Genomic DNA, 72,089 nt, shown 5'->3' on the forward strand with positions numbered 1-72,089 from the left:
GAAGACATCACTCTTAGATTCCTACATCTTTCAAAGCCATACTTTGAATTCAAAACTGTACTAGAAGATCACTTTTATTCATAACACTCAGAAAGATATTAGAATCATTCAAGATTCACGACGATTTCACACCTCAAATAATGAACAATCGAGAAAATGAACCAACCACACGTTATCTATGAAAAGAAAGATTTAGACATAATAGTTATGCATCTGGAAAACTCTTGAAACCTAAGTAAAAGTTTAACATGTATCTGTGCCAGATCCTTTGGCATTGTTATTACTGAAAATAACTTTGCAATCTCTTCCCAAAATAGCCAATTTTGTCACACCTCCAACAAATCAACTTTGACTTTTTATTCGGATTAACCTTATTGTAACCTTGATATATACGTTGCCCTTTTCGTCATCATTACCGGAGAACCTTCTACATTCCACCATATTAACGGTAAACGTACCAACAACTTTATTACCCTTTGACTTAAGCCTCTCAGAAAATTCACTATAGTTATTCATTAAAACTCTATCATGTACTCATCTACATCTTGTAACAATAATTGCCATACCAACTATCGGGAATCTTCAATCATTATTCTCGAATTTTGCAGCGTTTCTACATCAACAGTAATATATATATATACATATAACATCTATCTTCTGGACTTACGTACTTCAATTCTGAAATTCTGAATAAGCACCTCAATTTACGAATCAGTTCTTGGAATTTTGAAATACTGATGAAGCAGCAAAAACTATAAACAACCTTAACAGTCGAAAGTTTGATGATAAAGAATTGTGACTGAAGAAGCTCAGAAAATGAGAAAATTTAGTACTGAAAAACGAATAGAGTAAACCATGAAGGAGGCTGTAGACAAATCACAAAGACTAAACCTGCCTTCAAAGAATCCAGATGATTCAGTATCTGCTGAAGTCATTAACGAATACCTTGCTCCTGACTCTAAACCTTACGAAGAAATCTTTTTCATCATCCTTCGAAATTAGAAATTCTAAGATATCATCGTATTTCATTATAAATATCCTCGATATTTCTGAAGATATTTTCATCACTATTCTTATCTGAAATCATTTATCTCTTTGCGCTATCAGTGTTACATCATAAAGGAAACTGTTTTAGTTTCTAAATTCTGAAAAATTCGAATTTAAAATATGAATGTTTTTTAAATAGTGTTGGAAATTGAAGCATGAGTTAGTATAATATAATGACACTTGATCAACGTGATTATATTACAGTAAGTCATGCTGAGTTTCTAATGGAACGTGATGATTCACAGACCATAACGTCGTCATGTGACATGTTACACGACTCTTACATTCTACCTAATCTCCAAATATATCGAGAACATATCTTCCTGATAATTCAATCTTTTCTCTTGAATTCTGGTAATATAACCAATCAAGATCGTGTTATTACAATTTCTCTCTTAGAAAATTAGTCATGTTCATTCGAAACCTCATACCTACGAATTCTGGACCATTACTTGTTGTACTAAAAGTCGAGAAGAGAAAACAAAGGCATGAAGCTTCGAAATAAAAATAGGAGTATAAATCACAGCAAATAGGAGAGAGCATTAACGGTGTCAATGATTATAGAAAGATAGAAGCAGGGACTCCGAAATATAAGGGAAAGTATAAAGCTCGACAACAACACCTACATTACAAACTGTGTATATCAATACGTATTGCAACATAGAGACACGGGAGAATTAAAAACACTATAACCCCAAGGTAATAGTAGAAGAAAATGAATTCCTCCGGTGGCAGATGAAAAAGAAAAATGAAGGATACGATAGCCAGGAAAATATCAAGAATCAGAACTGGATTAAACATTTTCACAATCGGTTGGAAGTATGAAATGAGGAAGAAGATGTAGGAGTGGTGAAAATAATGAAACGAAAGAGGTTAATTTATAGCAAAATAACAGACATAGCAATCAAGGCAGATTACGCATTCAATCAAAGAAAATCATAATTTCCTTAATCATCGAAGAATCAAATCTTATATAGATTACAACGATGTTTTTTAATTTCCTTGAATTCCGAAAATCAACCGTGACTACATCGAAAGTTAAGACGAATCTTTATTTCTCATTTCACTCTTTTACGATAGCTTCATTCATACACTTCAAGTAACCGAATCGTTTTATCTATATTACTCAATAATGATAAAACTCTAGTTATCAACTCATATTCATCATGAAAACTTCTTTATTGTTGATCATAACAATCCCACTCAAATTTTGGGACGAAATTTCTTTAACGGGTAGGTACTGTGACGACCCGGAAATTTCTGACCAAATTTAAACTTAATCTTTATATGATTTTGACACGATAAGCAAAGTCTGTAAAATTGAATCTCAAAAATTTCGAACTACTTTTATATATTCAATTACCCTTTGACTATTCCCAACGATTCACGAATAATTGTATTTAACTAGATGTGCATATATAATTATATATATATATATATATATATATATATATATATATATATATATATATATATATATATATATATATATATATATATATATATATATATATATATATATATATATATATATATATATATATATATATATATATTAATTGGAAACATTAACAAAGTATTAAGTGTATGATACCATACATACAACTTATTGATTTCAATATATATTTGATATATTTATCGACAGAATTAAAAGATAAAATCAAACGATTGAATTAACAGATATTTTTGTAATTGTTATAAGTCTCTGTTGTGAGGACCACACTGGTTTTAGAAATCTTCCCATTTTAAAAATATAAGGAATAATGGTAAAGTGATCTACAAGTGAGAACAAAGTTTCGATTAACGAGATTTAGACAAATGTTAGTGGAGATTCCTGTTTGATTTTCAATACATGCTTTACAATAATTTTCCCGTGACTTTTGATACGGTAATTATTAGCTTTCATATTATTTAATGTGAAAATGAATTTATGGAATGTAGATAACTTAGAAAATAGATATCGACGTTTGACATTAAAATTATTTCATACATGTAACTATCCATTGGACTTTACCTTTCGATTCATGAACAAACTGTAATTTAAAAACATGAAACCCGTTATACCTTATATGTGATTTTACTTCTTTAAATGAAAATGTTTTATGATATAACAAATTCTATTAGTATAACCTTTAATAAAATGATTTGTTTTGAAAAACTAAATGTTATATCATTAAATAAAGATTTCAAATATATATAAATATACATATATATATATATATATATATATATATATATATATATATATATATATATATATATATATATATATATATATATATATATATATATATATATATCATGTTTAAATAATAAGACGTACATATTTCCAAATGATTAATATATATATATATATATATATATATATATATATATATTTATATATATATATATATATATATATATATATATACTTTACAACGAAATAAAATATAGAAGATATTAACTTAAATATAAAATGTTCTGATTATATATATATACTTTCTTGTAAAAATGAAAAATAATATTATCATATATATTAATAAATAACGAGAAGGTGAATTAAAGAAGCAAATAACCAAAACACTCGAACGTTTAAATTACACTTTGAGTGATATAGTTTATTGATGATTTAAGTCTATATTTTGATAAAGGTACGAGTCACGAAACGTAGAATGCAAATTATTAAAAGTATGAAGTAACGTTCAAAAAACCGGAACCGGGACATAAGTCGAGCGTAAACGTACAAGTCATCGGAACAAAAATTACAAGTTGACTTTGCACGAGAATATAATATAATATTTATATAATTATAAAGATTTAATATATATATATATATAATTATATTAATAAATCGAGTGTCGGCAGAATAAGTTAAATGATCATGAGCTGGAGAAGAGAGCCATGCGATCACATGGCTAATGGCCTTCAAACCCATGCGATCGCATGGGATGGCTGGCCAGAAATTCTCTAAAAAAGCTGATCGAATTCGGTTTGCAGCACACACACATATCAATATGATACTCCTTATATATTTTAATTATTATTGTTATTAATATTAAGATTATTAATCTTATTATTATTATATTATTATAAGTATTTTACATAAAATACTACGACGAGGTCATGAGCGAGTTATTTTCAAAATGGATTTTTCGAGTGGGATAGAGCTAAGGAAATTATGGGTTATAGCTAAGGAGGCTATGGGTATTGTTCGTGAGTCAAACCTAGTGTTTATCATCTTCGTCGCGTCTACGTACTTTCCTGCAATATTGAATCACAATATTGATACGTGAGCATTCTTATCTTGTCTTTTACATATTAATAGTGTATCCATGTCTAGTGCTCGAGTATATATGATTATGCATGTTTGTATGTTTAATTTCGATGTTAAATAGTTTATGATAAATCACGAATTTGATACATATGCTACTGAGATAAGGTATATGATATGCATGTCATTAGAAAGTTGGCGAACAATTAATAACTTTTCATTTAGAAATTGTGTGGTTTCGATGAACGGATTAAAAGATATGGTCAACTGAATTATCATTAATTTTAGTATTATTATTAAAATGATTATTATTATTATTATCGTTAATATTAAAAAGTATCGTTATTATTAAAATTATCATGTTTGTTAGAAAATATCATTATAAATCTTAAAACTTATATTTTCATTAAAATTATCATTTTTATTAATATTATTAGTTTTATTAATAACAACAATATTATTATCATTGTTATTATCATTAACATTATTATAATATTTTTATCATTATTAGTAATATTATTATTATTATTATTATGACATTAGCATTACTACAAAAGATTATTATTTATTGTCAAAATTATTATTATCATTAGTAAATATAAATGTTATTATTATTATTATTATTATTATTATTATTATTATTATTATTATTATTTTTTTTTTTTTTTTTTTTATTATTATCATTATTAAAATAATTTAATATTATTATTACAAAATAATACAACTTTTGGTTCATTATTATTATCAATATTATATTATTTAATCAAATAACTATTTGATACAAATATATATTTATTACATGTAATACAATTATATTAATAATACATATCACTATATTTTTATCATTAAAATGACATTATGTAAACGTTATACAAATTATAATACTTAATATAAAAAAATATATTTTTATCATATATTAACATAAATTTTTATCATTAATACATTATAATAAATGATGAAATAATTTAAAAAATATTTACTATATAAATATTAATTACTTAAAATATGTAGAATAAATATAAGTTATTTACTTATTAAAATAATATATAATTCATTAAAATAACATTTAGATTACAAATAAATATATATACACTAGTTACATTGATTTATCTAAAAATTTCCGAATATGACAATTTAATTAGTTATGTGATAATTTGAGTTTTGTAAATTATCGATTCATTCAACTATCAAGACTTATACTCTGGTAATATGATTATATAATAAACATGTATAGATTTTGAAAGTCATTTTTGGATTAGATGACTTTTGTCGACTTTTGCATGATAATCTCGAGCATTAGGATTGTGATACACTATGACCCGACCTAGCTTGTTAGACATTTATTTGACCAACATATACTAATATAGGTTCGTGAATTCGAGGCCAACCTTGCACTTGTTCAGTACCGTCGTATGCGTAATTACTACGAAATACAGTATTGTGAGTTTCATTTGCTCCCTTTTTAAATGCTTTTGCAATATATATTTTTGGGACTGAGAATACATGCGCTGCTTTTATAAATGTTTGACGAAATAGACACAAGTACTCAAAACTACATTCTATGGTTGGATTATTAAACCGAATATTGCCCCTTTTAGCTTGGTAGCCTAAGAATTAGGGAAATGGCCCCTAATTGACGCGAATCTTAAAGGTAGATCTACGGGCACTAACTAGCCCCAGTCAGAGAGATGAACTGTTTTAAAACTTCGATTTATATATATGCTGATAGCGATTGCCGGTATATATGACATACTGATTGCGATGTGCCGGTATGCGGGGGATATTCTATATGCATTATGTTAATGTCGGTTACCAGGTGTTCAATCCATATGAATGATATTTTATACAAATTGCTATATGCCTGTATGATGTTTATAAATAAATGAAATCTTGTAGTCTATAAAAATTATGGAAATGATCGATTATGATAAACTAATTAACTCACCAACCTTTTGGTTGACACTTGTAAGCATGTTTATTCTCAGGTATTAAGGAAATCATCCGCTGTGCATTTGCTCATTTTAAAGATATTACTTGGAGTCATTCATGGCATATTTCAAAAGACGTTGCATTCAAGTCGTTGAGTTCAACAAGATTATTATTAAGACATTTATAGTTTGGACATATTATGAAATGGTATGCATACCTGTCAACTTTCGTTGAAATGAAAGTTTGTCTTGTAAAAACGAATGCAATGTTTGTAAAATGTATCATATAGAGGTCAAATACCTCGCAATGAAACCAATTATTATGAAACGTTTATAATCGATATGAACGGGCCATTTCAGTTGCATGTATCATTGTTGAATGATCAATAACAATATATTAATTATCCTCTTTGATTTATATCAGTTAACAATGGTAATAGCATGTGCGTAATATTCACTGCCCTCTTCATCTAAATAATATCCTTGTTACCCCATATTGTTAAAACTCTCATATTTATATGAAAATTTACTCGTGATAATAAAGTCTCGGTCGATTTTAATGAGTTTAGATTTTCTGTGAAGGATTATTTCACTTGTCGCCTTCTACTTCGATGTGACATCACTGGAAGTGGAGAGCACTAGAGATCTTTACCCATTCACAAACCCTACTCTGTAACCCATTTACCAAGCTCTTTTCATAACTTCAACTACCTGCCATCAACGTCTTGGACATCCAAGCAATGATGTTTTTCGTCGTCTTCTTTCTTCTAATTCTATAGTGTGTAATAAAACAAGTCTTCCATGCTTTATCATACGTGTCAGCTTGGTAAACATGTGAGACTTCCTTTTTCTGTTTCTAGTACTAGTGTCAATTATTTATTTGATATTATTCATTCAGACTTACGGACATCTCTTGTTACTAGTCTTAGTGGTTTAAAATATTATGTTATTTTTATTGATCATTACTGGCAATTTGTACGGGTTTTTTCGTTAAGCAATAAATCTGATGCACTTTTAAATTCATACAAATTCACTCTTTTACACAAACCCAATTTAAACGAGAAATAAAATCTTTTCAGTGCGATAACAATGGTGAATTCGATAACACCGCCTTCCACCAACTCTTTCAATCTAACGGAATTGAATTCCGCTTCCCATGCCTCCACACTTCTTAGCTAAACGAGAAATCTGCACATGAAATACCACACTCTCGTCTATACAACCAAAAACCTAACTACACCAACATTCACGTCTTCGGATGCCTCTTCTACCCTCACCTTCATACCACTAATAAACTTGCTCCTTGCTCTACTCCTTGCATATTTCTTGGGTATCTCTCTAATCATCGAGGCTACCACTGTCTTGATCTGTCCACTAGCAAAGTTATCTTATCTCGTCACGTCACTTTCGATGAGACCTCTTCCCTTTCTCATTCTATGACACCCACTCAACCACCATCTTATGACTTCCTGAACCCTCCCCCAAATCTCTTCTCCTGATCTCTACATATCTCTTCCTCTAATCCTGTTCTTACTCATTCTCCTCTGTCCCCGGAGACACAGCCTCATCCTCCTCCTGAGGCTACCACCACTACATCTACAACCCCTAACCCGGAGACACAAACTCCTCCTACTGATGCAACCACATCTACTACTACCCAATCCACTCATCCCATGGTTACTCGTACTCGCCTTGGTACCACAAAACCCGTTCAATGTCTCAATCTCCACACCTATGTCATTTCACCCATTCCCCATTCTTATCCTGAGTCACTTGACGTGTAACGACCCAACCCGTTATCCATCCAAAAACGTGCTAAAAAAAAAATTCTGGGACAGTACTTCTGGACGACGTCCAGTTATCTGGACGGCGTCCAGTTGTGAAATACTGGACGGCGTCCAAGCCTTTTGGACGGCATCCAAATGCACTACCAGCTTCTGATCAGTTTTACAAAGTTACGCGAGCGAAAAACCCGCTTCCCGACAATTTTAAACCAAAACACTTTCACAATATGTTATAATGATTAAAACTAAGAGTTTTCCACAATAAGACCGAGTTTTACAACATCGGGCCCACAACGACCCAAAGTGACCATTTTGACCCAATTTAGTTTATACAAAACATAGACCGAGCATGGGATTGGGGATACGCTACCCAATCCTAATCAAATCCAAAAGCAAGTCTTCTAAAGCAAACTACGCAAGTTCTCTAGTTCCCACGCTTACCCGAGCCACCGCATCCATGCAAATCTATAAAAAGGTAAACAACGAGAGGGTAAGCTAACGCTTAGTGAGTGAGAATAAACTACATACATATATATGCATAAAATGGACACGCCACACAAATAATCAAATACCGCATACCGGAGCATCCAAGCATAAAGGCAAGCTAAGCTAAGCATACCGTACGATCACTAAGCAACAAGCTAAATAACATCAACCATAAGTAAGTTCACCAACGACGATGTGAACAACTTCAAATAGCTACACCCAGAGGGTTAGCTACATCAAAACAATGCGACAACATATATACATATAACGATATATAAATGCCCAAGGTTAACCCCTTAACCCAATACCGACAACCAAATATCACAATGAAGATTTGGCCGAACTACACGAGCCTTAGTAAATCCGCATCCACACGAGACTACAATCTTTACTAACACAACAACATCGAGGTTGGCCGAACTACACGAGCCTTAGTGAATCCGAACTACATGAGATCACTACCTCAATAAGATGACCGAACTATACGCGTCATCGTGAATCCGAACTACACGAGACTCACTTCCAATAAGATAACCGAACTACATGCGTCATCATGAATCCGTATCCACACGTGATCCACTTCTCCAACTCAAAACCCACGGTCACGGGATTATAAAATCCACCTCATCGGGGTTATCCACATCACAACAATATCAACCCTTCGCCATTGGGGTTATATACTCCACATCACAAACACGTGTGATAACGTACACACAAAACATGTACCTCGCCAAAGGTGATCAACCAAGACGCACAACCATGCCAATTGGACCTAAACGCAAGTCCATCAAATCCACCTATATGTGAAGTGAGCTCTATAATTGAGAACCACTTCACCCGACCCACACACATCCTATACATACACATGTACATAGGATATTAACACTCACCTTATCGCCTTGAAGAATGCCACCAAATAATCTGCAACTCGTCAATGGAAAGCACCTATTCCATTATCACAAAACACACAACACAATTAGGGTTGACTTACAAACCAACCCATTTGACACTTAGTGCAAATTCGACCCAAATGCACTTCCAAGCACAAAACGTGCCCAAACTAACCAATAATCACTAACACAAGTGAAAATGGTCCTAACACGCCAATTAAAATCGAACACAAGTGTTAAATACGTGTCTTACCCATTTTGACACCAAAACCCTAATTCGACCCATTTCAAAGTTAGGTAACCAAACACACCCAAAAGTGTTCTAACACTTCCATAATCGCTAAACCTAGTGATTAAAACTCAAGATCAAAGCCTAATCAAGGCCAAATCGCCAACCAACCCAAAACCCGCCAAGTGACAAGAATAACTAGTCACCATGAACCCATTTCATCACCTAAAAGGGTTTTACAAAAAACTAGCTCAAAAACCTAACTTGAATATCAAATCTAACAAATGAAATTCGGAGTTTGAGCTTACCAATACCACCACAACGTAGCTAGGAGCGAGATGAACAACTTTAAAACCCGAGCTTTGGTGAGAAACCAACTCCTTCTTCTCCAAATGGAGCCTCCTCTCTCTAGAACTCTCCTCTCTCTAGATATGGATGAGAGTGTTTGTGTTGGTGAAGATAAGGTTGAATGAGCTCAACCTTTGCCCATTTGTGGCTTAAAACCGGCCACCAAGTGAAAAGACCAATATACCCCTTATTAAAAACTAAAATATCACAGCTGGCCCGACAGACCAACTAGACGGCGTCCCAAATATTGGACGGCGTCCAGCTCTTCTTTGCTGGACGGCGTCCCGAATCCTGGACGGCGTCCCGATCAACTGAAATGGAAACAGGGTCTTACAACTCTCCCCCACTTAGAATCGATCACGTCCTCGTGATCTTCGTCACCTACCCGAACGGACCTCACTCAACGGTCCTCAAACACAAGTCCCAATCCGACTTTCCTAGGAAACTCTTCCCAATGAATCACCTTTAACAACTAAAATCGTCACACTTGATTTATTAAATCACAATTCGAGCACTAAGACCTTCCTCATTCCCTCACATCGGGAAAACTCATCCAATCTTGAACCGAGATATCAACCCTCTAGCGTACCATTACCAAGTACAATGCCAAAGTAACCACATACCAACATAAGGTCAACCATCTAGACCGACGAAGATCGAACAAAAGCGAATCCTTACGGATAACACTTACCTCTTAATATCCCTTGTAGTGCGCAACACGACCAATACGCAACTCCCATAACATCATAACAAATGGCTAAAACCGATACCGCCCAAAACGACTATGGCAACGCTAATCCAAAGGTGTACAAAATCGACTATTGTCACACCCGTAACAACATGTGAGCGAAACACGGCTATCGCATCACTAATCCCACAACATGGTCCTCACGACCCCCACTATTGGCGTATAAAACAACCAATAGATCAAACAACATGGTCATTACGACCCCACCATCAGCGTATAAAACAACCGATAGATCACACAACATGGTCCTTACGACCCCACCATCGGTGTATAAAACAACCGATAGATCACACAACATGAAGGCTGGCCGAAAACTACACGCGCCTTAGTGAATCCGCAACCACACGCGACTCACCACCTCTACCGTACAACAATCGGGATTGGCCGAACTGCACGCGCCTTAGTGAATCCGAACTACACGAGAGTCACTATCCCAATAGAATGACCGTAACCACACGCGTCACTTGTGAATCCGAACTACACGAGACTCACTTCTCAATAAAATGACCGAAACCATACGAGTCATTTGTGAATCCGAACTACACGCGACTCACTTCCACAATAAGATGACCGAAACTACACGCGTCATCGTGAATCCGCAAACACAAGCGATCCACTTCCAAATCTCAACACCGGATGAAGTCAGCGGACCCCGTCAACGGTCATGCTTCACCGATATGACACCACTCCCATGATGAAGTCAGCGGACCCCGAAGGTCATGCTTCACCAATATAACACTACTCCCATGATGAAGTCAGCGGACCCCGAAGGTCATGCTTCACCAATATAACACTACTCCCATGATGAAGTCAGCGGACCCCGAAGGTCATGATTCACCAATATAACACTACTCCCATGATGAAGTCTGCGGACCCCGAAGGTCATGCTTCACCAATCAACGCCCTTTTGGCCTCGAACAACGAGTAGTGTAACATCGCGCTCTGCTACGCCATAGTGAATCCTAACGGATACCACTAACCATTCACACAATCGAGCAAGAACCACCTATATCAAACATAGGTACAAAACAATAATTCTCTAGAAGAGAATCCGACACACACATCCCTTAATCGAGAAATTTAACCTTACTCGCCAAACACGTCCATTATCTCTCAACGAGATTTACCACATTACCACCTCGGTGATACTTCATTTCCAAGATCATAAGTACAATTTAACCGAAATTGTACTCTACCACAAATCGACCAAAACTAGGTCCCAATCACAAATTTCGGATCAACTAAAAGCGTCATCCGAAATCTCACACTAAAACCTCCTCGTGCGGGAGTGTAACTCCTCCACTTGGAACTACGTTCCAAAACCGCATCTTGTACAACCGTACAATGCTACCAAAGGTAGACTTTACCAATAATTGGGTTCACACGACCCATCACCATATCTTGCTCCAACCTTGAGCATACGAAGGATTTCAACCAATCCTTAAAACACTTCGAACGAAAAGTGTACTGCAAATTACACAAACTTTAATCTCGCAATCATCCAATTACTTTAGTTTGTCAAATTTCACCCGATCACTTATGTACCTAAGGGTTTCACTTCGGTACCCTAAGTACAATGTAATCGCAACACAAATCAGAGTCGAACACCACGCTAGTAGGTATAAAAGAGGCACCTAATGTCGCGTCACGTAGACTCCTTTACCAATATACATCGAGATCTAAAACACTCGATCTTAAGGGTTTCAATCCTCCCGACGAACCTCATGGTTCATCACTTCAACACGAGAGCGAACACGCTCTAACATCCGAACACCAAAGCCCATACACAAGGCTTGGTAGAAACATTTCCCAACACTAAGGAAAGCTTGGTTGCACCAAGTCTTACGCCCTTCGCCCGTTAATCAAAACATCACCATAGGGTACTTCCATTAGGAATGTCACCCATAACTATAATATGCACAACACAATGCATTTAACAAACTCAAATTCAACGATACTTAATAAATAATCAAAGGACATATTTATTAAAACGAAACGTACCTTAATGTCTCCTTGCCGCACCCGTCCCCGCTAACCTGGGAGATTCCGACTTACGATGTCCTTCTTCTTGGCAAATGAAGCACACCATGCCATCACCCTTTGGCACTGAACATTCCCAAGACTTGTGACCCCTCACGCCATAATTGTAACACCTAGACGCACTAGATTCTGATATACTCATCCGCGTACCACCCGTGCTCATGCTCGGACCCTTAGTCCTCTTACTTGGAGCACCATAAGAAACAACCCTTCTCTCACTTGAAGGTTCACTCATCTTCGATCGTGAATACGACTCGAAACCTCTAGCCACGGCGAATAAATCTGCAAACGATTTCGCGTAACCCCGGCTAATCTTATTCTTCAAGTCATCATTCAAGGTTCGATAGAAATCTTGCATTAAAAAATTATCATTCCCCAATACTCCGGGCAAAAATGAGCCTTTGCCATAAAGGTCGTCTTGAGAGTATTTAAATCCATAGAACCTTGTTGCAAATTCCGCAACTCATTACGCATTTTCGACAAATCGGCTGAAGTTCTGAACTCCTCGAAGAATTCTTTCTTAAACTCGTCCCACGATAACGCCATAAACGTTTCACCACCGACAAGATCAATCTTACCATCCAACCAATCCTTCGCCCTACCCTGCAACAAACTAGTAGCGAGTCTTGTCTTTTTCTCGGGAGGGCATTCAATAGTACGAAAACACCCTTCGACATCCGAGACCCAAGTTGTGCTTACCAAAGGATCCAGTTTCCCGTCATACATCGGGGGTTTAGTCCTCATGAAGCTCTTAAGACAACGTTCCATTTCACCACTACACTGAAGTTCGGAATACTTCCTATCCATCTCTCCTCAAAACGCACTCATTTGCTCCGCAACGGCGGCCGCAACTCTAGCGTTAAACTCCAAATCGTTCGTCTCGATCCCGGTTCCCGTCGCCATTCTAAGGAATGCAAAGCGATTAGATCACGAACGTATAAAGCACACACACAATACCGCCCCATATTGCTAAACACTCGTCGTACATCACTTGTTAGACACGATTTGCACCCGTAAAAAGGTTTGCAAGTCCTTATTACGCACACACGCCGTATCAACTCGTTAGTACAACCACCGTCTCGCTCAATGATATAAACAACACTAACAAAATTCTACGCGATATAAGCACACGCAAGAATTATTATCACAATACAATAGTATATTAATAATATCCGCATTACTAATATAAACGTTAGTCCACCTACAAACAAGGCACTAACTATAACCCGTTCCGACCCGTACTCCTACAAGTCCCACAAAAAATTAAGCACACACAAAAGTCTAAGTCTAGGCACCTATCTCAAGTCGCCTAAATCCCTTAGACCATGCTCTAATACCACTTGTAACGACCCAACCCGTTATCCATCCAAAAATGTGCTAAAAAAATTTTATGGGACAGTACTTATGGACGGCGTCCAGTTATCTGGACGGCGTCCAGTTGTGAAAGACTGGATGGCGTCCAAGCCTTTTGGACGGCGTCCAAATGCACTACCAGCTTCTGATCAGTTTTACAAAGTTACACGGGCGAAAAACCCGCTTCCCGACACTTTTAAACCAAAACACTTTCACAATATGTTATAATGATTAAACTAAGAGTTTTCCACAATAAGACCGATTTTTACAACACCGGGCCCACAACGACCCAAAGTGACCATTTCGACCCAATTTAGTATATACAAAACATAGACCGAGCATGGGATTGGGGATACGCTACCCAATCCTAATCAAATCCAAAAGCAAGTCTTCTAAAGCAAACAACGAGAGGGTAAGCTAACGCTTAGTGAGTGAGAATAAACTACATATATACATATATATATATATATATATATATATATATATGCATAAAATGGACACGCCACACAAATAATCAAATACCGCATACCAGAGCATCCAAGCATAAAGGCAAGCTAAGCTAAGTATACCGTACGATCACTAAGCAACAAGCTAAATAACATCAACCATAAGTAAGTTCACCAACGACGATGTGAACAACGTCAAATAGCTACACCCGGAGGGTTAGCTACATCAAAATAATGCGACAACATATATACATATAACGATATATAAATGCCCAAGGTTAACCCCTTAACCCAATACCGACAACCAAATACCACAATGAAGATTTGGCCGAACTACACGAGCCTTAGTAAATCCACATCCACACGAGACTACTATCTTCACTAACACAACAACATCGAGGTTGGCCGAACTACACGAGCCTTAGTGAATCCGAACTACACGAGATCACTACCTCAATAAGATGACCGAACTACACGCGACATCATGAATCCGAACTACACGAGACTCACTTCCAATAAGATGACCGAACTACACGCGTCATCGTGAATCCGCATTCACACGTGATCCACTTCTCCAACTCAAAACCCACGGTCACGGGATTATAAAATCCACCACATCGGGGTTATCCACATCACAACAATATCAACCCTTCGCCATTGGGGTTATATACTCCATATCACAAACACGTGTGATAACGTACGCACAAAACGTGTACCTCGCCATAGGTGGTCAACCAAGACGCACAACCGTGCCAATTGGATCTAAACGCAAGTCCATCAAATCCACCTATATGTGAAGTGAGCTCTATAACCGAGAACCATTTCACCCGACCCGCACCCATCCTACACATACACATGTACATAGGATATTAACACTCACCTTATTACCTTGAAGAATGTCATCGAATAATCCGCAACTCGTCAATGGAAAGTACCTATTCCATTATCACAAAACACACAACACAATTAGGGTTGACTTACAAACCAACCCATTTGACACTTAGTGCAAATTCGACCCAAATGCACTTCCAAGCACAAAACGCGCCCAAACTAACCAATAATCACTAACACAAGTAAAAATGGTCCTAACACGCCAATTAAACCCGAACACAAGTGTTAAACACGTGTCTTACCCATCTTGACACCAAAACCCTAATTCGACCCATTTCAAAATTAGGTAACCAAACACACCCAAAAGTGTTCCAACACTTCCATAATCGCTAAACCTAGTGATTAAAACTCAAGATCAAAGCCTAATCAAGGCCAAATCGCCAACCAACCCAAAACCCGCCAAGTGACAAGAATAACTAGTCACCATGAACCCATTTCAACACCTAAAAGGGTTTTACAACAAATTAGCTCAAAACCCTAACTTGAATATCAAATCTAACAAACGAAATTCGGAGTTTGAGCTTACCAATACCACCACAACGTAGCTAGTAGCGAGATGAACAACTTTAAAACCCGAGCTTTGGTGAGAAACCAACTCCTTCTTCTCCAAATGGAGCCTCCTCTCTCTAGAACTCTCCTCTCTCTCTAGATATGGATGAGAGTGTTTGTGTTGGTGAAGATAAGGTTGAATGAACTCAACCTTTGCCCATTTGTAGCTTAAAACCGGCCACCAAGTGAAAAGACCAATATACCCCTTATTAAAAACTAAAATATCGCAGCTGGCCCGACAGACCAACTGGGCGGCGTCCCAAATATTGGACGTCGTCCAGCTCTTCTTTACTGGACGGCGTCCCGAATCCTGGACGGCGTCCCGATCAATTGAAATGGAAACAGGGTCTTACATGACGACCCTAACTGGAAACAAGCTATGACTAACGAATATAATGCTTTAATTAACAAGAGTACTTGGAAAGTTTTACCTCACCCATCGGACACGAACATAGTTAGCTTCATGTAGCTATTTAAGTACAAGATTAATGCAGACAGTAATTTGAGCAGGTATACGGCTCAATTCATTGCTAACGGTCACAACCAGCAGGTTGGCATTGATTATCATGAGACTTTTAGTCCGGGTGTCAAACCGGCATCGATACGCACTGTTCTCAGTTTGGCGGTTTCTAGGTAGTGGCCCGTTCACCACCTAGATGTCAAGAATGCCTTTCTTCAAGGACAACTTTCTGAGACTGTATATACGCACCAACCCCCAGGTTTTCGGGATCCCCGAGACCCAGATCATGTATGCTGTAACAACCCGAGTTTTTTCGTTAAATACTTAACGACAATTAGTTTATTTCTATGACTTTCTACACCAATTTTTTTTCAAAAAAACATTTAAGAATATACTAGATTAATATGGGCTACATATTCGATTATATGCTTCAAATTGGAAGTACTTAGAAAACGCAAGAAAAACGTACAATTAGTGAAAATCGCAAAAAAAAAACATCTTTTAAGGCAACGAAACAAACGGTAATTAAATTTTAATAATTATTTTATATATTTATAAAGCTTAAAATACTTTTAAATTATTAGAAATTTTATTAAATTAAAAGCGCGACGAATTCTCTAGAACGCTCGGTTAACGTTTCGGTTAACGACACTTAACGAAACATCATAAGAATTTATCTTGCAACAATTTAAAGTCCATGGACCCCCTTTTTCCAAAATTACCCACCCCATGGGTCCATTTGATTTAATGTTGAAATGTCCCGTTCATATCGATTATAAACGTTTCATATTAATTAGTTTCGTTGCGAGGTTTTGACCTCTATATGAGACGTTTTTCAAAGACTGCATTCGATTTGTAAAACAACCATAACCTTTATTTTATCCATAAAGGTTTAAAAACATAGCGTAGATTATCAAGTAATGATAATCTAAAATCTAACGTTTTACACACGACCATTACATAATGGTTTACAATAATATTACACATCGATTTAAATCTACGAATGCAGTTTTTAAACAATATATTACAAGCATGATGACTCCAATTCTTGTCCTTAAATTAGCATGCAACAGCGGAAGCTCTTAATAATCACCTGAGAATAAACATGCTTAAAACGTCAACAAAAATGTTGGTGAGTTATAGGTTTAACCTATATATCAAATTGTAATAATAGACCACAAGATTTCATTGTTCATAAATATTGATCTGTATAAAAATCATTCATATGAATTGAACACCTGGTAACCGACATTAACCTTAATGCATAGAATATCCCCATACAGAACCTCTCGTTTATATAAATAATAATCTCGAAGTACTAAAGCCATCCATAACCTGAATGGGGGTTGTTAGGCCCAATAGATCAATCTTTAGGATTCGCGTCAAATAAGGGCCATTTCCCTAATTCTGAAAGGACCCGTCCTAATCCTCCTGGACGAAGTCATCAACATTTGGTCCCATTGCGATGATCGACTCCAAGTAATGTCCTTATCATGAGCAAATGCCGAAGAATTAATTCGTACCTGAGAATAACATGCTTTAAAACGTCAACATAAAGTTGGTGAGATATAGGTTTTATTGCTAGCAGCGTTATAACTATGGACCACAAGATTTCATATATTTAAACATAATACACTCGCAAGTGTATGTAAAAGTAGTTGAGCACTTGGTAACCATACTTAACATTTAAATCATCGCATCATATTCTTAAATAATCGCTACACCGTACCAAGTGTAGTATACAGAAACGAAGTACTGTGCAACCGTTGAAAACTGGTCGTCCAGCCCGGTTGGGGTTGTCAAGCCCGATAGATCTATCAACAGGATTCGCGTTTACATTCCTCATGTAAATATTAGCTACCAAGTATAAAGAAATATGCCATGGTACAACTCAACATAGAATTTATTTTTGATCACTTGTGTCCATAACGTAAATCATAAAATGCATGTATTCTCATCCCAAAATATTTAGAGTTTAAAAGGTTCTATATACTCACCTAATGTATTTTGTAGTAAAAATACATATAACATCATTGAACAAGTGTAAGGTTGGCCTCAGATTCACGAACCTATATTAATTATATATATATTAACACATTGTAATCGAACAAATTTATATATATTATTATTTAGTGGTATAATTGTTATATTAATAAACTATATGTTTCATTAATAGCTTAATTAAATGTATTTATTTTGTATACTTTAAATAAAATAAAAATGTTAATATAGTTTATTTAAATATATTTCTATCTGATTAATTTTTATTGTAGTAATAATAATAATATTAGTAGTAATATTGATGATAATAATCATAATATGATTTTTGTAAAAATAATAATAATGATGCTAGTAATAATAATAAAAATGATAATAATAATAATAGGGATAGTAAAATAATAATGATAAAAATAATGATAATTCGAATAATAATAATGATACTTAATAATAATAATAATAATAATAATAATAATAGTTTTAATAATCATAATATTAAAGATTTTCAAAAATAATAATAGGTATTTGTCATAAATTTAATCATATTTTTTTTTAATAATCATAATTATAATAATAATAATAATAATAATAATAATTAAGGACACTACCTTTGAAGGAACAGGCTAAAAAAATATACCCCACTATGTCCTCGTCCGTATGCCCATCTTCATAATCATAATCATATCATAATCTTAATCATATTCATCATCTAATGATCATCACATAAAATCATAACCTACTCCTTATTTTGTCATCGTGATCCTTCATCGTCCTCATCATTTATATCTACAAGTATCATCATCTAATCCTTGCCATCATCATTCATGATCGCTATTACCACTTCTATTATCATACATCCATAATTAGTAGTCCGAGACGACCCATTTGAAAAGGAAACGGTACCCGTTAATTTTTGGCCCGAGTAGCACTAAATAAACTCAATCTTGGTTTTGGGATTATTAGCGACGGAAGAAGAATATATATATATATATATATATATATATATATATATATATATATATATATATATATATATATATATATATATATATATCCTGTAAAGGCCCTACTCAACTAAAGAATTATCTAGTAGTAATTCACATCCAAGTGGGTTGAATTAATTAAACTATTCTATGGTTTGTGGGGTTATCATATTTACGAATTGTCGGCCAAACAAGGGAGGCACCTTTCCATCTCATTATCATTCGCATTTTACTTGTGTCATCATCATGCATCTTAACGTCCTCGATCATCATCACGTTTAAATCATCATTTTCCTCAGAAATAGAATAGAAACAGAAAAGATATAGTAGAAGCGAAACAGTGAAAATGGTGGTTGTTTGGGTGACTTCTTCGAATAGGATAAACGTAACAGGAACTCCTTTTAATCAATGACAATAATAACAATATATAACAGCAGTATTCCTCAATCATGGTTACTTCCATAAATCGTCATCGTTTGTTGGGTTACCAAAAAGAAACAACAGTAGCAGGTGATAGGAACACGATGATGATGGTAGTGCTCGAGGGTTGTTTAATGGTGTTGGTTGTGGTGAGTTTTATGGTTGACGATGGAGAGGTGGTTGTGGTCACGAGAGAGTTTCACAATGGGTGTTTAAGGTTGAGTGACCGGAGTAGTTTGAGTGGTGGTGCTAGTCGGCGGTTATGTTGACCGGCAGAAGAGTGGTGGTAGCGGCGGAGGTGAGGTAGCTTATGGTTCTCTCCCTTCTCTCCCAACGTTACACATATACGGGGTATATATATATAAGTTAGATATATATTAGGTAATATATATATAATATTTAATATTAATAATAATTATAATAATGAATCTTTAATTAAGGGAAAAGTTGAAAAACTGTAACGAGTAAATGGTTTATATTACAACAATAATTGTGTATCTTTGTTTTGTATGTAAGATGGAGGCGACAAAAGTTCACAAGTGAACAGAGGGTAAAAAGAAGAAACAGAAAAATATTAAAATAAATAACAGATGCAGACTGATAAAATCGTACACGTGTTTATATCTAATAAATATATATATCCATACCATCTATATTTATTTGTATTTATATCATAATTAATCTTAATACAATAATAACAATACTTTTAATATTCTAAACTATAAAAATTTATAATCATATAATAGTAAATGATCACAATGATAATTAAAATTATAGTTTTAATTATTCTTATAATAATATTTATGTATAAAATCCTTATTTTTAATATTAACAACATATAATACCTTAAATTTATTATTTATATCCATACACTCATATCTATTTACAATTTATGGTTCGTGAATCGTCGAGAGCAGTCGAAGGTTAATTGAATATGTGAAATAGTTCAAAATTTTTGAGACTCAACCTAACAGACTTTGCTTATCATGTCAAAGATAATGAATCGTATCAAGAATTTGGTTTAAAATTAGTCGAAATTTTCCGGGTCGTCACAGTACCCACCCGTTAAAGAAATTTCGTCCCCGAAATTTGATAGAGATCATCGTGGCTAACAATAAGAATGTTTTTCATGACGAATATGAGTTGATAAATATGGAGTTTTATCATTATTGAGTAATATAGGTAAAACGATTCGATTTCGCGAAAAATATAAATGAGGCTGTCGCAAAAGAGTGAGATGAGTAAAAAAAATATTCGTTTAACCGGTGACGTAGTTATGATTGATTTCCGGAATTTATGGGATTGAAAGGAAATCTTCGTAATAAGATTTGGTGTTTTCGGCGATTTAGGAAAACAAGATCTTCTTTGATTAATGCAATAATCTGTTCTGATTCCTCTGTCGGATATTTCACTATAAATACACTCCCTTCTTTCCTATATCTTTAATATTTCACATCTTCTACTCTTTCTCCTTAATTCCTACTTTAAGACATTCGTTAATATGATCCATCCCATTCTGATCCTTGATATATTATTAATTTTCACATCTGTCATTCTTCTTTTTCATCTACCACCAGAAGAATCTATTCACTTCTACTATACTCTTGTGTTTATAGTGTTTCTAGTTCTCCCATGTCTCTATATTGCTATCTGTATCGATATACATGGTTTGTAATTTCGGGGTTATTATCGGACTTTATATTCTTCATTATTTTTCGGAGCTTCATGCTTTCGTTTTCTCATCTCCACTTCGAGTCAAGCGAGTAATGGTCCGGAATTCGTAGATATGAAATTCAGAATGAACATAGCTAATGCTCTAAGAAGAAAATGGTAATAGAATGATTTTGATTTGTTAAATTACCAGAATACCCTGGAGAAGACCGAGTCATCCAGAAAAATATTCTCTTGATATGTTTAGAGATTAGATAGAATGTAAGAGTCGTGTAAATGGCACATGATGACGATACTGTGAATCATCATGCTTCATTAGAAACTCAGCATGACTTACTGTAATATAATGACGTTGATCAAGTGTCATTATATTATACTAATTCATGTATCAGTTCCCAACACTACTTCAAAACATTCATATTTTAGACTCAAAGATTTTCAGAATTTAGAAACTAAAATAGTTTCTTTTATGATATAACGCAGATATTACGGAGAGATACATGATCTCAGATAAGAATAGTTGCGAAAATATCTCCAGAAATATGGAGAATATGTATAACGGAAGATATGAAGATATCTTATAATATCTAAGATAAAATGATGATGAAGAATATCTTCTGGAAAGGTTTAGAATAAAGAGTAGGGTTCTTACTAACGGTTTCAGCAGGCACTGAATCATTTAGATTCTTTGAAGGCAAACTTATTCTTTGTTATTTGTTCACGGCTTTCTTCATAGTTTCGCATAATCCGCTTTTCGGTACTAAATTTTCTATCGAGCGTTCCTAACACTCCTTTCTTTATCATCAAACTTTTGGTCATTAAGATCATCTACAACATGTTGCTTCGTCAGCATTTTCAAAGTTAACGGATCTGGATCATCAAATCGAAGTGTTTTCAGGAGAATTGTGTTTTGAGATGATTAAACGTTGATGGTAGTATGGTGGAATATAAAAGGTTCTCTGGTAACAATAAAAGAGCACACATATATATCAAAGTCATAATAAGACTGTTTCGAACGAAAAGTCGAAATTGACTTGTTGAAGCTGTGACAAAATTGGCTAATTTGGAAAGAGATTGTAAGGTTATTTTTTGCTAATAAATGATAAGGGATTCACACGGTTACGTGTTAAGCTATGATTTTGGGTTCGAGAGTTTTTCAGGTGCATAACTATACGCATAAATCCTTCCTTCTGTGGATGAAGTGCGGTTGGTTCCTCTCTTCGATTGAGATATTTTCAAGAATCACGAAAAGATTTGAACGCGGATTGCAACGGTCGAGGTACAAATGAGGTTTAAGATGAAATCAAGTGGCAAACTTGAAGAATTGTTTAGTTTCATATATTATATTCAATATTTTAATTCATTTTAATTGTCCAAAGTTAGCAGTCCAATAGTTCAATTGTCCAATAGTCCAATGTATTCATATATAATTTAATATATAATATTCGAATTAATTAATACGTATCGTGACCCGTGTACCGGTCTCAGTATTGATCACAACTCAAACCATATATATATTTTGGAATCAACCTCAACCCTGTATAGCCAACTCCAACATTCACATATAGGGTGTCTATGGTTGTTCCGAAATATATATAGATGGGTCGATATGATAGGTCGAAACCTTGTAGACGTGTCCCGTTATTTAAAGTGCGTAAAATAAATAAATATATATCATGGCCCGTGTACAACGTATTGTCTCAGAATTAATCCGACGTATTATGTACATGTGTCCCGATTTAAAGTGCGTAAAAATAAATAACAGAAATTAAATGACGATAAATAAAATTGCGAGAATGTAAATTGCGGTAAATAAAATGTAACCAGTTAGCTAGGAACAGTTAGCGTGGAATCTTAACAAAATTCATCATAGTTAATTTGTTTGTTTCTAACACTTTTTATTTTGTCCAATGTTTTCTTCGTTATGCCACTTGTTGGGTTTTGATAGATCAAAATCAAAATATGAAATTTGAAAGAAAATGGTTGTTCTGCGGTGAACGGATTTGTATCTTTGTGGATGTAAGTAGAATAGTAAATGACCGTTGAATCAGATTCGAAGAATGTACAGTGTAACTTATTAATGTGAAGTCTAAATATTCCTCGGGTACTACCTACCCGTTAAAATATTTTTATCATTAATAGTTTATATGAAAGAATTTTTAATTACAATCTTTATGAAAATATACTTGCATATATATTTTTTTTCAGATGAAATCATGGATTTTATGAGTCAATAGGATATTAAACTCATTTGATTTATCATTATTACTAGGTTACATGATCTCTAAAACATTAGAGATTACATAATCGTCATGTCGAACGAAGATAAATGAGGTAGAACGATATGTAAAGCTAGGATAGTCGATGTAGAACGATATGTAGAATGAAGATCATACTCGAAGTATAGATGGTGATATTGAGGTATGTGGTGCGGATGTGGTTGTGGGTGGTGGTAATGGTACTGTTGATGATGGTGATCCGTTGATGCCGGTGATGCTGCTGGTGCTGCTGATGGTGTTTGTAATCCTTGCACCATTATCTCCAAAGTCGTAACGTGAGCACGAAGTTCGTTAATTTCTGCAAGTACACCGGGTTGATTGACAGTTGAAGCGAGTGTATGAATAAAATTCGAAATATGGGATAGTATATAATCGTGACGAGATACTTTGGAAATGAGAGAGAAAATGGTTTCTCGAACAGGTTCGCCGGTAAGTGCTTCGGGTTCATCGCCAAGAGGACAATTTGGTGGATGGAAAGGTTCTTCGATGTGAAATGATTTTCAGATATCGGATGATATTCTAACTACATAGAATATCTATGTATATATAATTCTAAAGATTTCGTAGACTACAAAGGAATTTACGATATATGTCAGGCAAGTCTAAGGATGTACTAAGATATGGATTTTGTCTATACACTATCGATGCACTAAATGCAGTACGACGTGTCTAGACTTATGAATGATAATCAGGCAATTTCCTAAGGATGATAAGCAGATGATTTTCGACTAGGAATGATAAGCAAAACTTTTTGACATGCAAACACGGTCAAAGTACAGACTTACTAATGTATTCTAACAACTACTAGTTAGACACACTAATGTAAGACCTGATTCGCTAAGACCACCGCTCTGATACCAACTAAAAGGACCCGTCCTAATCCTCCTGGACGAAGTCATCAACATTTGGTCCCATTGCGATGATCGACTCCAAGTAATGTCCTTATCATGAGCAAATGCACAGCGGAAGAATTAATTCGTACCTGAGAATAACATGCTTTAAAATGTCAACATAAAGCTGGTGAGATATAGGTTTTATTGCTAGCAGCGTTATAACTATGGACAACAAGATTTCATATATTTAAACATAATACACTCGCAAGTGTATGTAAAAGTAGTTGAGCACTTGGTAACCATACTTAACATTTAAATCATCGCAGCATATTCTTAAATAATCGCTACACCGTACCAAGTGTAGTATACAGAAACGAAGTACTGTGCAACCGTTGAAAACTGGTCATCCAGCCCGGTTGGGATTGTCAGGCCCGATAGATCTATCAACAGGATTTGCATTTACATTCCTCATGTAAATATTAGCTACCAAGTATAAAGAAATATGCCATGGTACAACTCAACATAGAATTTATTTTTGATCACTTGTGTCCATAACGTAAATCATAAAATGCATGTATTCTCATCCCAAAATATTTAGAGTTTAAAAGGGACTATATACTCACCTAATGTATTTTGTAGTAAAAATACATATAACATCATTGAACAAGTGTAAGGTTGGCCTCAGATTCACAAACCTATATTAATTATATATATATTAACACATTGTAATCGAACAAATTTATATATATTATTATTTAGTGGTATAATTGTTATATTAATAAACTATATGTTTCATTAATAGCTTAATTAAATGTATTTATTTTGTATACTTTAAATAAAATAAAAATGTTAATATAGTTTAGTTAAATATATTACTATCTGATTAATTTTTATTGTAGCAGTAATAATAATATTATTAGTAATATTGATGATAATAATCATAATATGATTTTTATAAAAATAATAATAATGATGCTAGTAATAATAATAAAAATGATAATAATAATAATAGGGATAGTAAAATAATAATGATAAAAATAATGATAATTCGAATAATAATAATGATACTTAATAATAATAATAATAATAATAATAATAATAGTTTTAATAATCATAATATTAAAGATTTTCAAAAATAATAATAGGTATTTGTCATAAATTTAATCATACTTTTTTTTAATAATCATAATTATAATAATAATAATAATTAAGGATACTACCTTTGAAGGAACAGGCTAAAAAAATATACGCCACTATGTCCTCGTCCGTATGCCCGTCTTCATAATCATAATCATATCATAATCTTAATCATATTCATCATCTAATGATCATCACATAAAATCATAACCTACTCCTTATTTTGTCATCGTGATCCTTCATCGTCCTCATCATTTATATCTACAAGTATCATCATCTAATCCTTGCCATCATCATTCATGATCGCTATTACCACTTCTATTATCATACATCCATAATTAGTAGTCCGAGATGACCCATTTGAAAAGGAAACGGTACCCGTTAATTTTTGGCCCGAGTAGCACTAAATAAACTCAATCTTGGTTTTGGGATTATTAGCGACGGAAGAAGAATATATATATATATATATATATATATATATCCTGTAAAGGCCCTACTCAACTAAAGATTTATCTAGTAGTAATTCACATCCAAGTGGGTTGAATTAATTAAACTATTCTATGGTTTGTGGGGTTATCATATTTACGAATTGTCTGCCAAACAAGGGAGGCACCTTTCTATCTCATTATCATTCGCATTTTACTTGCGACATCATCATGCATCTTAACGTCCTCGATCATCATCACGTTTAAATCATCATTTTCCTCAGAAATAGAATAGAAACAGAAAAGATATAGTAGCAGCGAAACAGTGAAAATGGTGGTTGTTTGGGTGACTTCTTCGAACAGGATAAACGTAACAGGAACTCCTTTTAATCAATGACAATAATAACAATATATAACAGCAGTATTCCTCGATCATGGTTACTTCCATAAATCATCATCGTTTATTGGGTTACCAAAAAGAAACAACAGTAGCAGGTGATAGGAACACGATGATGATGGTAGTGCTCGAGGGTTGTTTAATGGTGTTGGTTGTGGTGAGTTTTATGGTTGACGATGGAGAGGTGGTTGTGGTCACGAGAGAGTTTCACGATGGGTGTTTAAGGTTGAGTGACCGGAGTAGTTTGAGTGGTGGTGCTAGTCGGCGGTTATGGTGACCGGCAGAAGAGTGGTGGTAGCGACGGAGGTGAGGTAGCTTGTGGTTCTCTCCCTTCTCTCCCAACGTTACACACATACGGGGTATATATATATAAGTTAGATATATATTAGGTAATATATATATATATATAATATTTAATATTAATAATAATTATAATAATGAATCTTTAATTAAGGGAAAAGTTGAAAAACTGTAACGAGTAAATGGTTTATATTACAACAATAATTGTGTATCTTTGTTTTGTATGTAAGATGGAGGCGACAAAAGTTCACAAGTGAACAGAGGGTAAAAAGAAGAAACAGAAAAATATTAAAATAAATAACAGATGCAGACTGATAAAATCGTACGCGTGTTTATATCTAATAAATATATATATCCATACCATCTATATTTATTTGTATTTATATCATAATTAATCTTTATACAATAATAACAATACTTTTAATATTCTAAACTATAAAAATTTATAATCTTATAATAGTAAATGATCACAATGATAATTAAAATTATAGTTTTAATTATTCTTATAATAATATTTATGTATAAAATCCTTATTTTTAATATTAACAACATATAATACCTCAAATTTATTATTTATATCCATACACACATATCTATTTACAATTTATGGTTCGTGAATCGTCGAGAGCAGTCGAAGGTCAATTGAATATGTGAAACAGTTCAAAATTTTTGAGACTCAACCTAACAGACTTTGCTTATCATGTCAAAGATAATGAATCGTATCAAGAATTTGGTTTAAAATTAGTCGAAATTTTCCGGGTCGTCACATCTTATATGAAGTCCCGTCCTAATCCATAAGAACGAATACAATAACATATGATTACATTGCGAGGTATTTGACCTCTATATGATACATTTTACAAACATTGCATTCTTTTTGAAAGACAAACTTTCATTACATTGAAAATTGACAAGCATGCATACCATTTCATAATATCCATCTATAAATGATTTAATCTGTCATTTACTTAATCATAATCTTTACTGAATTCAACGATTTGAATGCAACGTCTTTTGAAATATGCCATGAATGACTCCAAGTAATATCTTTAAATTGAGCAAATGCACAGTGGAAGATTTCTTTCAATCCTGAGAATAAACATGCTTTCAAGTGTCAACCAAAAGGTTAGTGAGTTCATTAGTTTATCATAATCGATCATTTTCATAATTTTAACAGACCACAAGATTTTCATTTTTCATAAACATAATCCTCAAGTAGAATCCTCTCGTCTGCATTAAGGAAAAATTATAAACATAATCCTCAAGCAGAATTCTCTCGTCTGCATTAAGGTAAAATCATTCATATGGTGAACACCTGGTAACCGACATTAACATAATGCATATAGAATATCCCCAAAACAGAATCTTCTCGTCTGTATAACAGAATTCTCTCGTCTGTATAATAATCGAGGTACTAAAGCATCCGTAACCTGGATGGGGTTTGTTAGGCCGATAGATCTATCTTTAGGATTCGCGTCAATTAGGGGTACTGTTCCATAATTCTTAGGTTATCAAGCTAAAAAGGGCGATATTCGATTTCGATAATCCAACCATAGAATGTAGTTTCAATTACTTGTGTCTATTTCGTAAAACATTTATAAAAATAGTGCATGTATTCTCAGTCCCAAAAATATATATAAAAATGGAGTAATGAAACTCACAAAACTGTATTTCGTAGCAATAATACATATGACGGCACTGAACAAGTATAAGGTTGGCCTCGAATTCACGAACCTAAATTAAGTATATATATTTATATGTTGGTCAATATTTTTCTTAACAAATTAGGTCAAGTCATAGTGTACCACAATCCTAATGCTGGAGACTAATATACAAAAGTCAACAAAAGTCAATTTGACTCAAAATAATTTCCAAAATTTATACATGATTATTATATAGTTTAAATATTGTCTTTTTATATTTTTAAATGTTTTTAAAAGATTTATTAGAGTAGATAATATTATTCATTTATTAATAAATAAAACTTTATATAAAAATATACTTTTATATATTTTAAGTAATAAAATTTATAAAGTTCATTTAATATCATAAAAATATTATGATATATTTTATTAAGGTAAATATATTATTTGTATTATATATTTATTTGATAAAATAACATTGATAATAATAATAAGTAAAAGTTGTATTATTTTGTAATAATAATTATTATTATTCTATTAATAAAAATATCAATATTTATTTTACTAAAAATGATATTATGATAAAATGGTAATTCTTATTAATAAAAATAATGAAATTTTATATTAACAATGATATTCCTATTAAAATAATAATTTTGTAAAAATGATAGTTTTAATATTAATAATACTTTTTAATAATAATAGCTTTTAATCGTCTTTTATATCGCGTTCATATTACTGATAATAATAGTAATCATAATAATTAGGTGTTACTAATATTAGTTCTTAATTATAATAATACTAATGATAATAATTATTATAATAATATTAATGATAATACTAATATAACTTTAACGATAATAACGATAGTAATAATAATAAAAATAACAATTTTTAATGATAATACGTTTTACTGGTAATGATAATAATGATAATAATAATAATAATAATAATAATAATAATAATAATAATAATAATAATAATAATAATAATAATAATAATAATAACATTAATAATAATAATAATAATAATAATAATTAGGTAAAAACAAGAACGACGATAATAACGACGATAATAATAATCATTTTTAATAATAATACAAAAATTCAATTGACTATAACTTCTAATCTGTTCATCGAAAACATTCGATATCTAAATGAAAAGTTCTTAATTTTTCACTAGCTTTCCAACGACATGCATATCTTATACTTTATCTCAACCGCATATATAACTAATTCAGGATCCAACATAACCTAACTAAAGGCAATATCAAAAGTACAAGCATGCATAATCCTATATTCTCGAGCACTAGTCAGGGATACACTATTAATATAAAAAAATTAAATTATGAGTGCTTACGTATCAATATTGAGATTCAATATTGCAGGAAATGTACGTAGACGCAACGGAGATGATAAACACTAGACTGACCTCATGAGCATACCCATGAACATTACCCATCATCTCCATGGCTATAACCCATAATTTCCTTAGCCCTATCCCCTCACAAAACGTGTTTTGAAATAACTCGAGCGTACCTCTTGTCGTAGTATTTTATGTATAATGCTAATACTAATAATAATAATAATACTACTAATATTAATATCTTAATAATCTTTAATAATAAAATTAATAAATAAATAAAATAAATAAGTAAGTGATACGGAGTAATATAAGAGATAGATTGATGAAATGAATTATGAAACGAAAAGTTCGAGCATTTAAAGAAGTCACTCATACTTTCCCCCCATGCGATCGCATGAGGGCTCTTTAATAAAGTCATGCGACCGCATGACCAATTATCCCAGCTGGTATCCATTTTGTGACTCTGCCGACACCTTTTTAATTTATTTAATATATTAATTATAAATTATTATTTAATCTATATAATTAATTATATATTATATTATATTTACGTGTATGGTAAAAATGTAAATTTTACCCAATTGACACAGACGTTGTCACTCGACTCATGTCCCGCTTTCGGTTTTCCGAACGAAGTTTTGGTACGCTGAGAAAACTAGCCTTTTACGTTACACGACGTGTACCCTTATTAATAATTTGACTTATTCATCAATAAATTATCTTATAAAAAATGTGACTTATAAAATTGAGTGTTGTGGTTATTTGCTTCTATAAATCAGTGACTCGTTGTTTATCAAAATTTATTATTTTAAATCAGGACGTTTTATGACTAAGTTAAAAATATATATATATTTTTTATTTAGAATTGTAAATTTGTACATAATAAATATGTTTGAAATATTTAACTAATGATATAATATTTAGTCTTTCAAAACTAATTACATTTCAAAGTTTGTTTTATAATTTAACTCGTTTTGAATAATAGTAGTTAGTTTACCAAATAATGTTTTTAATATGAAAACTAAATAGTTGATTTATCAAGGGACACGAGTTAATCAAAGTAAGGTACACTTTTGGAATTTAAACGGAAATGATCACTAACTTTTGACTAAATCTCGTTAATGACACTTTTGTAAATCACTTTTACCAAATATTCCGGATACCGTTAAAAAGGAATGGTTTTCTAATTCAAAGTGGACCTCTTAACAGAGACTCGTAATCATAATTCAATGTATCTAATATTTCAATCATTTTATATTATCTTTTAATTCCATTGATAATTATTCTAAATATATTTTGAAACAAATACGTTTATGTAAAGTATTATTCGTCTAATACTTTGTTAATATTTTCAAATTATAATATATACACATATATATCTATAATCATATCTGTTCATCTAATGGTTCGTGAATCATTGGATTTTTGGTCGAGGTTAAATGAATGTATAAACACAGTTTAAAATTCTAGAGATTCAACTTAATAAACTTTGCTTATCGCGTCGGAACATATAGAGATTAAAGTTTAAATTTGGTCAGAAATTTTCGGGTCGTCACAGTACCTACCCGTTAAAGAAATTTCGTCCCCGAAATTTGATAGAGGTCGTCACAGCTAACAATGAGAATGTTATTATGACGATTATAGAGTTTTATCATGGTTAAGAAATATGGATAAAATAATTCGATTACTCGAAGCGTATGAGTGAAGTTATTGTAAATGAATGAAATAAGATAATAGTGATTCGTCATATCTTTTGACGTAGATAAGTTTGATTTTCAAGTTCAAGAGATTTGGAGAATATCTTCGTAATAAGATTTGATTCTCCGGTAACCAAGGGAATTAGGATCCACTTTAAATGTGATCATCCTTTTTGATTGCTCTATCGGATGTTTTGCTATAAATTCCACCCTATTCGTTTTCTTACAACTCACACCTTCTATTCTTTCTCCTTTAATTCATACTTTGAGTCATTTGTCAATATGCTCCATCCAGTTCTACTTCTTGATATATTCCTCACTTTCATATCTGTCATTCTTTTTTTTCACCTACCGCCGGAAGAATCTATTTACTTTTACTAAACTCTGGGGTTTATAGTGTTTCTAGTTCTTCCTTGTCTTTACATTGCCATATGCATCGATATATACGGTTTATAGTTTCTGGGTTTTTGTTGGGTTTTATATTTTCCCTTATATTTCGATGTCCCTGCTTCTATTTTCTATAATCATTGTCATCCACAGTTAATGCTCTCTTTTATTTGCTGCGATTTATACTCCAATTTCTGTTTCAGAGCTTTGTCCTTTCGTTTCTTCTTCTTGCGATTAAGCACCGCTTGTAATGGTCCAGAATTCGCAGATATAAATTTTGGAATGAACATTGTTAATGTTCTAAGAAGGAAATGGTAATGGTACGATCTTGATTTGTTAAATTACCAGAATACCCTCGAAAAGAACGAATCATCAAGAAATATTTTCTTGATATTTTAGAGATTAAATAGAATACAAGAGTCGTGTAACATGGCTCATGTTGATGTTATAATCTGTGAATCATCACGTTCCACTTTAGAAACTCAGGATGAATTACTGTAATATAATCACGTTGATCAAGTGTCATTATATTATGATAACTCATGCTTCAGTCCCAACGCTACTTCAAAAATATTCTTATTTTAAACTCGAAGGTTTCAGAATTTAGAAATTAAAATAGTTTCTTTTATGATGTAACACAGATAACGCGAGGAGATAAATGATTTTAGATAAGAATAGCTATGAAAATATCTTCAGAAATATAGAGGATATTTATAATGAAAGATACGATGATATCTTATAATTTCTAATATCAGAGGATGATGAAAAATATTGTCCACAGGGGTTTAGAGTCAGGAGCAAGGTATTCTTTAATGACTTCAGCAGATACTGATTCATTTGGATTCCTTGAAGGTAGATTTAGTCTTTGTGATTTGTCCACAGCCGCCGTCATACTTTGCTCAATCCGTTTTCCAGTTCCAAATCTTCTCTTTTTCTGAGCTTTACCAACACAATATTCTTTATCATCAAACTTTTTACTGTTAAGGTCGTTTATAGTTTTTGCTGCTTCATCAGCATTTCGAGAACTATTCTGCAGTTCGGGGTGTTTTTCAGAAACTTCACATTCGAAATATGTAAGTCCGTTATATGTACACATATAACTATTGGCGTAGACATGCTACGAGATTTCAAAATACTGATTGCTAATTCTCGATGATTCGTATGGCAATTCTCATTACAAGATGCAGATGAATAAATGATGGGGTTTTAATGAGTAAATATAATGAATTTTTGGAGAGGCTAAAGTTAAAGGGTAATGAAGTCATTGGTACATCTGCTGATAATGTGGTGGAATATAAAAGGTTCCCCGGTAACAAAAGGGTAATTGTATATGTCAGTAGTTATAATAAGACTACTACTCCGGATGAAAATCGAAGTTGACTTGTTGGAGCTGTGACAAAACTGACTAATTTGAAAAGGAATCACAAAGTTAGTTTTGCTAATAAATACCAAAGGGTCTGACACGGATACGTGTTAAATTATGACTTTGGTTTCGAGGGTTTTTCAGGTACATAGCTGTGAGTAACATGTGATTGGATCATCATCTCGATTGTTCATTGTTTGAAGTGTCTTCAGAAATTTTTGGAGGGTTTGAACACAGATTTTAATCGTTAATATGCATATGATGTTCTAGCACAGTTTTGAAGTCAAAGTATAGCTTTGAAAGATGTAAGAATCTAAGAGTAATGATATCTGTTATATCTTGAATTGAATTCTGCGATTTCAAAATCAGAATATATAATTGAACTTGAATGAGTATGGTTGTTTTGATTTCTATGAAAGAATGTATATTGCTATGAAAATAGTGAGTATAGTTGATGATTGCTGAATTAGATTCGAAAATATGTAACATATTAATTGTGAATTTATATATCTCCCGGGTATTACCTACCCGTTAAAAAAAAATTCAGAATTAATATTTTGTACAGAAGAATTTTATTACAGTTTTATGAAAATATATATATATATATTTTCTTCAGATGTAACATAGATTTAATGAGTTAATATTAAACTCATTTGATTTATGGTTGAAACTAGAATTGAGTAATCCCTAAAGCTTTAGAAATCACATAAGTATTTCTTCAATGATATTGAAATTTTGAATCAATACTTTGTTATTTGTTGATGCATGATGTTGGTTTTCGTGATATTCTTGTGAACTTCGCAAGGTACGAATGGTGTTGTCTGAAAAGTTTCGGGTGCATCGATAATGAAGGTGTAAAATCAAACATATATTTGAATAATACACTTGATTTATTATGAAATGGAATTCATTGAATTGAAATAGAGATTGTAGGTAACGATGGTTAAGTTGCTGACGAAGGATGTACATCATAGCATATTAGTAATATGAATTAACCGAGTAGTATCTACCCTTATTCAATTCATACATAATAGCTTAGTACGAAAAGATACATTGTGGTTTTAAAAATTCATATATATAAAATATACATATAAATTCTTCAGAGGAAATGAGTTAATATTTCATAACTTGTTGATACAATATATCCGTTGATGATTGTGGTGTCGATATCTGAGGTAGTTATAGAGTTTACGGAATTTATGGTGTAGTAGGTGTTGCTGATGCCGGTAATGCTGTTAGTGATGTCAACGGTACTGCTAATGCTGGTGGTGTTGATGGTACTGCTGATGCTGATGATGCCGACGGTACTGCTGTTAATGCTTGTGTAACTTGTGTCGTTTGTAAATCACGCACTATTCCGGTCAAGGTTTCTACTCTATCTGATTTATGGTTAAAGCTAGAATAGATAATCTCTAAACTTTAGAATTTACATAATTGTCGTAGAATGTTTCTTCGATGAAGTTATGAATCATCACTTCATCATGTGTTGCTGTTGGTATTCCTTGGTATCTGACGTCGATGCTCGTGGGACAGATTGTAAAGTTGAGGTTTACGATGCAGTTGTGGTTGGGGGTGGTAATGGTACTGTTGGCGTTGATGATGATGGTACTGGTTATGCTGCTGGTGCTGCTGCTGGTGTTTGTAACCTTTGCACCATATTCTCCAAAGCCACTACCCGAGCGCGAAGCTCGTTGACTTCCTCTATTACACCGGAGTGATTGTCGGTTCGGACGAGCGGATAAATAAAATCTAAAATTTGATGTAGTATATAATCGTGACGAGATACTCTGGAAATAAGAGAGAAATGGTGTTTCGGACAGGTTCGCCGGTAAGTGCTTCAGGTTCATCGTCAAGAGGACAATGTGATGGATGGAAGGGATCACCTTCTTCTTGTCTCCAATGATTGAGGAGGCTACGAACCCATCCCCAATTCATCCAGAATAGATGATGACTGATTGGTTCATCCATTCCAGTCACACTGCTTTCGGAGCTTGAGTGGGATTCCATATCGGAATTCGAGGGACTTGAACTAATGACGAATTCCATTTCGTTCGATTGAATAAAGGATTTTTCGATATGAAATAATTTTCCAGCAATCGGGTGGTATTCTAATTACATAGAATATCTATATATATAGAGCAAAAGATTTCGTAGATTACGGAGAAATTTACGGAATATGTCAGGCAAAGTTTACAGTAATAGATACGATAAGATATGATTTAGCAGATATGCTAAGATATGAATTTTGTCTATACACTATTCATGCAATCAATGTAGCAAGACGTGTCTAGACTAAGAATGATAAGCAGGTAATTTTTCCTAAGGATAATAAGTAGATGATTTTCGACACAATAATGATAAGCAAAGCTTTTGACATGCAGAGAAGGTCGAAGTCCAGACTCACTAATGCTTCCTAACGACTTGTCAGTTAGACACACTAATGCAGACCTGGTTCGCTAAGACCACCGCTTTGATACCACATGTAAAGTCCCGTCCTAATCCATAAGAACGAATACAATAACATATGATTACATTGCGAGGTATTTGACCTCTATATGATACATTTTACAAACATTGCATTCTTTTTGAAAGACAAACTTTCATTACATCAAAAATTGACAAACATGCATACCATTTCATAATATCCATCTATAAATGATTTAATCTGTCATTTACTTAATCATAATCTTTACTGAATTCAACGATTTGAATGCAACGTCTTTTGAAATATGCCATGAATGAATCCAAGTAATATATTTAAATTGAGCAAATGCACAACGGAAGATTTCTTATAATCCTGAGAATAAACATGCTTTCAAGTGTCAACCAAAAGGTTGGTGAGTTCATTAGTTTATCATAATCGATCATTTCCATAATTTTAATAGACCACAAGATTTTCATTTTTCATAAACATAATCCTCAAGCAGAATCCTCTCATCTGCATTAAGGAAAAATTATAAATATAATCCTCAAGCAGAATCCTCTCGTCTGCATTAAGGTAAAATCATTCATATGGTGAACACCTGGTAACCGACATTAACATAATGCATATAGAATATCCCCAAAACAGAATCCTCTCGTCTGTATAATAATCGAAGTACTAAAGCATCTGTAACCCGGATGAGGTTTGTTAGGCCCATAGATCTATCTTTAGGATTCGCGTCAATTATGGGTACTGTTCCCTAATTCTTAGATTACCAAGCTAAAAAGGGCGATATTCGATTTCGATAATCCAACCATAGAATGTAGTTTCGATTACTTGTGTCTATTTCGTAAAACATTCATAAAAATAGTGCATGTATTCTCAGTCCCAAAAATATATATAAAAAGGGAGTAATGAAACTCACAAAATTATATTTCATAGCAATAATGCATATGACGGCACTGAACAAGTGCAAGGTTGGCCTCGGATTCACGAACCTAAATTAAGTATATATATTTATATGTTGATCAATATTTGTCTTAACAAATTAGGTCAAGTCATAGTGTACCACAATCCTAATGCTCGAGACTAATATGCAAAAGTCAACAAAAGTCAATTTGACTCAAAATAATTTCCAAAATTTATACATGATTATTATATAGTTTAAATATTGTCTTTTTATATTTTTAAATGTTTTTAAAAGATTTATTAGAGTAGATAATATTATTCATTTATTAATAAATAAAGCTTTATATAAAAATATACTTTTATATATTTTAAGTAATAAAATTTATAAAGTTCATTTAATATCATAAAAATATTATGATAGGTTTTATTAAGGTAAATATATTATTTGTATTATATATTTATTTGATAAAATAACATTGATAATAATAATAAGTAAAAGTTGTATTATTTTGTAATAATAATTATTATTATTCTATTAATAAAAATATCAATATTTATATTTACTAAAAATGATATTATGATAAAATGGTAATTCTTATTAATAAAAATAATGAAATTTTATATTAACAATGATATTCCTATTAAAATAATAATTTTGTAAAAATGATAGTTTTAATATTAATAATACTTTTTAATAATAATAGTTTTTAGTCGTCTTTTATATCACGTTCATATTACTGATAATAATAGTAATCATAATAATTAGGTGTTACTAATATTAGTTCTTAATTATAATAATACTAATGATAATAATTATTATAATAATATTAATGATAATACTAATTATAACTTTAACGATAATAACGATAGTAATAATAATAAAAATAACAATTTTTAATGATAATACCTTTTACTGGTAATGATAATAATAATAATAATAATAATAATAATAATAATAATAATAATAACATTAATAATAATAATAATAATAATAATAATAATAATAATAATAATAATAATAATAATAATAATAATTAGGTAAAAACTAGAATGACGATAATAACGACGATAATAATAATCATTTTTCATAATAATACAAAAATTCAATTGACTATAACTTCTAATCCGTTCATCGAAACCATTCGATATCTAAATGAAAAGTTCTTAATTTTTCGCTAGCTTTCCAACAACATGCATATCTTATACCTTATCTCAACCACATATATAACTAATTCAGGATTCAACATAACCTAACTAAAGGCAATATCAAAAGTACAAGCATGCATAATCCTATATTCTCGAGCACTAGTCAGGGATACACTATTAATATAAAAAAATTTAAATTATGAGTGCTTACGTATCAATATTGAGATTCAATATTGTAGGAAATGACCGTAGACGCAACGGAGATGATAAACACTAGACTGACCTCACAAGCATACCCATGAACATTACCCATCACCTCCATAGCTATAACCCATAATTTCCTTAGCCCTATCCCGCTCACAAAACGTGTTTTGAAATAACTCGCGCGTAACTCTTGTCGTAGTATTTTATGTATAATGCTAATGTTAATAATAATAATACTACTAATATTAATATCATAATAATCTTTAATAATAAAATTAATAAATAAATAAAATAAATAAGTAAGTAAGTGATACGGAGTAATATAAGAGATAGATTGATGAAATGAATTATGAAACGAGAAGTTCGAGCATTTAAAGAAGTCACCCATACTTTCCCCCCATGCGATCGCATGGAGGCTCTTTGATAAAGTCATGCAACCGCATGACCAATTATCCCAGCTGGTATCCATTTTGTGACTCTGCCGACACCTTTTTAATTTATTTAATATATTAATTATAAATTAAGATTTAATCTATGTAATTAATTATATATTATATTATATTTACGTGTATGGTAAAAATGTAATTTTTACCCAATTGACACAGACGTTGTCACTCGACTCATGTCCCGCTTTCGGTTTTTCGAACGATGTTTCGTACGCTGAGAAAACTAGCCTTTTACGTTACGCGACGTGTACCCTTATTAATAATTTGACTTATTCATCAATAAATTACCTTATAAAAAATGCAACTTATAAAATTGAGCGTTGTGGTCATTTGCTTCTATAAATCAGTGACTCGTTGTTTATCAAAATATATTATTTTAAATCATGACATTTTATGACTAAGTTAAAAATATATATATTTTTTTTATTTAGAATTGTAAATTTGTACATAAAAAATATGTTTGAAATATTTAACTAATGATATAATATTTAGTCTTTCAAAACCAATTACATTTTCAAAGTTCGTTTTATAATTTAACTCGTTTTGAATAATAGTAGTTTTATTACCAAATAATATTTTTAATATGAAAACTAAATAGTTGATTTATCAAGGGACACGAGTTAATCAAAGTAAGGTACACTTTTGAAATTTAAACGGAAATGATCTCTAACTTTTGACTAACTCTCGTTAATGACACTTTTGTAAATCACTTTTACCAAATATTCCGGATACCGTTAAAAAGAAAAGGTTTTCTAATTCAAAGTGAACCTCTTAACAGAGACTCGTAATCATAATTCAATGTATCTAATATTTCAATCTTTTTATATTATCTTTTAATTCCATTGATAATTATTCTAAATATATTTTGAAACAAATATATTTATGTAAAGTATTATTCGTCTAATATTTTGTTAATGTTTTCAAATTATAATATATACACATATGTATCTATAATCATATCTGTTCATCTAATGGTTCGTGAATCATTGGAATTTGGTCGAGGTTAAATGAATGTATAAACACAGTTTAAAATTCTAGAGATTCAACTTAACAAACTTTGCTTATCGTGTCAGAACATATAGAGATTAAAGTTTAAATTTGGTTAGAAATTTCAGGGTCGTCACATCTTAGGTTACCAGACTTGAAGGGCGATATTCGATTTCGATAATTCAACCATAGAATGTAGTTTCACGTACTTGTGTCTATTTTGTAAAACATTTATAAAACTGCATGCATTCTCATTCCAAAAATATTAGATTTTAAAAGTGGGACTACAACTCACTTTCACGTATTTTCACTTCGTCGAAAAATAAAACTTGGCCACAGGTCGATTCACGAACCTATAACAAATATATATATATATATATATATATATATATATATATATATATATATATATATATATATATATATATATATATATATATATATATATATATATATATATATATATCAAAGTATGATCGAAATATATTCACAACATTTTTATTACGTGTTGATGATTTAAGTTGTTAAGTTAGCAGTCTAACGTTAGTAGTCCACAATTAGTAGTTCACAGTTAGTAGTACATAAATAAATCAATATATTATCTCGAATCAATTAACAACCCAGTGTATACATGTCTCAGATTCGATCACAACTCAAAGTATATATATTATTTTAGAATTAACCTCGGCCCTTTATATGCTAACTCGATCATTACCGCATATAGAGTGACTTATGAGTTATTCCAAATAATATATATAGATGATGTCAATATGATATGTCAAAACATTGTATACGTGTCTATGGTCTATCAAGACATGTATAATACAAGAAAGTTAGTTAAGATATAGTTAGTATAGATTTGTTACAAAATTTCACGTAGCTAAAACAAGCAAATTTATCCAATTTTGTTTTACCCATAATTTCTTCGTTTTAAATCCGTTTTGAGTGAATCAAATTGCTATGGTTTCGTAACTTAAGTCTAGGAAACTAAACAGAAAAAGTGATGGTTTATATGTAGAGACCCGAACTTTTCCATGTTTATATATATTAAATGGAATTGATATTTATATGATTAAGTGTTTCCAACATGTTAAGCAATCAAACTTGTTAAGACTTGATTAATTGAAATAGGTTTCATATAGACATTTGACCACCCAAGTTGACCGGCGATTCACGAACGTTAAAACTTGTAAAAACTATATGATGACATATATATGGATATATATATATATATATATATATATATATATATATATATATATATATATATATATATATATATAGTTAACATGATAGTATGATAAGTAAGTATCTCACTAGGTATATTAACAATGAGTGATATACATAAAAATGAGTTTATTGAATTAAGAAACTCGAAACGATATATATAACGATTACCGTTATAACAACGTCTTACTAATTACATATGAATCATATTAAGATATTGTTACACTATGATAAACATGATAAATGATAAGTAAATATATCATTAAGTGTATTAACAATGAACTTCATATGTAAAAACAATACTACTAACTTAAGGATTTCGAAACGAGACATATATGTAACGATTATCGTTGTAACGACATTTAAATGTATATATATATATATATATATATATATATATATATATATATATATATATATATATATATATATATATCATATTAAGATATATTAATACATCATGATATCATGATAATGTAATAATTTAACATCTCATTAGATATAAAAACAATGGGTTAACAACATTTAACAAGATCGTTAACTTAAAGGTTTCAAAACAACACTTACATGTAACGACTAACGATGACTTAACGACTCAGTTAAAATGTATATACATGTAGTGTTTTAATATATATTCATACACTTTTGAAAGACTTCAAGACACTTATCAAAGTACTTATACTTAACAAAAATGCTTACAATTACATCCTCATTCATTTTCATTAACAATTCTACTCGTATGCACCCGTATTCGTACTCGTACAATACCTAGCTTCTAAATGTATTTACTATTGGTATATAAACTCCAATGATCAGCTCTTAGCAGCCCATGTGAGTCACCTAACCATGTGGGAACCATAATTTAACATCTAACATGAAATATCTCACAAGATTACAAGCTAATGGAGCCTATATGGAGACTCTAAAATCACGTCCACCATCACTCATCACAAACACATTTTAATTCCAATTTTTATGCATCAAACTACTCTCTCTCAAGTTCTCTCTTGGTGTTCTAAGTGTTCTTAATCATCTTCATTAAAATCTAGCTCAATCTAGTTCATAAATCCATACATAAACCAAGTTATAAAACAACTACTCAAGAACACACCAACAACACTTCCAAGTTTGCTAGCTTACTTCCACTCTTGCAAATCCACTTTGAGTGATCATCTAACCACAAGAAATCTTTCTTATTTATAGTAAGATATCTTTCTAATACAAGGTAATACTCATATTCAAACTTTGATTCAATTTCTATCACTATAACATTCTTATTTCGAGTGGAAATCTTACTTGAACTTGTTTTTGTGTCATGATTCTACTTCAAAAACTTTCAAGCCATCCAAGGATCCTTTGAAGCTAGATCTATTTTTCTCATTTCTAGTAGGTTTATCCACAAAACCTAAGGTAGTAATGATGTTCATAACATCATTCGATTCATATATATAAAACTACCTTATTCGAAGGTTTAAACTTGTAATCACTAGAACATAGTTTAGTTAATTCTAAACTTGTTCGCAAATAAAAGTTAATCCTTCTAACTTGACTTTTAAAATCAACTAAACACATGTTCTATATCTATATAATATGCTAACTTAATGATTTAAAACCTGAAAACACGAAAAACACTGTAAAACCGGATATACGCCGTCGTAGTAACACCGCGGGCTGTTTTGGGTTAGTTAATTAAAAACTATGATAAACTTTGATTTAAAAGCTATTCTTCTGGGAAAATGATTTTTCTAATGAACATGAAACTATATCCAAAAATCATGGTTAAACTCAAAGTGAAAGCATGTTTTCCAAAATGGTCATCTAGACGTCGTTCTTTCGACTGAAATGACTACCTTTACAAAAATAGCTTGTAACCTGTAATTCCGACTATAAACTTATACTTCTTCTGTGTAGATTCATAAAGTTAAGTTCAATATGAAACCATAGCAATTTGATTCACTCAAAACGGATTTAAAATGAAGAAGTTATGGGTAAAACAAGATTGGTTATTTTTTCTTGTTGTAGCTACGTGAAAATTGGTAACAAATCTATATTAATCATATCCTAGCTAACTCATATTGTATTATACATGTATTCTAATATATTATGTAATCTTGGGATACCATAGACACGTATGCAAATGTTTTGACATATTATATCTACCCATGTATATATATTATTTGGAACAACCATATACAATCTATATGCAGTAATGTTTGAGTTAGCTATACAGGGTTGAGGTTGATTTCAAAAATATATATACTTTGAGTTGTGATCTAGCCTGAGACGTGTATACACTGGGTCTTGAATTGATTCAAGATAATATATATATCGATTTATTTATGTACATCTAACTGTGGACAACTAGTTGTAGGTTACTAACGAGCACAGCTGGCTTAATAAACTTAAAACATTAAAAAGTATTTAAAATTTTGTAAATATATTTTGAACATACTTTGATATATATGTACATATTTGTTATAGGTTCGTGAATCGACCAGTGGCCAAGTCTTACTTCCGGACGAAGTAAAAATCTGTGAAAGTGAGTCATAGTCTCACTTTTAAAATCTAATATTTTTGGGATGAGAATACATGCAGTTTTATAAATGTTTTACAAAACAGACACAAGCACGTGAAACTACATTTTATGGTTGAATGATCGAAATCGAATATGCCCCTTTTTGCTTGGTAGTCTAAGAATTAGGGAACTGACCCCTAGTTGACGCGAATCCTAAAGGTAGATCTACGAGAACTAACAACCTCCACTCTGGAATTTTGAATGCTTTAGTACTTCGAGTTTATCATGTCCGATGGGTGTCCCGGAATGATGGGGATATTCTATATGCATCTTGTTAATGTCGGTTACCAGGTGTTCACCATATAAATGATTTTTATACAGATTGTATATTATTGAAAGATGAAATCTTGTGGTCTATTATTATTACGATTTGATATATATAGGTTAAACCTATAACTCACCAACATTTTTGTTGACGTTTAAAGCATGTTTATTCTTAGGTGATTATTAAGAGCTTCCGCTGTTGCATGCTAAAATATGGACAAGATTTGGTGTCAGCATGTTTGTATAATATTGTTTAAAACTGCATTCTAGATTTACTTTGTTGTAACATATTAATATTGTAAACCAATATGTATTGGTAGTGTGTAAGTGTGATATTTTTAGATTATCATTTCTGGATAATCTAGGTGGTGTCCTTTTAACCTTGTTGATAAAATATAGGTTATGGTTTGTTTTAAAAACGAATGTAGTCTTTGAAAACGTCTCATATAGAGGTCAAAACCTCGCAACAAAATCAATTAAAATAGAACGTTTATAATCAATATGAACGGGACATTTCATTATAGTCGAAGTTACAGGTTACAAGTCATTTTTGAAAGAGGTAGTCATTTGAGTCGAAATAACGACATCTTGATGACCATTTTGAAAAACATACTTCCACTATGAGTGTAACCATGATTTTTGGATATAGTTTCATGTTCATAAAAAATATCATTTTCCCATAATAATAACTTTTAAATCAAAGTTTATCATAGTGTTTAATTATCCAACCCAAAACAGCCCCCGGTTTTACTACGACTGCGTATGTCCGGTTTTACGGTGTTCTTCGTGTTTCCAGGTTTTAAATCATTAAGTTATCATATCATATAGACATACAACATGTGTTTAGTTGATTTTAAAATTTAAGTTAGAAGGATTAACTTTGTTTGCGAACAAGTTTAGAATTAACTAAACTATGTTCTAGTGATTACAATTTTAAATCTTCGAATAAGATAGTTATATATATGAATCGAATGATGTTATGAACATCATTACTACCTCAAGTATAGTAGGTAAACCTACTAGAAATGATGAGAAAATAACTTGAGCTTCAAAGGATCTTTGATGGCTTGGAAGTTCTTGAAGCAGAATCATGACACGAAAACAAGTTCAAGTAAGATTTCTACTCGAATTAAGATAGTTATGCTTATAAATTTTAATCAAAGCTTATATATAGTTATTACCTTGATTTAGAAAGAACACCTACTGATATAAATGAAGATTTCTTGAGGTTGGATGATCACTTGAAATGGATTTGCAAGGTTGGAAGTAATCTAGCAAACTTGGAAGTATTTTTGAAGTTTTCTTGAGTGATTGTTTGGTATGATGATCTAGGTTAACTAGATTGAGCTAGATTATGAAGAAAATGATGAAGAACACTTAGAAAAATGAGAGAAAACTTCAGAGAGATGTGTTTGATGCATGGAAGTTGAAAAATGAAAGTGTTTGTGTGTATGATTGATTTCGTGAATGAGCTTTGTCATATAGGCTCCATTAGTTTGATTTTTAGTGTAATAATTCATGCTAGTTGCCAAATGGTTGGTTCCACATGTTGGTTAATCATTTAGGGCTGCTAAGGAGCTGATTATTGAGTGTATATACTAATAGTATATACATCTAGAAGCTGGGTATTGTACGAGTACGAAAATGGATTGAATACGAGTAGAATTCTTGATGAAAACGAATGGAAATGTAATTGTAACCATTTTTCTTAAGTATGAGTGTTTTGATATATGTCTTGAAGTCCTTCAAAAGTGTATTAATACATCTTAATACACTACATGTATATACATTTTAACTGAGTCGTTAAGTCATCGTTATTCGTTACATGTAAGTGTTGTTTCAAAACCTTTAAGTTAACGATCTTGTTAAATGTAACTAATCCATTGTTATTATACTTAATGAGATGTTAAGTTATCATATTATCATGATAACATGATGTATGAATATATCTAAATATGATATATATATATATATATATATATATATATATATATATATATATATATATCATATATATATATATATATATATATATATATATATATATATATATATATATATATATATATTAAAACGTCATTACAACGATAATCGTTACATATATAATTCGTTTCGAAATCCTTAAGTTAGTAGTCTTGTTTTACATATGTAATTCATTGTTAATACACTTAATGATATATTTAATTATCATTTTATCATGTTAAACATATTGTATTAATATCTTAATACAATACATATGTTTTTATTAAGACGTTGTTATAACGATAATCGTTATATATATCGTTTCGAGTTTCTTAGTTCAATAGTCTCATTTTATGTATATAACTCATTGTTAATCTACTTAGTGAGATACTTACGTATCACAATATATATATATATTTAGGGAGTTTTGATACCAGTAGAGTTAGGGAGTTAGGGAGTTTTGATGTAATAGTTGGCATGGACTGGCTGAAGGAGATGAAAGCAGAGATCGTATGTTACAAAAATGCAATTCGCATTGTACGAGAAGAAGGAGAACCCTTAATGGTGTACGGAGAAAAGGGCAACACGAAGCTACATCTTATTAGTAATTTGAAGGCACAAAAACTAATAAGAAAAGGTTGCTATGCTGTTTTAGCACACGTCAATAAAGTACAAACTGAAGAAATGAGCATCAATGATGTTCCCGTCGCAAAAGAATTTCCCGATGTATTTCTAAAAGAATTACCGGGACTACCTCCACATTGATCTATTGAATTTCAAATAGATCTTGTACCAGGAGCTGCACCAATAGCTTGTGCTCCTTATAGACTCGCATCCAGCGAGATGAAAGAACTGCAAAGCCAACTGCAAGAACTATTAGAACGTGGTTTCATTCGACCAAGAACATCACCATGGGGAGCTCCTGTTTTGTTTGTCAAGAAGAAGGATGGTACATTTAGGTTGTGTATTGACTACATAGAGTTGAATAAACTTACCATCAAAAACCGTTATCCACTGCCGAGAATTGACGACTTATTTGATCAACTATAAGGCTCGTCGGTTTATTCGAAAATCGATTTACGTTCTGGATATCATCAAATGCGAGTAAAGGAGGATGATATTACAAAAACTGCTTTTAGGACGCGTTATGGTCATTACGAGTTTATGGTTATGCCGTTTGGATTGACTAACGCACCAGCTGTGTTCATGAACCTTATGAACCGAGTGTGTGGGCCATATCTTGACAAGTTTGTCATTGTTTTCATCGATGACATACTTATTTACTCAAAGAATGATCAAGAGCACGAAGAACATTTGAGAAAAGTGCTAGAAGTATTGAGGAAAGAAAAACTGTACGCTAAGTTTTCAAAGTGTGCATTTTGGTTGGAAGAAGTTCAATTCCTCGGTCACATAGTGAACAAAGAAGGTATCCAGGTGGACCCGGCAAAGATCAAAACCGTTGAAAAGTGGGAAACCTCAAAAACTCCGAAGCATATACGTCAATTTTTAGGATTGGCTGGTTACTACAGAAGATTCATCCAAGATTTCTCCAAAATAGCAAAACCCTTGACAGCATTAACGCATAAAGGGAAGAAATTTGAATGGAAGGATGAACAAGAGAAGGCGTTTCAGTTATTGAAGAAAAAGCTAACTACGGCACCTATATTGTCATTTCCTGAAGGGAATGATGATTTTGTGATTTATTGTGACGCATCAAAGCAAGGTCTCGGTTGTGTATTAATGCAACGAACGAAGGTGATTGCTTATGCGTCTAGACAATTGAAGATTCACGAGCAAAATTATACGACTCACGATTTGGAATTGGGTGCTGTTATTTTTGTATTAAAGACTTGGAGGCATTATTTATATGGAGTCAAAAGTATTATATATACCGACCACAAAAGTCTCCAACATATATTTAATCAGAAGCAACTGAATATGAGACAACGCAGGTGGATTGAACTGTTGAATGATTATGATTTTGAGATTCGATACCACCTGGGGAAGGCGAATGTAGTAACCGACGCTTTGAGTAGAAAAGACAGAGAACCTATACGGGTAAAAGCTATGAATATAATTATTCATCCTAACCTTACTACTCAAATAAAGGAGGCGCAGCAGGGGGTTGTAAAAGAAGGAAAGTTGAAGAATGAGATACCCAAAGGATCAGAGAAACATCTTAATATTCGAGAAGACGGAACCCGATATAGGACTGATAGAATTTGGGTACCAAGGTTTGGAGATGTGAGAGAAATGGTACTTAAGGAAGCACATAAAACCAGATATTCAATACATCCCGGAGCGGGGAAGATGTATAAAGATCTCAAGAAACACTTTTGGTGGCCGGGTATGAAAGCCGATATTGCTAAATATGTAGGAGAATGTTTGACGTGTCCTAAGGTCAAAGCTGAACATCAGAAACCATCAGGTCTACTACAACAACCTGAAATCCCGGAATGGAAATGGGAAAACATTACCATGGATTTCATTACTAAATTGCCAAGAACTGCAAGTGGTTATGATACTATTTGGGTAATAGTTGATCGTCTCACCAAGTCAGCACACTTCCTGCCAATGAGAGAAGATGACAAAATGGAGAAGTTGGCGCGATTGTATTTGTAGGAGGTTATCTCCAGACATGGAATACATGTCTCTATTATCTCTGATAGGGATGGTAGATTTGTTTCAAGGTTCTGGCAGACGTTGCAACAAGCATTAGGGACTCGTCTAGACATGAGTACTGCCTATCATCCACAAACTGATGGGCAAAGCAAAAGGACGATACAAATGCTTGAAGACATGCTACGAGCATGTGTTATTGATTTCGGAAACAGTTGGGATCGACACCTACTATTAGCAGAATTTTCCTACAACAACAGTTATCATTCTAGTATTGAGATGGCGCCGTTTAAGGCACTTTATGGTAGAAAGTGCAGGTCTCCGATTTGTTGGAATGAAGTGGGGGATAGACAGATTACGGGTCCGGAGATAATACAAGAAACTACCGAGAAAATCATCCAAATTCAACAACGATTGAAAACTGCCCAGAGTCGACAAAAGAGCTACGCGGACAGTAAAAGAAAAGATATAGAGTTTGAAATTGGAGAAATGGTCATGCTTAAGGTTTCACCTTGGAAAGGCGTTGTTCGATTTGGTAAACGGGGGAAACTAAATCCAAGGTACATTGGACCATTCAAGATTATAGATCGTGTCGGACCAGTAGCTTACCAACTGGAGCTACCTCAACAACTCGCGGCTGTACATAACACTTTCCACGTCTCGAATTTGAAGAAATGTTTTGCTAAAGAAGATCTCACTATTCCGTTGGACGAAATCCAAATCAATGAAAAACTTTAATTCATTGAAGAACCCGTCGAAATAATGGATCGTGAGGTTAAGAGACTTAAGCAAAACAAGATACCGATTGTTAAGGTTCAATGGAATGCTCGTAGAGGACCCGAGTTCACCTAGGAGCGTGAAGATCATATGAAGAAGAAATACCCGCATCTATTTCCAGAAGATTCGTCAACACCTTCAACAGCTTAAAATTTCGGGACAAAATTTATTTAACGGGTAGGTACTGTAGTGACTCGAACTTTTCCATGTTTATATATCTTAATTGAGATTGATATTTACATGACTAAATGTTTCCAACGTATTAAGTAATCAAACTTGTTAAGACTTGATTAAATGAAATAAGTTTCATATAGACAATTGATCACCCAAGTTGACCGGCGATTCACGAACGTTACAAAATTGTAAAAACTACCTGTTGTGGTATATATAGACATATATATATGGTTGACATGAGATTATGATGAGTAAGTATCTCACTAATTATATTAACAATGTGTGATATACATAAGAAATGAGATTACTAAGTTAAGAAACTCGAAATGATATATATAACGATTATCGTTATGATAACGTCTACTAAATATATATGTATCATATTAAGATATTGATACACTATATTTAACATGATAAAATTATATTTAAATATATCATTAAGTGTGTTAACAATGAACTACATATGGAAAAATAAGACTACTAACTCAAGAATTACGAAACGAGACTTATATGTAACGATTATCGTTGTAACGATATTTTAATGTATATATCATATTAAGAGATATTAATACATCATAATATCATGATAATATAATAATTTAACATCTCATTTGATATAATAAACATTGGGTTAACAACATTAATTGAGATCATTAACTTAAAGGTTTCAAAACAACACTTACATGTAACGACTAACGAAGACTTAACGACTTCATTAGAATGTATATACATGTTGTGTTTTGATATGTATTCTTAACTTTTGAAAGACTTCAAGACACATATCAAAGTACTTCTACTTAACAAAAATTCTTACAATTACATCCTCGTTCAGTTTCATCAACAATTCTACTCGTATACACCCGTATTCGTACTCGTACAATACACAGCTTTTAGATGTATGTACTATTGGTATATACACTCCAATTATCAGCTCTTAGTAGCCCATGTGAGTCACCTAACACATGTGGGAACCATCATTTGGCAACTAGCATGAAATATCTCATAAAATTACAAAAATATTAGTAATCATTCATGACTTATTTACATGAAAACAAAATTACATATCCTTTATATCTAATCCATATACCAACGACCAAAATAACCTAAAAAAACTTTCATTCTTCAATTTTCTTCATCTAATTGATCTCTCTCAAGTTCCATCTTCAAGTTCTAAGTGTTCTTCATAAATTCCATAAGTATAGTTTCATAAAAATCAAGAATACTTCCAAGTTTGCAAGTCTACTTCCAAGCTTTCTAATCCATTCCAAGTAATCATCTAAGATCAAGGAACCTTTGTTATTTATAGTAGGTTATCTTTCTAATTCAAGGTAATATTCATATTCAAACTTTGATTCAATTTCTACAACTATAACAATCTTATTTCGAGTGAAAATCTTACTTGAACTGTTTTCGTGTCATGATTCTGCTTCAAGAACTTTCAAGCCATCCAAGGATCCTTTGAAGCTAGATCCATTTTTCTCATTTCCAGTAGTTTTATCCAGAAAACTTGAGGTCGTAATTATGTTCATAACATCATTCGATTCATACATATAAAGCTATCTTATTCGAAGGTTTAAACTTGTAATCACTAGAACATAGTTTAGTTAATTCTAAACTTGTTCGCAAACAAAAGTTAATCCTTCTAACTTGACTTTTAAAATCAACTAAACACATGTTCTATATCTATATGATATGCTAACTTAATGATTTAAAACCTGGAAACACGATGAACACCATAAAATTGGATATACGCCGTCGTAGTGAAACCGGGGGCTGTTTTGGTTTGGATAATTAAAAACTACGATAAAATTTGATTTAAAAGTTGTTCTTCTGGGAAAATGATTTTTCATATGAACATGAAACTATATCCAAAAATCTTGGTTAAACTCAAAGTGAAAGTATGTTTTTCAAAATGGTCATCAAGATGTCGTCCTTTAGACGAAAATGACTACCTCTTTAGTAATTGACATGTAACTTAAATTTCCGACTATAAACCTATACTTTTTCTATTTGGATTCTTAAATTAGAGTTCAATATGAAACCATAGCAATTTGATTCACTCAAAATGGATTTAAACTGAAGAAGTTATGGGTAAAACAAAATTGGATATTTTTGATCTTTTTAGCTACGGGAAATGTTTAACAAATCTATACAAATCATATCCTAGCTAACTTATATTGGATTATACATGTATTCTAATATATTATGTAATCTTAGGATACCATAGACACGTATGCAAATGTTTTGACATATCATATCGACCCATGTATATATATTATTTAGAACAACCATAGACACTCTATATACAGTAATATTGGAGTTAGCTATACATGGTTGAGGTTGATTCCAAAAATTTATATACTTTGAGTTGTGATTTAGCCTGAGATGTGTATACACTGGGTCGTGGATTGATTCAAGATAATATATATCGATTTATTTCTGTACATCTAACTGTGGACAACTATTTGTAGGTTACTAACGAGGACAGCTGACTTAATACACTCAAATCTTTAAAACATAATAAAAATGGTTGTAATTATATTTTGATCATACTTTGATATATATGTACATATTTATATAGGTTCGTGAATCGATCCGTGGCCAAGTCTTATTTCCGAGGAAGGAAATATCTGTGAAAGTGAGTTATAGTCCCACTTTTAAAATCTAATATTTTTGGGATGAGAATACATGCAGGTTTTATAAATGATTTACAAAATAGACACAAGTACGTGAAACTACATTCTATGGTTGAATTATAAAAATCGAATATGCCCCTTTTTATTAAGTCTGGTAATCTAAGAATTAGGGAACAGACACCCTAATTGACGCGAATCCTAAAGATAGATCTATTGGGCCTAACAAACCCCATCCAAAGTACCGGATGCTTTAGTACTTCGAAATTTATATCATATCCGAATGGTGTCCCGGAATGATGGGGATATTCTTATATATGCATCTTGTTAATGTTGGTTACTAGGTGTTCACCATATGAATGATTTTTATCTCTATGTATGGGATGTGTATTGAAATATGAAATCTTGTGGTCTATTGTTACGATTTGATATATATATAGGTTAAACCTATAACTCGCCAACATTTTTGTTGACGTTTAAAGCATGTTTATTCTCAGGTGAATACTAAGAGCTTCCGCTGTTGCATACTAAAATAAGGACAAGATTTGGAGTCCATGTTTGTATGATATTGTGTAAAAACTGCATTCAAGAAACATATGTCGATGTAATATATTTCTATTGTAAACCATTATGTAATGGTCGGGTGTAAACAGTATATTTTAGATTATCATTATTTGATAATCTACGTAATGTTTTTAAACCCTTTATTGATAAAATAAAGGTTATGGTTGTTTTAAAAATGAATGCAGTCTTTGAAAAACGTCTCATATAGAGGTCAAAACCTTGCAACGAAATCAATTAATATGGAACGTTTATAATCAATATGAATGGGACATTTCAGTTGGTATCCTAGCGTTGGTCTTAGAGAACCAGAAAATTTGCATTAGTGTATCTTATCGAGTTTGTTAGGATGCATTAGTGAGTCTGGACTTCGACCGTGTTTTCTTTAAAAATGATTGCTTAACATTTTTGTTGGAAACTATATATTATTAACATGTAAATATTATGTGATATATTAATCTCTTAACATGTTTGATATTGTGTGATAGATGTCTACCTCTAGCACAAATCCCATTGACTCACCTAATAATAACGAAGAGTCGAATATATATTGGCAAGATTCACAAGTTCCCGAAGAACCGGAAGAAGGGGAAACGGAACCGGAAGAAGAGGAACCGGAAGAAGAGGAACCAGAAGAAGAGGAACCGGAAGAAGAGGAACCGGAAGAAGAAGAGGTTTCGGAGGGGGGAATAGTAGGAACCACAGAAAACCGGTCAAATAAAAGAAAATCCTCAACCAATGGACTAAAGTTAATAATGGTCAATGGTGTTTCCGCTAAGAAAGCAAAATATTGGGAAAATTACCAATTTTCCGATGAATCAGATCCTGATGAGGATTCCGATGATGTTATAGAAATTACCCCGACCCAATTTAATGAGGCAAAAGAAAATAATAAGGGAAAAGGCATCAAAATAGAGAAATCAGATTCCGACCCCGATGAACTTTATATGTACCGTCAACACCCTTATTTTCAATATCGTGACAATAACCCGGGAACCTCTAAACCACCAGGTTTTTCTAAACCAATGTAGAAAATGACGACTCGTATTAGAGGAACATCATATATCCCTAGAAGATTAGGAAAAAGAACCAAGTCTGAAGAAGAAGAAGAAGAAGAAGAAACCAGTGATTCAGATTAGAGGGGTGTGAGCATGTTGTGTAATAAATGTATTGTAGTGTGCTTGTACTTTTATGTTCTATGTAAAAATTACTTGTATTGTTTGTTATTACGAATCTAATCCTTGTCTATTTTACAGTATAAAAACAAAATGGACGTTAAGGGTAGACAACCGAATATTTTAGAAGACCTACCAGAGGATATGATTGAGGAAATCTTGTCTAGAGTCGGTCAGAATTCATCAGCACATTTAGTTATGGCGAAATTAACTTGTCAAACATTTGAAAGACTTTCCAGAAATGCCTTAGTTTATAAAAGGCTTTCCTTTGATAGGTGGGGTATATTACATTGGGGAGACTTTAAGTTACGCCGTGTTTTCTTTAAAGCGTTAAATGCGGGGAACCCAAATGCAATTTTACGCTACGGGTTAAGAACCTATTTTGACTCAACATATCCCAACATAGGATTTCGTGAATTAGAAAGAGCTTCTAACATGCAATATAAAGAAGCATGTTATGCTTACGGGTTAGTGATGTTTGCTTCTTACCAAAGTGAGAAAAAGAACATCGGATTGCAGCTTTTAAATAAAACTTTCCCACAAGTGACGGATTCAGTAGTTGGGGTGAGAAACAAGGTTTTTAGATTATTACGGGGCTGTTGGACATTACAAAACCCTCGTCCTTTTGACGACATTACAACATGCTGCCTAGCCAATGGTCATAACGGTTATTTTCCACAAGACCAAGGATGGGAAGTCGTCTTAATAAAACCAGAATGCATGACTTGTTTCTGGACTTATGAATTACGTGTCTTTATTTCCTTTGCTGAACAACTTACGTATTAACTACATTTATCTTCAAAATTGTCCTGTATCATAGTGTACTATATTTCATGTTATATGTAATATAGCGAAGTTGTAAGTTTGAAGAATATTTGTATGTGATATATTATTATAATCAATTTTTCATATGGAATTATAGTAGTTGAATTGTATATTAGCTACTAAGTATAAACTTAACGGGTAGGTAGTACCCGAATTTAAACTTATAAAATGCTAATATGAAGAAAAAGCTTTTATAAATGAGTTCATATTATGCTACAAGATACTATTGACTACTCTTAATATTCTGTATGATTAACTTGTTTCATTTGACTATTTTGAAGGAAATGGCACCGACTACTCGACAAACCTTGAATATGAGCGAAGAGGAATTTCGTGCCTTTCTTGCTTCAAACATAGCCACAGTACAGGCCGCGCTACATACCAACAATAACTCTGAATCTAGCAATACAGCTAACGGCGCAAGAAATCGTGTAGGATGCTCCTACAAGGAATTCACTGCCTGCAAACCTTCAGAATTTGATGGGACCGAAGGACCAATTGGATTGAAACGGTGGACCGAGAAAGTTGAATCGGTGTTTGCCATAAGTAAGTGAAAATTTTGTAAATGAACCTTCAAGAGCTATAAAATTCGTAACCCTAAGTGAAAAATTTGTAAAAGAAAAATTGCATAAAAAGTTGGGGTTTGAATCCTATTTATAGGGAAAAATTCGGAACTGCTGGTAGACCTAAACCTCGCGACCGCGACCCAAAACCTCGCGATCGCTAAGTGCTAATAACATGACTTCTCGATCGCAATAAATAACCTCGTGACCGCGAGGTGCTTCTTCTTTGGTTTATGAACTTTTGTTGAAATCTCGCAACCTAATTACTTAACTTCACGACAGGATTAGTAGGCTCGCGACTGCGAGATGTATCAGATACAGCAACTCTCGTTTTCTTCTTGTTTTTTCACCTAAATCTATTTTTTGATACCGAAATTTGCCGAAATCATCCAAAATACCAACACGAAGACTTCATGAGCTGAAAACATTATTTCTAACATAACCTCGAACCAAAGTCTTCAATCTTTACCAAATTATAACCAAAAGAACAAGATATTGCGAATATTAAAATGTACAATGACCCGATATCATGGAACTTGATACATTAGGAGCTATATAGGTCACAACATGATATCTCTAGAATCTGTCCAAATCAGTACACCGGAGTTCTGAGCAAAACTGTACGAATTGGCTACATAAAATGCTTAGCTCTTTTTAAAGGTGAAACTTTTAGGATGTTCTTGACTACCTCCCACTGGTTCTATGTGCTTTTTTATTTTTCTAGAATAAATGATAGAATTTACAAAACTGACGCGCGTGCTGAAACTATTACTTGCAATGTGTGTCTGTAAATATATTTCTACAAATGTGTAGACCATATGGCCTAGGTTTTTAAAATAGTACGAAACCTACCTACTGACATGTAAAGCACCATATGCATACGTTACTTTCTTTGTGTTTTATGGAACTATATTTGGTCATTAACGGACTAATTATACGACACGTAACCGAAAAATGCTGAAACTGAAAACTGAAAGTGGTCAATTGAACCTAGTTTGACTTATTGACCAATATTGCATAACCTACTTATTTGTTTAACTTAAGTTAACCATCTTAACCAAGTTTTACTTTTGTTGACTTGCATGAGTTTTGTTGACTATGTGTTGACTTTTACTATAACTATGTGTCGGTTTGAGCATTAGGACTATGTACACCCTATGGAATAACTTAGCTTACTAGACACATACTGATAAACTTATATTCTTTAGGTTGAGTGTGCGGGTCAAGGACCTACATTTTGTTATCTATTGTGCTCTCTGTAGTTGCGCTAAAAGTGAGTTATAGCCCCCTTTTCTCTACTGTTTTTGGGGTAAGAATACATGCTTACTAATTTTTTAAAAGTTTACTATACAAGAGTTCACAGTCCTACTTTCTTTTTAAACGCTTACTGTTTATACGCGGGATGTGAATACACACTGTTTGAAACAGATTTTACAATAAGACATGATAATTTAAAGTACGTAATGCATGAGTTCAGACCAAAAAACTCTTAGCTCGCATATGTTAAATACTTTATAAGCGCAAATCATATGGACAGATCTGTTGGGTTTAACGAACCCCACCCTTCATATTAGGGTGCAATATTACTTCATAAGTTATACACTTGGTCAGTGTATACTTGATAGGGTAAAGGAAGTCGATTAGTTCTAAACTATTCGCAAGAGTTAAGCTTTATAATTCGCTCAGGAAATGCATACACCTTTATGGTTGATAAATATCATGGTTTACTATGATTTAAACTTTGATACATTTAATGTCTACAAAATATTGGAACTTTGACATAGTTATTGTCTACAATTATTTTAAACTTGAAATTTTGCTGTCTAAAAACTTTTGAACTACAAAACTATTATGGTATATCTTTATTACTATTGTAAAAGTAAACCTATAATATAACTCACCAACCATTATGTTGACCTTTAGCATGTTTATTCTCAGGTATTTATTGCTTACGCTGTAGAACTTCGTTGTTACATAGAAATCAAGCCATGCACTGATACTAGAGTTAACATCCACGTCAATAGCGATTTTGGCGGGGTGTTACATATACGTATTGCAGAAATCCTTATACGACCTTAAACATGCCCCTCGTGCATGGTTTTAGCGGTATGCAGGTTATGTTTAGCGGATTGGTTTCCATCACAGCTACTGTGACACTTCTCTTTTTATTTATCGACAGGGATCTGATACAACCTACCTACTATTATATGATGATGACATTATCCTGACCGCATCTCCCACGGGTTTACTTTAGCGAATCATTATTTCCTTACATAAGGAATTTGTTATGACTGATTTAGGTCCTCTAAACTACTTTCTAAGCATCTCTGCCACTCGTACTGCCTCTGGATGTTCTTATCAAAAAATAAGTACGCTACAGAGATTATGACCGTGCTGATATGAGCCCTTATCATCCTCGAAGGACCCCGGTTGAACTGGGTGCCAAACTTACTACTCATGGCCCTCTAGTGAATGACCCATCCCTCTACCACAATATTACCTGAGCATTACAATACCTCACATTCACCTGTCCGAACATCTCTTACACTATCCAACATATTTGTCTCTTCATGCATGATCCTCGAGAGCAACACTCGCATCCTCTGAAACAGATAATTTGATATGTCCATGAGACTATTTATTTTCGCCTGCAGCTCTATACGTCCTCCCCAACCAATTTGGTTGCATACTCTGATGTTGATTAATCCGGGTTCCGTACCACCAGACGCTCTACCTCTAGCTATTGTGTTTTCCTCGACAGCATGGTCGTTTAAGTGGTAACTCATGCCCTCCCGTTCCAGTGCTGAGGCAGAATACCGTGGGGTTGCCAATGTCGTTGATGAGACATGTTAGATTCCTAACCTTCTACATGAAATTCACTACCCCCTCACCTCATCTACTCTGGTTTACTGTGATAGTGTCAGCTTTGTTTATCTCTCCACTAACCTGGTTCAACATCAGCGGACCAAACATATTGACGAATTTAGATGTAGTTTGAGCATCCGGTGTGATGACCCGTCCTAATCCACCTGGACGAACGCATCAACATTTAGTTCCATTGCGAGGTACTGACCTAAATATGCTATGAACGACTCTAAGTAATATCTCTAAAATGAGCAAATGCACAGCGGAAGATTTCTTTCATACCTGAGAATAAACATGCTTAAAAGTGTCAACCAAAAGGTTGGTGAGTTCATAGGTTTATCATAAACAATAACATTCATAATTTTGATAGACCACAATATTTCAGTTTCATGAATATATGTACACTTGCAAGTGTATAAAAGTATTCTATAAGTTGTTGAGCGCTTCGGTAATCATACTTAACAATTAATGTGGCATATTTCCTTTATTATGAAATCTCCCTACACTGTACCAAGTGTAGTAAAAACGAAGTACTATGCAACCATTTACGATACTAGAGCAACTAGCCCAATTGGGGTGGTCAAACCCGATAGATCTATCAATAGGATTCGCGCTTACATGTTCTTACAACATGTAAATATTAGTTACCAAGCTATTAGAGAAGATATGCAAGGTGGTACAACTCAACGTAGAATATATTTTAAGTACTTATGTCTATTTCGTCAAACATAAAAGCAGCGCATGTATTCCCAGCCCAAAAATATATATTACAAAAGCAATTAAAAATGGAGCAAATGAAACTCACAATATGATATTTTGTAGAAAAAATATTCATTAGACGATACTAAACAATGCAGAGTTAGCCTCGGATTCACGAACCTATATCATATATATATATATATATATATATATATATATATATATATATATATATATATATATATATATATATATATATATATTAACACATAATATTAATCAACTAAGTTTATAAATTTCATAATGTATTATGATTAATATCCTTATATATAATTATATTAATACTTATAATAAGTTATATTATATATATATGATATATAATTTAATTAATGTTATAGTAATATATTAGTTAATATATTAAAACGTAGTATTTTGTAATATTAGTTATATTTATGTTACATGTAATAATTATATTTTATATAAAGAATACTTGTTGTAATAATTATAATAATACTAGTAGTAATATTAGTAATACAAATAATGATAATAATAATAATAATAATAATAATAATAATAATAATAATAATAATAATAATAATGTTAAAAATAATAATTTTAATGTTAAAAATAATAATGATAATAATAATAATAATAATAATAATAATAATAATTATAATTATAATAATTATAATTATAATTATAATATTCATAAAATTAATAATAATAGTAATTTTCATAAAAATAAAAATAATGATAATAATAATAATAATAATAATAATAATAATAATAATAATAATAATAATAATAATAATAATAATAATAATAATAATAATAATAATGACAAATCTAATATTAATAATAATAATAATAATGATAGTTTTAATAATAATAATAATAATAATAATAATAATAATAATAATAATAATAATAATAATAATAATAATAATAATAATAATAATAATAATAATAATAATAATAATAATAATATTATTATTATTATTATTACTAATATTACTACCTTAAGAATCAAGCTTTCCAAAAATAAAACGCCATTGTCCAGGTTCGAACCCGCGACCTCTCGTTAAACACACATGTCCCTAACCATCGCTCTGTTTATGTTTTTCTGAATAAATACACGGAATAAATCCCTATGACTAACACGACTGTCTTCTTCTTCATACCCATTATCATCATTCTTCATCATATTAATTAACATCATAACATCATCATAATCATCATCGGTTATCTCTATCATTATCATAATACCATCATTATAATTATCATATCATCATAATCAATGAAACATCATCTATATTACCATCACTTCTTCGTTATCATTATCATACGAATTCATCAACCATGCTCATCATCATCATTGTTCTATCATTTATCACCATGTCATCAACATAAAATCACAATCATAATCGTGACATAATCACAATCATAATCGTGACATAATCACAATCATAATCGTGACATAATCACAATCATAATCGTTATCATCGTACGTAACCGATCATCTATACCCTAAGACAAAGTATGTACGAGCCATTATTTTCAGCCCACTAGAAGTCCATCAAGTTTATGAACCCACTTAAGGCAGTCCATGGATCTGTAAGTAGTCCGGTTATATCAAGTAATAAGGATTCGGTTTATATTGCTAGTTGAATAACACAGTGGTAGTAAAGAAAAATAACACGGCTCGAAAACAATTAATTAAACCCATTAGACGAATAGCCAAGCTCAAGAACAAGTTTAATTAAATCATTCAAAGGTTTAGTGGGTGTGGGGTTTTTTTGTTTATAAACTGTCGGCCAACAAGAAAAGGATAAACACGTATTAGCGTGTGAATGGTTCATCCAGGAGAAAAATTCAAACTGCAAAATTAAGAGAAACAGCTGCCCTCATGTTGCAGGTTTGATCTTGACTTCAAACATGTGACGACCCAGAAAATTTCGACTAATTTTAAATCAAACTCTCGATACGATTTAATATTTTTGACACGATAAGAAAAGTCTGTTAGGTTGAGTCTCAAAATTTTGAACTGTTTCATATATTCAATTGACCTTCGACCATTATCGACGATTCACGAACAACTAATTGTAAATAGATACATATATATATTTGAATGTATATAATAATTTGAAATATTATTTGATATAATATATATTTTAAATGTTGGAGATAAATATGTAAAGTAATATACGAGGTAATGAAAACTATCATTATCATTATTATTATTATTATTATTATTATTATTATTATTATTATTATATATATATATATATATATATATATATATACACACAATTATGTATATAAATATTACTTGGAAAAATATAAAATTATACTAAATTTATTTATTTAAATATATAATATATTTATTGTAGTAGTTAAACTTGCTATTTAAAACTCTTTATATATAGAAAGAGAATATATTAAAAATAAATAATTTTGAGCTTAAATAGTAAACAATTGTAATACTCGGTTGACGTTTCACTAGTGTTCATATAGATCTAATACGAGTTTATGAAGATCTAAAATAAAAGTTGAACTGTAAATCGATTACGAAGATTTCAGATTTGTTAAAAATATTTTTATCTTTTTAAGTTTAAATATTAGTACTTCGTACATATAAATGGGAACAGAAAGTAAATAATTATCGAACCTTTTTAATCAGGTTTCAAATAGTTAATGAGTGAAATAATTAAATATACTTAATCTAAAAATTTGAGATTTTTAGGAACACTTTTATACGTTAACTGTTTAGCAATGGACACACTCCGTGAAAAGTGTCAGTAATATAATCCAAATAAGCCGATGGCTTTACTGTATTTACTTTAAATCACATGTTTCATTCATTGAAAGTTTTATAATATATTATATTATTATTTTGTTATATGTCTTTATCTATATATATATATATATATCATATCTATATATGGAAGGGATTCAGGAGACTAAAGAACCCAGACACCACCCCATAGTTCAACCATCGGTCACCACTCTACCACCTCCGATCACCACCACCCTCACCACCGAGAACCACCTTCGAACACCACAACCAAACATCAATAAACCATCATCATTTTAACGATAACCATGTCTAACCGTCTTATTTCCACCACCATCACCTACGGCTCATCATCACCCTCACCACCGCCGTCCAACACCTACCACTATCACTCTCTCTCTCTCTCCTTTTCTCTCTCTATTTCCTTCGTGAACCACCTTTTGTTCTTGAACAATCTGTAAAACAATCGAACGCCACCATCACAAGTTGGAGTCGTGTTGCAGCTGAGTACACCACCACTGTCGACACTCAACAGGAAAAATTTATGCTGCTATCGTGGCTGTTGTTGTGTTCCTTTGCAACCCATCACCGTCATCAATCATTGTTATTATTTGCTGCTGTTCAAAACCCACCACACAACCGCTACAATAACGAACGAAAGAAGATGGTAAAGAGACAAGGATGACTGTGATGATATACACGTATAATGATGAATAATATTGATGGAGAAGATGAAGAATAGTTGAAGTAGATGATCGATAGGATGATGAAGATTATGACCGTGAAGATTGGTGAAGAAACGATGTGATGATGTTGTGTTTAATGATGATCTGAGAGATAATGATACTTGAGGTATAGATATGATGATGATAGTTATATTTTGATGAATAGTTCTGGGTTTCATTTTTGTTGAAGAAAAAGGAAACAAAAAATAAAGGGATTAAAATAGATTAGGTATCACTTAAATCAGAAAAGCACAAGCAGAGGACTGGTCTGAGGTGTTTGGATCAAGCGAGAGGTCACAAGTTCAATCCTTGTTGTGCCATTTTTTTTAGAAAAACAACCAGAATTGCTGTTGGGCCGAAAACCTGCTGTTGGGCCGAAAACCTGTCATTTGGGTCGAGACTCTATTCTAAGCCCAATCCATGATGTGGTGTATATGATACTGGAAAGTGATTAAATGTTACATGAATTAAGAGAAAATAGGAATTCTCGAATAAAATAAATTAGTTCTATAATATAAATCAGGAAATCAGTGATAGAGGAGTGGTTGGGGTTATGTTGGGTTAACGAGAGGTTGTGAGTTCGAGCTTGGGCAAGGTTGTTTGTTCTTTTTAAAGCTCCTTTCATTAACGTAGTACTTTTATTATTGTTATTATTATTATTATTATTATTATTATTATTATTATTATTATTATTATTATTATTATTACAAGTACTAAGTATCATTTATTATTATTATTATTATAATTATATTTCCAAGTATGATTATTATTATTATTACTATCATTATTATTATTATCCCTAATCCCTAATCTAGTATTACTACAATATTAAATTTTTGCAAAACAAAAGATATATATATATATATATATATATATATATATATATATATATATATATATATATATATATATATATATATATATATATATATATATATATATATATATATATATATATCACACAAAGTATACTAATATTACACAAAATTATGTTTTAACTAATATTATTGATATAACATTAATTAAATATTAAGTAAGTATCATAAGGTATTATAAGTATTAATAAAACTTTATATAAGAATATTAATCTTAAAACATAACAAAATATATAAACTTAATTGATTTATATTATATGAGTTAATATATATATAAATGATATAGGTTCGTGAATCCAAGGTCATCCCTATACTTGTTCAATGACGTCATATGTATTTTTACTACAAAATACAGTATGGTGAGTATCATTTGCTCCCTTTTTAAATGCTTTTGCAATATATATTTTTGGGACTGAGAATACATGTGCTGCTTTTATAAATGTTTTACGAAATAGACACAAGTACTTAAAATTACATTCTATGGTTGGATTATTAAACCGAATATCGCCCCTCAAGTCTGGTAACCTAAGAATTTAGGGAAATGGCCCCTGATTGACGCGAATCCTAAAGACAGATCTATGGACCTTGACAAGTCCCATTCGGGGTACGAATGCTTCAGTACTTCGAGATTATTATACAGACGAGAGGTTCTGTTTTGGGGATATTCTATGCATTAAGTTAACGTCGGTTACCAGGTGTTCAATCCATATGAATGATTTTTATCTCTATGCAGTTTGCAAAATGCCTGATATGAGAATGATGTTTATGAAATATGAAAATCTTGTGGTCTATTAAATGATGGAAATGAATGTTTATGATAAACTAATGAACTCACCAACCTTTTGGTTTAACACTTTAAAGCATGTTTATTCTCAGGTATGAAAGAAATCTTCAGCTGTGCATTTGCTCATATTAGAGATATTACTTGGAGTCATTCATGACATATTTCAAAAGACGTTGCATTCGAGTCGTTGAGTTCATCAATATTATTACTAGGTCAATTATAGTGGATATATTATGAAATGGTATGCATGCCGTCAACTTTCGATGTAATGAAAGATTGTCTTTTCAAAAATGAATGTAATGTTTGTAAAATGTATCATATAGAGGTCAAGTACCTCGCGATGTAACCAAATATAATGTATTCGTCCAGATGGATTAGGACGGAGCACTACAGGTGGTATCAGAGCGGTGGTCTTAGCGAACCAGGTCTTGCATTAGTGTGTCTAACTGATAGTCACTAGGATGCATTAGTGAGTCTGGACTTCGACCGTGTCTGCATGTCAAAAGTTTTGCTTATCATTTTTTTGTCGGAAATCATCTGCTTATCATCCTTAGGAAATTATCTGCTCATTATTCTTAGTCTAGATACGTTTTACTGCATTGACTGCATGAATAGTGTATAGACAAAATTTATATCTTAGCGTATCTGACAATTCATATCTTAGCGTATCTGTTACTGTAGACCTTGCCTGATATCTCTCGTAAATTTCTCCGTAATTTAAGAGATCCTGGTACTATATATATCTATGCATATTATGCATTGAGAATACATCCAACTATCAATTGTTGTCACTTAACTCTTCATACCAAAAAACTTTTCTGTGATCGCGTAAGATGGCCTCTACGAATCGACCACGTTCCTCTGACTCCGAAGACAGTGTGACAGGAGCACACTAACCAATCAACTACCGTGATTACTGGAGAAAATGGGGGAGGGTTCACGATATACTCACCCTATGAAGAAGGGAAGAAGGTACTCCATATTATGAACCGAATCTACCACCTAACCTTGGAGTACTTGACCAGCTCACCGGCGAACCTGTTTGCAACACCATTTATACCCTTTTTACAAGAATTTTTCGTCATGAGGCTACCATTAACGGAACTAGAGAAGATATCTGACCACTACTTCACCCTGATAACCAACCAGGGTTAGTAGAAGAAGTTAAAGAACTCCGAGCTCGAGTGTTAACTTTAGAGAGCACGGTACACAATTTGCGAGCACCAGCAGTATCACCAACACCAGTAACATCACCAGCCTCAGCACCAACAACACTAGTACCACCAACAACAACATCCGCGTCACCAACTTCGACATCTCATTCTGTACCTAGAGTATAATCATCGTTCTATATGACGTTCTACATCATTTATCTTCGTTCGACATAGCGATTATGTAATCTCTAATATTTTAGAGATTATATATTCTTGTTCTAACGATAAACCAAATGAGTTTAATATCATATTGACTCATTAAATCCATGATTACATCTGAAGAAAATATATAGGTATATATATTTTTTCATAAAGATTGTAATTAAAAATTCTTTCGTGCAAACTATTAATGGTGAAAATATTTTAATGGGTAGGTAATACCCTAGAAATATTTAGATTTCACATTAATAAGTTACACTGTATATTTTTCGAATCTGATTCAATAGTCATTTACTATCCTACTTACAACCACAGAAGTACGAATCCGTTCATCACAGAATAACCATTTTCATTCAATCTCATATTTAGATTTTGACCTATCAGAATCCAACAAGTGGCATAATGAAGGAAACATTGGACAAAATAAAATTTGTTAGAAACAAACAATTTAACTATGAGAAGAATTTTGATAAGAATCCACGCTAACTGTTCCTAGCTAACTGTTCCTAGCTAACTGATTAATTCCGTATTACATTTTATTTATCGCAATTTATTATCGCAATTTAATTATCGCAATTTATTTATCGCAATTTAAATTCTCGCAATTTTATTTATCGTCATTTAATTTCTATTATTTATTTTATGCACTTTAAATATCAGGACACGTATACAGGGTTTTGACATATCATGTCGACGCATCTATATATATTATTTGGAATAACCATAGACACTCTATATGCAGTAATGCTGGAGTTAGCTATACAGGGTTGAGGTTGATTCTACAATAATATATATACTTTGAGTTGTGATCGAGTCTGAGACATGTACATGGGTCACGACACGTATTTATTAATTCAAATATTATATATTGCTAACTATGGACTATCAACTAAGGACTACCAACATTGGACAATTAAAATGAATTAAAATATTGATTATAACATATGAAACTAAACGATTCTTCAAGTTTGCCACTTGATTTCATCTTAAACCTCATTTGTATCTTGATGATTACAATCTACGTTCAAATCCTTCATAATTCTTGAAAACACCTCAATCTAGAGGATGAATCAACTGCATCTCATATACGGAAGAAAAGATTTATGCATATAGTTATGCACCTGAAAAACTCTCGAAACATGAATAAAAGTTTAAACACATATCCGCGTCAGATTCTTTGACATTTATTAGCAAAAATAACGTTACGATTCCTTTTCAAAGTAACCAGTTTTGTCATAGCTCCAGCAAGTCAACTTCGACTTTTCAGTTGAAACATCTTATTATAACCTCGATATATACGTTGCCCTTTCGCCATCGTTACCGGGGAACCGTTTATTTTCCACCACATTAGCAGTAAACTTACCTGCAACTTCATTGATCTTTGAATTTTTGAAAAATCATTGCATTCATTAAAACCTCATCATATACTCATTCGCATCTTGTAGCAGGAATTGCCATGCCAATTACTGGAATCAGCAATCAGTATTTTGGATTTCGCAGCATTTCTACATCAACAGTTATATGTATATAACATTTATCTCTTAGAATTATGATCTTCCATTCTGAAATTCTGAAAAGCACCCAGTCTGCGAATCTATACTCTGAATTTTGAAAATGCTAATGAAGCAGCAGAAACTGTAGACAAAACGACCTTAATCGTCGGAAGATTGATGATAAATAATAGTATGTTGGAAAAGCTCAGAAAAGTTGGAACTGGAAAACGGATTGAGCTAACCACGAAGGAGACCAAGGACAAATACAAGGATCATACCATATATTCAAAGAAACCAGGTAATTCTGGATCCAATGAAACCTTCAACGAATATCTTGCTCCGTACTCATGTTAAAATCTTACGAAAAATCTTTCTTCATCAACCATCGAACTTAGAAATTCCAAAATATCATCATAAATATTTTCGATATTTTTGTGGATATTTTCATAAATATTCATGTCCGAAATTATTTATCTCTTCCTGCTATCTATATTACATAATAAAGGAAACCATTTTAGTTTCTAAATTTCTTTAAAATTCGAATTTAAAGTATGAATGTTTTTGAAGTAGTGTTGGGAACTGATGCATGAGTTAGTATAATATAATGACACTTGATCAACGTGATTATATTACAGTAGGTCATGCTGAGTTTCTAATGGGACATGATGATTCACAAATCATAACGTCATCATGTGCCATGTTACATAACTCTTTCATTTTGCTTAACTTCTGAACATATCAAGAAAATATATTCTTGATAGTTCTATTCTCAGTGATTCAGGTAATTTGACAAATCAAATCGTGATACTACCTTTCCTTTCTATCTTGTATATTATGCTAATTCGAAACTCCATACCTACGAATTCTGGACCATTACTTGCGAAAAGAAAATAAAAGCATGAAGCTCTTAAATAGAAAAGGGGTATAAATTGCAGCAAATAAGAGAGAGCATTACCTCTGGATGACAATGATTATAGAAGACAGAAGCAGGGACATCGAAATATAAGGAAAAATAGAAAACCCAACAACAACACCAACATCACAAACTGTGTATATCAATACGGATAATAACGTAAATACACGGGAGAATGAAAAACACTATAACCCCAAGGGAAAAGTAGAAGAAAACAGATTCCTCCGGTGGAAGTTGGAAAAGGAGAATGATTGTTGCGATAGTAAGGATAAGGACGATGATCAGAACTGGATTAAGCATTTTCACAATCTTTTGAATTTGGAAATTGAGTATGGGAGTGGTAAAAGTAATGGAACGGAAGAAGTTAATTTATAGTGAAATATCTGATAAAGAAATCAAAGCAGATCTCCACAATTAATTAAAGAGATCCTAATTTTCTTAAATCCCGAAGAATCAGATCTTATTTAGATTTCAAAGATTTCTTTAAATCCCTTGAATTCCGGAATTCAACCAAGACAACGTCAAAAGATTAGACGCACCTTATTTTCTAAATTCAACCATGACTAGTCAAAAGTCATGAGGAAACTTGTCTTTCTCATTTCACTATTTTGTGATAGCTTCACTCGTACGCTTCACATGATCGAATCGTTTTATCTATATTAATCAATAATGATAAAACTCTATTTATCAACACATATTCGTCATGAAAACATTTTTATCGTTAGCCATGACAACCTCGATCAAATTTCAGGATGAAATTTCTTTAACGGGTAGGTACTGTGACGACCCGAAAAATTTCGACTAATTTTAAATCAAACTCTCGATACGATTTAATATTTTTGACACGATAAGAAAAGTCTGTTAGGTTGAGTCTCAAAATTTTAAACTGTTTCATATATTCAATTGACCTTCGACCATTATCGACGATTCACGAACAACTAATTATAAATAGATACATATATATTTGAATGTATATAATAATTTGAAATATTATTTGATATAATATATATTTTAAATGTTGGAGATAAATATGTAAAGTAATATACGAGGTAATGAAAACTATTATATATATATATATATATATATACAATTATGTATATAAATATTACTTGGAAAAATTTAAAATTTATACTAAATCTATTTATTTAAATATATAATATATTTATTGTAGTAGTTAAACTTGCTATTTAAAACTGTTTATATATAGAAAGAGAATATATTAAAAATAAATAATTTTGAGCTTAAATAGTAAACAATTGTAATACTCGGTTGACGTTTCGCTAGTGTTCATATAGATCTAATACGAGTTTATGAAGATCTAAAATAAAAGTTGAACTGTAAAATGATTACGAAGATTTCAGATTTGTTAAAAATATTTTTATCTTTTTAAGTTTAAATATTAGTACTTCGTACATATAAATAGGAACAGAAAAAAAATAATTATCGAACCTTTTTAATCAGGTTTCAAACCGTTAATGAGTGAAATAATTAAATATACTTAATCTAAAAATTTGAGATTTTTAGGAACACTTTTATACGTTAACTGTTTAGCAATGGACACACTCCGTGAAAAGTGTCGGTAATATAATCCAAATAAGCCGATGGCTTTACTGTATTTACTTTAAATCACATGTTTCATTCATTGAAAGTTTTATAATATATTTTATATATATATATATATATATATATATATATATATATATATATATATATATATATATATATATATATATATATATATATATCATATCTATATATGGAAGGGATTCAGGAGACTAAAGAACCCAGACACCACCCCTTAGTTCAACCATCGGTAACCACTCTACCACCTCCGATCACCACCACCCTCACCACCGAGAACCACCTTCGAACACCACAACCAAACATCAATAAACCATCATCATTTTAACGATAACCATGTCTAACCATCTTATTTCCACCACCATCACCTACGGCTCATCATCACCCTCACCACCGCCGTCCAACACCTACCAATATCACTCTCTCTATCCTTTTCTCTCTCTATTTCCTTCATGAACCACCTTTTGTTCTTGAACAATCTATAAAACAATCGAACGCCACCATCACAAGTTGGAGTCGTGTTGCAGCTGAGTACACCACAACTGTCGACACTCAACAGGAAAAATTGCTGCTGCTATCGTGGCTGTTGTTGTGTTCCTTTGCAACCCATCACCGTCATCAATCATTGTTATTATATGCTGCTGTTCAAAACCCACCACACAACCGCTACAATAACGAACGAAAGAAGATGGTAAAGAGACAAGGACGACTGTGATGATATACACGTATAATGATGAATAATATTAATGGAGAAGATGAAGAATAGTTGAAGAAGATGATCGATAGGATGATGATGATTATGACCGTGAAGATTGGTGAACAAACGATGTGATGATGTTGTGTTTAATGATGATCCGAGTGATAATGATACATGAGATATAGATATGATGATGATAGTTATATTTTGATGAATAGTTCTGGGTTTCATTTTTGTTGAATAAAAAGGAAACAGAAAATAAAAGGATTAAAATAGATTAGGTATCACTTAAATCAGAAAAGCACAAGCAGAGGACTGGTCTGAGGTGTTTGGATCAAGCGAGAGGTCACAGGTTCAATCCTTGTTGTGCCATTTTTTTTAGAAAAAGAACCAGAATTGCTGTTGGGCCAAAAACCTGCTGTTAGGCCGAAAACCTGTCATTTGGGTCGAGACTCTATTCTAAGCCCAATCCATGATGTGGTGTATATGATACTGGAAAGTGATTAAATGTTACATGAATTAAGAGAAAACATGAATTCTCGAATAAAATAAATTAGTTCTATAATATAAATCAGGAAATCAGTGATAGAGGAGTGGTTGGGGTTATGTTGGGTTAACGAGAGGTTGTGAGTTCGAGCTTGGGCAAAGGTGCTTGTTCTTTTTAAAGCTCCTTTCATTAAGGTAGTACTTTTATTATTGTTATTATTATTATTATTATTATTATTATTATTATTATTATTATTATTATTATTATTATTATTATTATTATTACTAATACAAGTACTAAGTATCATTTATTATTATTATTATTATTATTATTATTATTATTATTATTATTATTATTATTATTATTATCGTTATTATTATTATTATTATTATTATTATTATTATTATTATTATTATTATATTTCCAAGTATGATTATTATTATTATTACTATCATTATTATTATTATCCCTAATCTAGTATTACTACAAATATTAAATTTTTGCAAAACAAAAGATAAATATATATGTATATGTATATATATATATATATATATATATATATATATATATATATATATATATTTATCACATAAAGTATACTAATATTACACAAAATTATGTTTTAACTAATATTATTGAGATAACATTAATTAAATATTAAGTAAGTATCATAAGGTATTATAAGTATTAATAAAACTTTATATAAGAATATTAATCTTAAAACATAACAAAATATATAAACTTAATTGATTTATATTATATGAGTTAATATATATACAAATGATATAGGTTCGTGAATCCAAGGTTAACCCTACACTTGTTCAATGACGTCATATGTATTTTTACTACAAAATACAGTATGACGAGTTTCATTTGCTCCCTTTTTAAATGCTTTTGCAATATATATTTTTGGGACTGAGAATACATGCGCTGCTTTTATAAATGTTTTACGAAATAGACACAAGTACTTAAAATTACATTCTATGGTTGGATTATTATACCGAATATCGCCCTTCAAGTCTGGTAACCTAAGAATTTAGGGAAATGGCCCCTGATTGACGCGAATCCTAAAGATAGATCTATGGACCTTGACAAGTCCCATTCGGGGTACGAATGCTTTAGTACTTCGAGATTATTATACAGATAAGAGGTTCTATTTTGGAGATATTCTATGCATTAAGTTAACGTCGGTTACCAGGTGTTCAATCTATATGAATGATTTTTATCTCTATGCAGTTTGCGAAATGCCTGATATGAGAATGATGTTTATGAAATATGAAAATCTTGTGGTCTATTAAATGAAGGAAATTAATGTTTATGATAAACTAATGAACTCACCAACCTTTTAGTTTGACACTTTAAAGCATGTTTATTCTCAGGTATGAAATAAATCTCCCGCTGTGCATTTGCTCATATTAGAGATATTACTTAGAGTCATTCATGACATATTTCAAAAGATGTTGCATTCGAGTCGTTGAGTTCATCAAGATTATTATTAGGTCAATTATAGTGGATATATTATGAAATGGTATGCATGCCATCAACTTCGATGTAATGAAAGATTATCTTTTCAAAAACGAATGCAAAGTTTGTAAAATGTATCATATAGAGGTCAAGTACCTCGCGATGTAACCAAAAGTAATGTATTCGTCCAGATGGATTAGGACGGGGCACTACAAAACAATGAAAAAAATAAATAATATGTCAGTCTGAATGTTTATGGGACGGCTGTAAACGGTTGCAACAAGGATAGTTTAATGGTGGTTGTTTGATGGGTGAAAGTGGTGGTGGTAGTCTTGGGTTTACGAAGAGAACAGAAGAAGTGTGAGAGATATAGAGATATATAGAGAGATATAGGAAGAAAATTTCACGGTGATTGTGATGTTGGAGGGTGACGGTTGCAATATGGATGGTTGATCATGGTGGTAATAATGATGATTGTTTAGGGTGGTGATGGCCAAGAATAGTGGCGGGTACGAGTGAT

Source organism: Rutidosis leptorrhynchoides, chromosome 6, assembly GCF_046630445.1.
Source record: "Rutidosis leptorrhynchoides isolate AG116_Rl617_1_P2 chromosome 6, CSIRO_AGI_Rlap_v1, whole genome shotgun sequence".
In the NCBI taxonomy this organism is placed as follows: domain Eukaryota; kingdom Viridiplantae; phylum Streptophyta; class Magnoliopsida; order Asterales; family Asteraceae; genus Rutidosis; species Rutidosis leptorrhynchoides.